Source organism: Hemiscyllium ocellatum, chromosome 3 (assembly GCF_020745735.1).
Source record: "Hemiscyllium ocellatum isolate sHemOce1 chromosome 3, sHemOce1.pat.X.cur, whole genome shotgun sequence".
Classification (NCBI taxonomy): domain Eukaryota; kingdom Metazoa; phylum Chordata; class Chondrichthyes; order Orectolobiformes; family Hemiscylliidae; genus Hemiscyllium; species Hemiscyllium ocellatum.
In genome coordinates, this window is record NC_083403.1 from 95,344,302 (window position 1) to 95,416,390 (window position 72,089).

The following is a 72,089-nucleotide window of genomic DNA, read 5'->3' on the forward strand; positions in this document are numbered from 1 at the left end:
ATTTGCAACCATACAGTACTTGCTAAATCATCTTCTTTGTCCCCCCATAAAATGCTAAAAATCATTTTAAGATTATGCAACAGGCTTGCATGTACCAGATATCCTGTCCTTTGCACTCCAGAAAGAACATGACCATGCATCTAATTTGTTCAATCAAACAATAGCTTAGATATAGCAATCCCCTGGTGCATTCCACATGCAAAGCTTGACTAAGTAGTCAACTTGCCTGATTTGAATTTAAACAACTGAGCAGGTCATTGTTTGGTGGTGGCAGTAACTCTACCAATTAGAATTCACTTCACAACTAATGAGCGACCCCTTCTCATGCTGTAAAAATTGTTATAATAAAAGAGAAAGACTGCCATGATATAGAATTTACAGCCCAACAAGTCCACACTGAGCGTCTGAAGAGTAATCCACCCAGATCCATAACCCTATTGCTCGACATTTACCCCAGACTAATACACCTAACCTACACATTCCTGAACACTATGGGCAATTTTAACACGGCCAAAGCACCATGGGCTCTGCCTGGACCAAAAGATTATCTTGGAGGCCTCCGAGGCAAAGACCGAGGCTTGCTGGCCCTTCACCTCCTGGAGGTCCTCTGTGACATTGACCCCCGTTAGCAGCAGGAGCAGGTTATGCATACATTCCTGGAGTTGGGACAGTTTCCCCCGCCTCTCCCTCACCTCCTGAACACCTTTGAGGATGAAGATGTTCCCTTTTACTGTTTTCCACCAGTCCACTGGTGATCAAAGTAGGGCTTCATGGTTTGCAAACCTACATACTCTTTTTTGAGCTCCTCAATGTTTCCCGGGGTCAATAGCTTTGTGTTCAGCTTCCACGTTCCCATATCTGCCTGCTGCTCGTCATGTAGGTGACAGTCCGCCAGCAGGAGGTAGTGGTAAGAGAAGAACACCAGCTTGACATCAGTGGATCTGACCGAGAACTTTCGTGACACAAACAGGTAATCTATCCTTGAGCGGATAGACCTGTCTGCCCATGATCAGGTGTATCTATGCTGCCCTCTTTGACCGTTTCCATCAGGACTCTGGACGTAGCGTCCAGTTTACTGTCCCCCCCCCCCCCGGCCCCGCTGGATTGTCCATCTGCATCAATGATACATTTGAAATCTCTGGCCAGAATGACCGGCTTGAACATAGCCAGCAACATTGGAAGCTGCTGCAGGACAGCCAACCTTTTACTCTTACCGGCTGGGGCATACACGTTGATTAGTCTCAAAGGAAAAATTCTGTACATGACATCAGTGACAAAGAGGTGCCCGTCCACCACCTCCTTAACCTCGGAGATGGTGAAGTTGCCTCCTTGCAGCAGGATGCCCAGGCCTGAGGACCGGTTATCGTTGCCCCCCAACCAAACTGACGGCCCATGGACCCACAAGCTCGACCATCTCCTATAGCTGCTGCGGTGCAGTTTCCCACACTCCTGCAGAAACAGGACATCGGCATTCATGTTGGCCAGGAAGGTCAACCTTGAAACACATCGTGTAGCAGATTTAATGCTACGCACATTAATACTCACAGTTTTTATCCCCCTTTTAACAGTTTATGAGGTTACCCGTGTCCATTTGCTGCTGGTCCTGCCTCTCTGGGGTAGCTACCTGCATCCCCGTGGTGAACGCAAACTGCTACACCCTCCCAGGGCTGAGGTAGCTGTTCAGCTCCACGCTGGGGCCATTTCCCCACTCTGGTGTCATCAGGCCGGGACCAAGGTCCGCACAGTCCAGTTCTCTGTCTGACAGCAGGGCTGTCAGAGGGTCACTGCTCCCAGTTACCTAGAGCTGTGGGGCAGTGGGTACCTCGTGGTTCTCACTGGGTTGGGGGAGGTCTTTACCCATCCCCTCAGAGGAATCATCTTTTCCTGCTTGGGCTGTGCTGCCCTCCTTTTTGCCCGCGGCGCTCTGTCTCTTCCTCTGGTGACGTCCCTCCTTGCGCCCGTCCTCACCATCGGAAGAGTTGCCTGGATCCTTGTTGTGTAGGTGTCGCTTCCCCCTTTACTGGGGAAAGTTGATGTTTGTCTCAGTGTGCATCTGAGGGAACAGACCTTAAAGCATGGAGTCCCATGTCACTGAGCTGCTCGGGACGAACCTCGACAAACTCCACTGCATTCCTCTCCAGACTTCTTCTGCATAGGCACATTCCAGAAGGAGGTGTGTGACAGCCTCATTCCCCCCCCCCCCCCCGCAGCCACTTCGAGGGCAGTGTGCGGTACGGCTGAGAGTCTGGGCGTGCATAAAAGATCTCACAGGCAGAGCACCTTCTCACCACCAGCCAAGCCATGTCTTGGTGCTTGTTGGAAAATTCTGGCGATGAGGCATTCTGCCAAGTGGCTTTGACAGTCTGCTCAGGGAACCGCTCGATAGGATCTGCCTTCTTCTTTTCCCGCAGGGTCTCAAGGACACTACGTGCTGATCACTTCCTGATGGACTTGTGGTCAAAGGTGTTTTTCTTCATAAACTTCTACACGAAGGACAGGTGATGCGGAACGTTCCAACTACTCGGAGCGTTCCGCGGCAGCGAGGCCAGGCCCGTCCTTCGCAACACCGCTGAACAGGTAGAACCTCAGTATGTAGTGACACTTTGGTGTTTGCGTACCGGGGATTCACGCACAGCTTGATGCAGCCACATGCAAAGGTGGCCATCAGGGTGAGGGGGCCATTGGGTGTGTTTTTTTCCCCCCGTTGTCCAGATCTTTATACATCGAGTCCCTTCAGACCTGGTCCATCTTTGATCTCCATATAAATTGGAAGATGACCCGGGTGAATGCAACGGCACTGGTTCTGGGAATAGGCCAGACCTGTGGCACGTATAAGAGCAATGACAGTGCCTCACACCTGATGACCAGGCTTTTTCCCATGATGGAGAGCACCCGTAGTTTCCATCTATCCAGTTTATGCCTTACTTTGCTGATACGCTCCTCCCAAGAGTTGGCCCACGTACCAGCCCTACCGACCAAATACCCAGCACCTTCAGGTGGTCAGTCGTGACGGTGAAGGGGATCGAGGATCGGTTGACCCAGTTCCTGAAGTGCATGGCCTCACTCTTGCTTTGGTTTACCTTGGCCCCTGAGGCCTGTTTGAACTGGTCACATATGCACATGAGTCTGTGCACAGACAGCGGATCCGAGCAGAAAACATCCACATCATCCATGTACAGGAAGGCCTTAACTTGTAGGCCCCCACTGCCAGGAATAGTCACTCCTCTCAGGCTCGCATCCTTCCTGATGGACTCAGCAAATGGCTCTATGCAGCACACAAACAAGGCAGGAGAGGGAGGCAGCCCCGCCTGACTCCAGATCTGACTGGGAAGCTATCTGATTCCCATCCATTGATTGAGACTGTACTGACAATGTTGGTATAGAGCCATCTGATCCAATTGCAGATACCCTCCCCAAAGCCCATTTTGGAGAGAACATCTCTCATGTATGTGTGTGATATCCTGTCAAAGACTTTCTCCTGGTCCATGCGGATAAGGCAGGTGTCCAACCCTCTGTCTTGCACGTAGGTGATCATATCCCTGAGAAGGGGTCTGCCTGTGCGATCCTTTATGCACGCCGGAACTCTCTGCTGCACCGCATGCTGCCCTCGAAGCGGCTGCGGGTGGGAGGAGGGTGGGAAATGAGACTGTCACATACCTCCTTCTGGAGTGTGCCTATGCAAAGGAAGTCTAGAGAGGAATGCAGTGGTGTTTGTCAAGGTTTGTCCCGAGCAGCTCTGTCACATGGGACTCCGTGCTCTACGGCCTTTTCCCAGGGACGCACACTGAGATGAACATCACCTGTGCCTAGAGGATCATCAACTCGGTGAAGGACGCTCCCTGGGCAGTCCGAAACCTGTTGTTCTTCTAGATGAAAGAGTCGACCCTGAGTGAGTGTTGCAGACTGGCACATTCCAAGGTCCAGGACTACATGCTGAGTGACGTGCTGAAGTTTGGGGCAACTGCCACCAAGGCGGGGTGGGGAAAGACCACCGTGCAAGGTCTGCCTGCCTAAGAAGGACAGAGGGCCCACCCAGTAAATGGGTGTCACCTCAGTAAAATATCTAGATAGTCAATGTACAGACTTGTAAATATGAATGATTAATTCCGATCTCTGTATGTAAAGAAATGCAATGTATACCTATGTATGGCATCACCAATTGTATAGATATCAAAATAATTTTATGAATAAAGTATATTTTTGAAATTTAAAAAAATTCACCTTTAGGGAGAAGCCAACCTAAAGCCTCAGCAGCCAATTGCAGCCCAGGCCAAGAGATTCAAAACGCAGTCAGGGTGATTGTGAAGAAGGTGGAGGAGTATACGCCAGTTGATCGAACGGTGTTTGTGAAGAGGATTCTGCCCAAGTGCTGTGGATTCCAAGCAGCAGACATCTACTACCTGCAGGATTTCCCCAGCGTGGGCTACTTCGCATGAAGCAATGCGAGCAGCTCCTGAAGGTATTCAAGAAGAAGGAAGGGGAGCCTCTTTTCTCCATTTTGTCTGCAGTCCTATTGTGTGTGTTTCCTGGACAGAGGAGTCGGGTTGTTACCATTCATATGTACAACCTCCATGTCCCAGCAGCTGATGTCCTGACCTTCCTGGGTCAATACGTGCAGGTCGAAGGAGACAGCATGGATGTGTTTGACCCGTTTGGTATCTGGACCAGCAAGCGGCAAGTCAACCTGACCCTGAGGGAACATCCTTCACCCACCCTCCAACTTAACAATCAGAGGGAACAGCATATCTGACATTCACAGGGCAGCAGAAAGTGTGCCGAACCTGCGGGAGGTCAGGACACATGATGGTGGTCTGTAAGGTGACCATCTGCAGGAACTGTAAGCAGGAAGGTCACCTGACCAAGGACTGTAAGGAGACGAAGAACTGTAATCTGTGAGGAGAGGCAGGTCACATGTACAAGGCCTGCCTGAGACTGGAGGTAGCCACTTATGCGCAGATGGCTGGAAGTGGCAAGGTGAGCTACGGACCCCCAAAAATGGGCAAGGTCCAACCAGACAATAGGGGGATAGAATCTGGGGGCACACAGACAGGACAGGCTGGAGTGAAGGAGGCGGCAGCCAGCAGAGAGGTACAGCAGCCGATCCAAGATCCTACAGGACAGACAGAGGAAATGGAGGAGGAGGCAACCAAGGAGGCAGGGGAATGGATACCTGTGAAAAACAGGGAAAGGAAAACCCCTCAGTTCCCCAAAGCCTCCCAGCAAAGGGGGAAACGGCAGCTACACGGGGAGGATTTGGGCAGCTCTTCGGATGATGAAGACGGGCACAAGGAAGGTCATCACCAAAAGAAGAGGCAGAGCGCCGAGGGTAGAAAGGAGGCAGCACCCCTCAACCAGGAAATGACGCACCCTCTGAGGGGACTGGTAAAGCCCACCACCCACCCACTGAGAACCAGAAGGTACCCACTGCCCCACAGCTCCAGGAACTGGGAGCAGCGATCCTCTGACAGCTCCACTGTCAAACACAGAACTGGACTGTGCAGACCCTGGCACTGTTCTGCTGACACCAGCGTGGGGAAATGACCCCAGCAAGGAGCTGGACAGCTACCCCAGCCCCGCATTCACCATGGAGATGTAGATAGCTGGCCCAGAGGAAGAACCATTGACAAACGGACAGAGGTAAGTTTGTAAACTGTAAAATGGGCATTAAAATTGCCAGCATTAACGTGCATAGTGTTAAAACCTCTACGCGATGTGTTGCTACGTTGGCCTTCCTAAACAACATTAAGGCTGATGTCCTGTTTCTGCAGGAGTGTGGGATACCGCATGTCAGCAGTTACAGGAGATGGTCCAGCTTGTGGGCCCATGGGCCGTCAGCTTGGTCAGGGGGCAATGATAACCGCTCCTCCAGCCTGGGCATCCTGTTGTGTGGAGGCAACTTCATCATCACCGAGGTTAAGGAAGTGGTGGGCGGGCACCTCCTTGTCACTGACTTCATATACAAAAATGCTCCCCTGATACTGATTAATGTATATGCCCCATCGGGTAAGAGTGAACCGTTTGCCCTCCTGCAGCAGCTTCTTCTGTTGCTGGCTACATCCAGGCTGGTCATTCTGGCTGGAGACTTCAACTGCATCATTGATGCAGATGGATGATCTGGCGGGGGAGACAGTAAACTGGACGCCACATCCAGAGTTCTGATGGAGACAGTAAAAGATGCCAAGCTGCACGCCGTCTTCAACACCCCTGGTCATGGGCAGACGAGTCTATCGTTCAAGGATAGATTACCTGTTCGTGTCCTGAATGTTCTCGGTCAAATCCACCGACGACAAGCCAGTGTTCTTCTCTGACCACTGCCTCCTGCTGGCTGACTGCTACCTATAGGACAAGCAGGGAATTAGTAAGGAAACGTGGAAGCTGAACACCAAGTTGTTGACCCCAAGAAGCATTCAGGAGGGATTACACAGGTTGGAGAACCGTAAAGCCCTCTTTAAGTCTCCAGCAGACTAGTGGGAAACTGTTAAAGGGAACATCAAAAGGTTCTTCATCCTCAAAGGTGTTCAGGAGATGAGAGAGAGGTGGCAAAACTGTCCAAACTTCAGGAAAGTATGCAGAACCTGCTCCTGCTGAAGACGATGGGAGTTGATGTCATGGAGGACCTCCAGGAGGTTAAGGGTCAGCAAGCCTCACTCTTTGCCTCAGAGGCCTCCAAGATAATCTTCCAGTCCAGGCTCTGCTCCATAGAGCAGGATGAGACTTGCTCACGTTTCATCTTCCAGAAGGTGCATAAAGAGAGCTCCGTGCTCACCAGTCTGAAGGAAGAAGATGGCTCAGTAACATCATCTCAGACTGACATCATGAGGATCAGCAAATCCTTCTATGCCTGTCTGTATGACACGAAGCCGACCGACAGAACGGCCTCCCAGCCATTCCTGTCCTCTATCACGGACGTCTTAGATGACAGAACATGGGACAGGCTGGACCAGCCGCTATCTCTGGACAAGCTGGGTAAAAACAATGACTGCAGATGCTGGAAACCAGATTCTGGATTAGTGGTGCTGGAAGGGCACAGCAGTTCAGGCAGCATCCGAGCCCTCGAGTCCTTCGAAAAGAATAAAACTCCTGGAAGCGAAGGCTTACCAGTCGAGTTCTATTCTGCTCTGTGGAACTTGATTGGCCAGGACCTGCTGGAGGTGTATGTCAGTATGCTTTGGGCAGGTACCATGACTGAATCCATGAGGAAAGGCATCATCACCCTCATCTACAAGCAGAAGGGGGAGAGAGAGGAAATTAAAAATTAGCAACCAATCTCACTGTTAAATGCAGATGACAAAATCTTGTCAAAGGTAATCGCCAACTGGGTCAGGTCTGCTTTGGGATTGGTGATTCACCTCAACCAAACCTATGATGTTCCGGGCAGGAAGATCACTGAGAGTCTCGCACTCCTCAGGGATACGATCGCCTATGTGCAGGACTGGGGGGTGGACACCTACCTCATCAGCCTGGACCAGAAGAAAGTCTTTGACAGGATATCACACACACATATGAGAGATGTCCTCTCCAAAATGGGCTTTGGGGAGGGAATCTGCAATTGGATCCAACAGCTCTATACCAATATTGTCATGCTGTCTCAATCACTGGGTGGGAATCAGATAGCTTCCTAGTCAGATCTGGGGTCAGGCAGGGCTGCCCTCTCTCTACTGCCTTGTTGTGTGCTGCATAGAACCATTTGCCGAGTCCATCAGGAAGGATGCGAGCCTGAGAGGGGTGATTATCCCTGGCAGCAGGGGCCTACAGGTTAAGGCCTCCCTGTATTTGGATGATGTTGCTGTTTTCTGCTTGGATCGCCATCGGTGCACAGACTCACATGGGCCTCGGGGACCAAGGTAAACTGAGACAAGAGCGAGGCCATGCTCTTTGGGAGCTGGGCTGACCAATCCTCCTTCCCCTTCACCGTCAGGACGGACCACCTGAAGGTGCTGGGTATTTGGTTTGGAAGGGATGGGCCGTGCGCCAAGTCTTTAGATTACTTAGATTACTTACAGTGTGGAAACAGGCCCTTTGGCCCAACAAGTCCACACCGACCCACCGAAGCACAACCCACCCAGACCCATTCCCCTACATTTACCCTTTCACCTAACACAACGGGCAATTTAGCATGGCCAATTCACCTAACCTGCACATTATTGGACTGTGGGAGGAAACCGGAGCACCCGGAGGAAACCCACAAAGACACGGGGAGAATGTGCAAACTCCACACAGTCGCCTGAGGTGGGAATTGAACCTGGGTCTCTGGCGCTGTGAGGCAACAGTGCTAAGCACTGTGCCACTGTGCTGTCCTTGGGAGATGTGGATCAGTAAAGTGAGGCAGAAACTGGGCAGATGGAAGCAATGATCGCTCTCCATAGTGGTAAAAACCTGGTCATCAGGTGTGAGGTACTGTCAGTGTTGTTATATGTGACACAGGTCTGGCCTATTCCCAGAACCTGTGCCTTTGCAATCACCTGGGCCATCTTTCATTTTGTGTGGAGATCAAAGATGGACTCGATGTACAAAGCTCTGGGTAATGGGGGAAAAAACACACCAAATGCCACCCTCACCCCAATGGCCACCTTTGCGTGTGGCTGCATTAAGCTGTGCGTGGATCCCCGGTACGTAAACACCAAGTGTCACTACGTACTGAGGTTCTACCTGTCCCCGTGTTGCGAAGGATGGGCCTGGCCTCTCTGTCGCGGAACACTCCGAGTAGTTGGACCGTTCCGTATCACCTGTCCTTTGTATAGGAATTTATGAAAAAAAACACCTTTGACCACAAGTCCATCAGGAAGTGGTCAGCACATGATGCCCTTGAGACCCTTCGGGAAAAGGAGAGAGTGGAACCTGTTGATCTGTTCCCTGGGCAGACTGTCAAAGTCATTTGGCAGAATGCCTCATCACCAGAACTATCCAACAAGCAGCAAGACATGGCTTGGCTGGTGATGAGAAGGGCTCTGTCTGTGAGATTCTTTATGCACGCCCGGACTCTCTGCCGCACTGCACGTGGCTGTGGAGGGGATGAGACTGTCACACACCTCCTTCTGGAATGTGCCTACGCAAGGGAAGCCTGGAGAGGAAGCCAGTGGTGTTTGTTGAGGTACATTCCAAGCAGCTCCATGACGCAGGACTCCTTGCTTTAAGGTCTGTTCCCCTGGGACGCACACTGCGACAAACATCAACTTTGCCTGGTGGATCATGAACTCGGTGAAAGACGTTCTTTGATCTGCCCAAAACCTGTTGGTCTTCCAGCTGAAGGAGTTGACCATGACTGAATGTTGCAGACTGGCACATTCCAAGGTCCACGACTACATATTGAGAGACGCGCTGAAGCTTGGCACAGCAGCCACCAAGGCACGGTGGGGAAAGGCCACCGTGTAAGGTCTGCCTGCCAAAGCAGAACAGGGAGCCCACTCAGTATTGGTCTTCACTGATGCCTCAGCTAAACGCCTGGATGGCTAACATACACACTTATAAATACTAATGATTTGGAGATGCCGGTGTTGGACTGGGGTGTACAAAGTTATAAATCACACAACACCAGGTTATAGTCCAACAGGTTTAATTGGAAGCACACTAGCTTTCGGAGCGATGCTCCTTCATCAGGTGATAGTGGAGGGCTCGATCGTAACACAGAATTTATAGCAAAAATTTACAGTGTGATGTAACTGAAATCACACATTGAAAAATTGATTGTCTGTTAAGTCTTTCATCTGTTACAATACAGTGATAGTTTCACTTCTTTCATGTGTAAATCACAAAACCCTTTTTATACAAGTTGCATTCTCGGGTTAGCTGTTAACAATGGTGATAGCTAGACAATATGTTGAAGGTATTAGCCACCTGTGTTCTCTGTCTATGCCATGATGTTTAGATTGATTCTAATCTAAAAAGTGAGATAACAAAGTTTTACATAAATTCATGCAATTTTTGAGCTCAGAGTTCTACATGAATGCATGCAGTTTTTGAGCATAGACAATGTAACTCTGCAAGTACAAATTCACCACACAAAATATATGTGTGCATGTGGTTCTTTGTCTGTCTGTGTGTGTGTGTCTGTCTGGGTTGGAGGTTGTGAGTGTGAGAAAGTGTGTTTGTGTGTAGTGAGTGCAGAGTGTCTTAAGTCTGTGAGGGAGTGCATGTGTGAGTGTGGGAGTGTGTGTGTCTGTAAGGGTGAGTGTGGGTGTCTGTGTAAATTTATGAAAACTTTATGTAAAACTCTGATTCTAATCTAAAAAGTGAGATAAACAATCTAAACATCATGGCATAGACAGAGAACACAGGGGACCAACACCTTCAACATATTGTCTAGCTATCACCATTGTTAACAGCTAACCAGAGAATGCAACTTTTAGAAAAATGTTTTGTGATTTACACATGAAAGAAGTGAAACTATCACTGTATTGTAACAGATGAAAGACTTAACAGGCAATCAATTTTTCAATGTATGATTTCAGTTACATCACACTGTAAATTTTTGCTATAAATTCTGTGTTACGATCGAGCCGTCCACTATCACCTGATGAAGGAGCGTCGCTCCGAAAGCTAGTGTGCTTCCAATTAAACCTGTTGGACTATAACCTGGTGTTGTGTGATTTTTAACTGAATACAAATGAAGCAGTCTGATCTGTGTGTGTAAAGAAATGCAATGTATACACATGAATGGCATCACTAAATGTACAGGTATCAAAATATATTTTTATGAATAAAATATATTTTTGAAATTAAAAGAAAATTCACCTAACCTGCGCAACATTGGATTGTGGGAGGAAACTGGAGCACCTGGAAGAAACCCGGGGAGAATGTGCAAACTCCATTCAGACAATTGCTCGGGGTGGGAATCGAACCCAGTTACGTGGCACTGTGAGGCAGTAGTGCTTACCATGCCACTCCAACTTTGGATGTCCCAAAATAAAATAGAAAGTGCTGAAGAAACTCAGGAGGTCTGACAGCATCTGTTGAGAGAGAGAAACACAGTTGACATATTGAGTCCAATATAACTCATTAGAACTGAAATATAAATTGTCATTCCTTTTGACGTTTGACATGCTTGCAACGTGGTTCCAAAGAGTGCAAAATGAGATATTTCAAAACATGTTTCTTTTTACAGCTTTTTGGGCAGCATGGTAGGTTAGTGGTTAGCATACTGTCTCACAGCACCAGGGACCTGGGTTCATTTCTAGCCTCAGATAATTAGGTTGAGTTTGCACATCCTCCTTGTATCAGTGAGTTCCCCCAGATGCTCCAGTTTCCACCCACAGTCTAAAGATATGCAGAATAGGTAGATTAGCCAAGCTAAACTGCCCATAATGTCTAGGGATGTGCAGACTAGATGGTTTAGCCATGGGAAATGCAGGATGACAGGAATAGGCAAATGGGTTTGGTTTGGATGGGCTGCCCTTCGGAAGGTTGATGTTGACTGATGAGCCAAATGGCCTGATTCCACATTGTGGGGATTCTATGATTCAATCCTCAAGTTCTATTTTACTAGACTATACTTCTCTTGGAGTTTGGTGCAAAAATATGAAGTGATATTTCAATGTGAAGTGGGCATTGAGTAAGTGTTACCACTTGAATAAATGCTATTATATTATCTAATCAAAAGTAAATCGGAAAAAAAACATATATGAGATTGTTGTTAGTTCCCAGACAATATATTAAGTGAAGGGTTTTGTTTTTCCTTTTTAGGCATAATTTTTTGAATTCTGCATTTCCTGTGAGATTTAATATCTCATAATTATTTCTGAATAAATAAGTAGGCAGGAATGTTTTTGTTACAATGTTAGAAATACATTTAATCATCAGAACTCTGGAGTGTTTGAATAACTCTGTTGTGGACTCTACAGGATTTGGGATTTTTATTCTGATTGGCTCAGCTGAAAACCGATTAACACTGAAAGTTTCACGTTAATGAATATCTCTTACTAGCCATTCTGATTTCTACAAGTACCCTCATTTTTGCTTCATTGTTACATTAAGGTAATTGAAAAACAAAAACATGGAAGATAGGAGCTGGAGTAGGCAACTTGATCCCTCAAGTCTGCTCTACCATTCAGTATGAATCACCACCCTCACCCCTCCAAAATTCCTCAATCTTTTTAGCCACAAGAGCTAAATCCATCCCCTTCTTGAAAACGCATAACGTTTTGACCTTTCTATAGTTGTGAATTCTACAAGATCACCACCCCCTGGGTGAAGAAAGTTTTCCTTATCTCAATCCTTAAAGGTTTATCCTTTAACCTTAAACTTCTATACTCCCATACCATCGGGAACATCTTTTTGCATTTATCCTGTCTGGAAACTTATAGGTTTCTATCAGATCACCCCTCATTTTCCTGAACTCCAGTGAACACAATCCTAATTGACTCAATCTCTCCTCGTACATCAGTCCTGGATGGTCTCAGACTCCTCCCTCCCTTTCCTAGACCTCTCCATTTCTATCTCGGATGACCGACTCAACAGGAACATTTACTATAAACCGACAGACTCCCACAGCTACCTAGATTACACCTCCTCCCACCCTGCCACCTGTAAAAACACCATCCCATATTCCCAATTCCTTCGCCTCCGCTGCATCTGCTCCCAGGAGGACCAATTCCAGTACTGAACAACCCAGATGGCCTCCTTCTTCAAAGACCGCAATTTTCCCTCAGACGTGGTTAATGATGCTCTCCACCACATCTCCTCCACTTCCCGCTCTTCCGCCCTTGAACCCCACCCCTCCAATCGCCTCCAGGACAGAACCCCACTGATCCTCACCTACCATCCCACCAACCTTCAGATACATCATATCATCCTTCATCATTTCCGCCACCTCCAAACAGAACCCACCACCAAGGATATGTTTCCTTTCCCACCCCTATCAGCATTCCAGCAAGACCACTCCATCTGCGAATCCCTCGTCAGGTCCACACCCCTCACCAACCCAACCTCCACTCCTGGCACCTTCCCCTGCAACCACAAGAAATGCAAAACTTGTGCCCACATCTCCCCCCTCACCTCCCTCCAAGGCCCCAAGAGATCCTTCCATATCCGTCACAAATTCACATGCACCTGCACACATATCATTTACTGCATCCGCTGCACTCGATGTGACCTCCTATACATTGGGGAGACAGGCCGCCTACTTGCGGAACATTTCAGAGAACAACTCTGGGACACCCGCACATACCAACCCAACCGCCCCGTGGATGAACACTTTAACTCCCCCTCCCACTCCGCCAAGGACATGCAGGTCCTTGGCCTCCTTCATCGCCAGACCATGGCAACATGACGCCTGGAGGAAGAGCGCCTCATCTTCCACTTAGGAACCCTCCAACCACAAGGGATGAATGCAGATTTCTCTAGCTTTTTCATTTCCCCTCCCTCCACCTTTTCTCAGTCCCAACCCTCAGACTCAGCACCGCCTTCTTGACCTGCAAACTTCTTCCCGACCTCTCCGCCCCCACCCCCTCTCCGGCCTATCACCCTCACCTTAACCTCCTTCCACCTATGGCATTCCCAACGCCCCTCCCCCAAGTCCCTCCTCCCTACCTTTTGTCCTTGCCTGCTTGGCACACCCTCCTCATTCCTGAAGAAGAGCTTATGCCCGAAACATCAATTCTCCTGCTCCTTTGATGCTGCCTGATCTGCTGCGCTTTTCCAGCAATACATTTTTCAGCTCTGATTTCCAGCATCTGCAGTCCTCACTTTCTCCCATCAGTCCTGCCATCCCAGTATTCAATTTGGTAAACCACCGCAGCACTTCCTCTCGCAAGAACATCTTTCCTCAGATAAGGAGACACCCCCCAGAACTGTACATAATATTCCTAGTCCAGACTCATCAATGTCCTGTAAAAATTACAGAAAAATCTCCTTTTCCTGTACTTGGATCCTTTTGCTAATAAGACCAACATTCAGTTTGTCTTCTTTACTGCTGCACCTCTACATTTATTTTTGGCAATAGGTGCATCAGATTGCCCAGGTCTCATTGAACATTGCCCATTCTCAATTTAAATCCATTCAAATAATATTCTGCCTTTCTATTTTTGCTTCCAAAATGGGTATTCTCACATTTCCCCACATTATACTGTCAAATTCAGAGACAGCATAACCAAGGAAACAGGCTATTCATAACAGGGAGCAATAGCAAGCCATTCAGCCTCTCATGCTTGTTTCACCATTCATATAGATCATGGTTAATCTGATTGTAACCTCAACTCCATTTTCATACCTTTCCCTGATAACCTCCCAAATGCTTGCTTAACAGCAATTTTGCCATATCTGCTTTAGAAATCTTCAAAGACTCTGCTTCCACCAAAGTCATGACTCATAACCCTCTGTGAGAAAATATTTCACCTCATCTCTGTCTTTACTGAATGACTCCTTATTTTTATTCAGCGACCACTACGCTTGATTCTTTTGTAACAGTAAATATTCTCTCCATATCTGTCCTGTCAAGCTTCCATAAGATTTTATATGTTTCAATCAAGTTGTCTCTTACTCTTCTAAACTCCAGAAAATACAAGCTTAGACTGTCCGACATTTTCTCTTTCCCATTTTAATTTCTTCTATCTAATCGAACAGAACCTTCCAATTCTCATTACTCCTTTCAACTCTAATTAATCCTTTTTCACTCTTCTTGTTCTTTCCCACACAGATTACCCCTTCCAACTCTGATAATTCATTCCCATTCTAATTACTGTTTCCCACTGTAAGGCAGTATGGTGGCACAATTGTCAGCAGTGCTGCCACGCAGAGCTAGGGATCCACATTCTATGCCAGCCTATGGAGTTTGCATGTTATCCCCATGCAGGTTAGGTGGATTGGCCATGCTAAATTGCCCCGTTGTATCAAAAGATGTGCAGGTTAAGTAAATTAACCAAGGTAAATGTATGGTTGCAAGGATGATGTTTAGAGGGTTGGTGCAATCTCAGTGGATCAAATAGTATCTTTCTACACTGAATGGATTGTATGAATTACTTCTTCTGAGTCTAATTTCTCATTCTGATTATTTGTTCCCACTCTAATTATTCTTTCCCACTCTGATTATTTAAGCTGACTCTGATTACTCTTTCTCACCCTGATTACACCTCTCACTCTATTTGCTCCTTCCTGTTCTGATTGATCCTTCCCATTCTAATTACTCCTCTCACTCTGATTTCCTCTTCCCATCTGGAATCCTGGATCTTTGTCATGCCTACTCCTTTATTTATCTAGTTTCATCCTAAATACGTCGACACTTACTTCTTCAACAATTTTGAATGTGTGGGAGTTCCATAGTTTTTCCACTTCATGTGAGCTGTTACTAATCATGTATTGAAGCTTTGCTCTGGGCTGACCAAACCTATAGAATCAATTTGTTATACTCACGTTCCTGAAACCTTTGATTAATTTAAATAAGATCACCTTTCCTTTTACTTTTTCTTATTCAGAAATAGAGCCAGATCCTGTATAATCTTTCCTGGTATTTGCAACTCCTTAGTTCTGGTAAAGCCTCTGTCATTCTTTTCTATATTGTTGCTGCCATTCAATATGCTTTTTGTAATATGGAAACCAAAGCTGCATGCAGCGCATCAAGTGAGGGCTAACCAAGGCTCTAAATCAATGTTACCCATGTTTCTGTTAATAAACACCAGTATTTTGTTTACAATCTATATCATCTTAATAACTTGCAGTGTTACATTTAAGAATTTATGTACCTGTACATCTAGATCATGTTGTCTATTCAGGACAAATGGGTGACAGAAGGTAGCTGTTGTGAAGTAGCAGAAGGATAGAATTATCCAGAAGTAATTTGTGAAACAAAGGATGTGTTAACAACAAGAAAAATCAGGCTTTTGACAAGAAAAAGAATTTCACAAACTTGCCACATTCTGTCCACTTGTCTGTATATCTCTAAAACGTAGACAATCAATACAAATCTTTGCAAAAAATACAGGCCTTTGAAATGTGAATGCTAAAGCATGCTAAGAATGCCATAAGGCAATTTTTGGTGATTTGATCAGAGTTGAAAATTTATAGAGATGCGTTCTACAGACTAAAATGGAGAAGAGCAGAATTTGTTTTTAATGTTAAATATCACAGAGTGGTTGCACCTGAGTGACAGTGGATGTGAGAAGATGGTCCAAGGCATACAAGCGTAACATAGCATGGCACCAAATTTCCTGGCACTAGCTGCAAGAAGGATTGGATGGATATGTTTCATTCCTCATGTGCTCCTGTTAGTTTCTCACCTTCAAAGAAATGAGTGTTCTCTTTATTTCCCTAATCTAATCTTTGTATGTTATAATTCATCTTCTTAAAACCTTCTCAAGAGTTACAAGATCCACAGGCCACAACATTAGGAACCAGGACTGTGAAGAAAATTACTAAAACGTGTAAAAATTGAATCAATGTAGAAATAGCCATGCTGTCATCTTTAAGTAATAATTAGACAATGATTCCTATCAAAAATTTTCTACTCTGTAAAAGTAATAGACTGCAGGCTATCCATTCATTCATTCATTTGTTTGTTTGTTTATTTACCAAATCCAAATTTCTGCACCCAAGCAATAACCTCTTCACTTGCTGAGTTTAAAGTTATTAGCCTCCTACTTAGGGGTCACTCAATAATAGGCAACGTTGCCTGATTCTTTCCACAAGTACACATGTGGTTTGGATCAAGTAATGAAATTTGGCTGCGAAGGGGCTTTGGTTTGCTCTGAATTTGTTCCACAAGGACCACTCTCACAGTGGTGATTTCAAGCTTGTCATTTGACAGAAAGGTTTTGTCACAAGGGACTTCTTGATAGTCTTCAATGTTCTCTATCTTGATCTAAAAGATGTCCACTGGATTATCTTACTCAGAGAGGTTCCTCCAACTGGGACACGGAAATGGAAGGTGGGCAGTACATGGGTTGAACAGGTCACCACAGAATGTGTAAGTGAGGTTGGTGCATGGGTTGTTACAAACAGCTTGTGGGTTTTTGTTAGTCGATGGATATGTGTGGATGTGATGTTTCTGAGGACAGGATAAACAGGAAGGACTATGACTGGAGGGTTCAGGATATGATGTGTATAAGATGATCTTTGCTAAATAGGTGTACAGCACTCTTCTGCGAAGTATGATAGGACAGGTGCTGAAATTCAGTACAGTGACAGCAGTGCCTTCACACATCCGGAAAGATTGATCAGAAGATTGTTTTTGGTTTTGACCTTTGCTGCTGTTTACTTGAGGTGTCCCTGGAAGGACCTATCTAGAGTCAATCCCATGCATATTGAGTTGGGATCATGCTTTGCTCTCAGAGAGCCCAAGTAGACATGTAGTTTTTTTTTGGCACTGGTATTTTGAAGCAGAATTGACAGAATATAGTCCAGACTATATGTCAGAAACATTGTGAAGAATGACAATAAGCTTCAGCTGCCGCAAGGCAGTCATGCTGGTATTTCTGTTTCATACAAGCCTCCTTGAACCCTTTTTCATCTCACTCTATCAGTAAATCCTTACATTCCTTTTTACCTCATGTGTTTATCTTGCTCCCCTCCTAGACGCCTTTATGTGAGTTGTCTCAACCATTTCTTTTTGTAGTAGCATTCCCATTAGATTTAAGAGTGATTATCTTATGTTGACAGCCCCTAATTTTAGATTCCCATACATGTGGAATCTATTCCTCAATGCCCACCCTCCAGCTCTTTCATAATTCTGAAAGCTTGTATTAGGTCATCTCTCACAGAATGTATTTTCTAGAGCAAAGAGTCTCTGCTCTGTTCTGGGTTCTGTTATTCAGTCACAATGCATCGCTCACATGTTAAACACTGCCTGACCCTCTCATACCCAGATCTACTGTATAACAACAACATAACTAATGGATCTGTCTCTGATTTAACATGTGCCCTTGTAACCAGTATGTGGCTTGAACAGCATGTGGGCAACTTTCCAATCAGGACAACACACAGTTTATTGCTCTCACAGTGCCACTTGTCAATGCTGTACCACACGCTGGCTCTGCCTTTATATTTCTGGTCACTCTACTTTATGTCCCTTTCATGTCCTATACTCTCATCCATCCCAGAATGAGCATTGTATGTGCATTCTCCATTAATAGGAAAGCCTTAGGGCTTTCCCATTAACCTCTTCAATTGTTCCATAGCAAGCAAGCAAGCAAGCGACTTTCAGATCCTATATCTACATGCTAATGCGAGTAGCACAGCTTTACAGATATCAGAAACTAGGCCACAGAAATAATAACTGGAGCCATTGCAAACAAACAAAATTGCACCACATTACCTTGAAAGTTTTGAGCATTTTTTGCCTGAGGAAGATTATAATATTTAGGTCATTGTATCTTAACAATAAACTAATTGGACTTAATATGCACCTAAACATTAGTTATTATGAAGCAGTTTAATTTATATAATACATGTCCTTTATGAAATACTTTATGCCTTTATGAAATATATATTTAGGTAAGATTACTGCAGATTAATCTTTAATGAACTTGGTGCTCTGTGTTTCGATTCAACACACTAGATTAACATCATGCACGTATAGTCCCTTGTTTACTAAATTAAATATGTAGCCAGTGCAACATGTGAGAATGATGTCTCTTCACTATTCGGCTTTAAATTAAGCAGTAAAAAGGTAATTAGACATTCAGTTAAACAGGAAAACATATACAGACTCAGAGGCAATAGAGATATCGTGGAACTAATTGGAGAGAGATCTTTAGAATTGTCGGCACAGACACAATGAGCACAATGGCCTTCTTCTGTGCTGTATGATTCTTTCACGCCAGGAACTTCCCTGCTCAGATTCCAATGGTAACATGGGTTCTTTTAGTCTATCTGAAGGTAAGTCTTGGTTTAGTATCTCCTCTGAAAGCTCCAGAATAAATGAATTGATATCAGATGATAGAGTTCTCCAGGTCTTTGAAGTTTTAGCACTTGTTATGAACTATTTAATTGATTTAGACAGGAAGTCATGAAAGCTGATCTCAGAGTGGTGCACCTTTGCTGTCACTGTACAAGTAGTGAAGACAGTGAGTGGTGAAGATGATGGATGGGATACCAATCAAATAGGCCACTTTATCCTGGATGGGATTGAACTCTTTGCTGGATTAGTAATCATTTGAGAAAATAAACACTTCTGACTTGTGCCTTATAGATTGTGAACAAATTTAGTGAGACAGGGGGTGAGTTACTCACCATAGCATTCCGAACATCTGACCCACTCTAATTTACTATAGTATAAAAATGCTGGTCCAGTTCAGTTGCTAGTCAATGTAAACCACAGGATGGTGATAGTGGGGTCATTAGTGAATGTCAAGGACAATGGTTATATCATTTATTATTGGAGATGGTATTGAATGGCTGAGCAGGCCTGATGTGATAAATAGCCTACTCCTGTCCTTATTTTCTATGGCCATTGTCTGGCACTCGTATGACGTAAATGCTACTTGCCATTTGTCAGTGCAAGTTTTAATAGTGTCTATGATTGTTGCATTTGAACATGGTCTGTGTATTTGCCAGCAGTACTTAACAATGTGCAATCATCAGCATACTTCCCCACTACTGACCTGATGATGGATGGAAGACCATTAATTAAGTAACAATGGCTGAGCCAAGAATGCTGCCCAAGGAACTCATGCAGTGATGTCCAAGAGCTGAAATCACTGACCTCCAACCACCATACTATGAATAAAAAAGGCGAACTTCAGGGATGACGTGGGAGTGATTGCCTTTGTCAATAAGGTGTGTAGCATCAAGGAGGTTTAGTTAAACTGGACAGAATGAGAATCAGGGGTAAAACACTCCACTGACTGGTGTCTTACCCAATATAAAAGAGGTGGCTGAAGGAAGACTTGGACAGGTTAGGAGAGTGGTCAAAGAAGTGGCAGATGATGTATAACATAGGAAAGTGTGAGGTCATAAATATGGACTATTTTTTAAATGGGGGGATAATTCAGAAGTCTGAAGTGCATAGAGTCTTGGGAGTTCAAGTCCAGGATTCTCTCAAGGTAAATTTGCAGGTTGAGTCAATAGTTAGGAAGGCAAATGCAATGTTCACATTTATTTTTAGAGGACTTGAATATAAGTCTAGTGGGATGGCATGGTGGCTCAGTGGTTAGCATTGCTACCTTACAATGCTGGGGACCCTGGTTCGATTCCTGCCTTGGGTGACTGTGTAGAGTTTGCCCATTCTCCCTGTGTCTGCGTGGGATTCCTCAGGGCGCCCCAATTTCCTCCCACAATTCAAAGATGTGCAGGTCAGGTGAATTGGCCATGCTAAATTGCCTATAGTGTTAGGTGCATTAGTCAGGGGTAAATACAGGGTACGGGAATAGGTCTGGGTGGGTTACTCTTCGAAGGGCCAGTGTGGACTTGTTGGGTCGAAGGGCCTGTTGCCATAATTGTAAGGAACATAATCTAATCATAAAAACAGGGACGTACTTTTGAGGGTCTGCAGCGCTTTGGTCAGACCACATTTGCAGTATTATGTGCAATTTTAGGCCCCATATCACAGGAAGAATGTACTGACCCTGGAGCATGTTGAATGAAAAGCTTAACAAATGAGGAATGTTTGAGGACTCTGTCTCTGTCCTTGAAAGAATTTAGAAGGTTGAAGGGGGATTTAATTGAAATATACAGAATGCTGAACAGCCTGGACAGACTGGATGTTGGGAAGATGTTTCCATTGGTAGGAGACATTAGGACCTAAGAGCATAGCCTGAGAATACAGGGAAGACCTTTTAGAACGGAGTTAAGGAGAAACATGTTCTGTCAGAGAATGGTGAATCTATTGAATTCATTGCCACAGACGGCTGTGGACTCCAGGTCATTGAGTACATTTAAGACTGAGACAGATAGGTTCTTGGGTATCAAGGATATCGAGGGTTGCAGGGAGAAACTGAGAGAATGGGGTTGAGAAACTTATCAGCCATGATTTAATAGTGGAGCAGATTTGATAGGCTAAATGGTCTAATTTCTGCTCCTATGTCTTATGGCCTTATTATCATAAAAAATTCCAAAAAACTGTAGTTCTGGAATTCAGAAACAAAAACAGAAATTGCTGAAAAACTCAGCAGGTCTGACTGCAGTTGTGGAGGGAAATCAGAATTAATGTTTCAGGTCCTGTGATAGTTCCTTTCTGAAGAAAGATTGGTGGACCCAAAATGTTAACTCTGCTTTCTCTCCACAAGTGCTGCCAGACCAGCTGAACTTTGCCAACAATTTCTAGTTTAGTTTCTGATTTCCAATACCCCCAGCTCTTTGTTTTTTTTTTATGATAATCATCTCCCTTTGCATTGGTTTTGACTCCCGTCCGGGGATTGTTTTCCCCTTATTCCCATTGACTTCAATTTTGCTCGACCTCCTTAATGCCACATTTGGACTAATCACTGCCTTATTATCAAGAACAATAATTCCCACCTCACGTCTGGAGTTCACCTCTTTTGATCATATTTTGACCAAGGTTGGAATGAGGTCAGTGTTTTAATTTCTCATGGATTTGAGATGAAACAATGACCATACCTTTAAAATAACCACATAGAACATAGAACATTACAGCACAGTACAAGCCCTTCAGCTCTCGATGTTGCGCCGTCCTGTCATACTAATCTGAAGCCCATCCCACCTACACTATTCCATGTACGTCCATATGCCTGTCAAATGACAACTTAAATGCACTTAAACTTGGTGAATCTACTACTATTGCAGGCAAAGCATTCCATACCTTTACTACTCTCTGAGTAAAGAAACTACATGACATCATAACATGTGACCTTCTGATATAAGTCACTTTTTCTGTGTCATAGAGTTCATGTCATGTTCAGTTAGTGTGTAAATGTGTGCGTAATATACAGTGACAATGGTAAGCATTGTACCTAGATAATGGCCAGAATGGCATGATGAGAAATGTGCTATTGTACAATGAGAGGATGCATTAAAATCTCAGTAGTACCTAATTTCATTCTTTAATATGCAGTTTGCTATTCTCCCATTTAACAGAGAGAAAATAGATGGCGACAATTCCTGCCATGAAAGTCAGAGTGGGTACTTGGCATCTCCAAATTACAACTTGCTCCTTCAGGCTTCCATCTTTGACAAAATCCCAAGGCCCACTTTATGAGTAGCGACTTCTCGAACCCCTTACCCCATCCATGGTTGTTGCCATCAGTCATGCATCAGCCTCACCACATCATTGTGATACATCTCTGACTAACTTATATTACAATAATCCACTTCAATGCAGCAGTTTGGAGTGCAGCATTTTATTATAATATTGCTGTTGGGACATTTGGTGAGCAGGGATAGGAACCCATCTTGGTTGCTCACAGGATCTCTGCCTTGTCATGCTTTTGTACTTCATTCAGAACTTATTGCCTCACAGCATTTCTGCCTTGAATTGCCTTTTAGTGCAGGTATAAAGTCAGACAGCTTGTCATGGTTGTTGGTATTTGTCGGTCAAGGAGATGGACATCTTGATGTACGGCACCATGCTACGTTCATGTCACATCTACAGCACGTACCAGCAGCTTTCACAACCTAATATCCTAAACTAATTTAGTTCTATTTACCAGCACCTAGCCCATATTCCTCTAATCCCTTCCCATTCATATACCCATCCAGATGCCTTTTAAATGTTTTAATTGTATTAGCTTCTACAACGTCATCTGGCAGCTAATTCCATATATGCATCACCCTCTGTATGAAAATATTGTACCTTTGGTTCCTTTTAAATCTTCCCCCTCTTACCGTAAACCTATGTCCTCTAGCTCTGGACTCCCCCACCCCAGGGACAAGAGAAGTAGTCCCACCACAATGGATTAACAGCACAGTCTGATTTCAGACCAAGGGCTCGGACATAGTCAGTCAACCATTTAAGATGATTAGGCCCAGAGTTTTCAGTTCATGGAGTGGGCCACAGCCAATACTGCAGGTCCTGGCACAACCAGGGTAAGCATTAGCAGTTAGCTAAATAGGGAGCTACACAAAAATCAGTCAGAGAATCTGTTTGCTCATCAGTCAGTCTGGGGATCTGTTTACTGAAAGTCAATAGGGAGTTATCAAAGGTTGCCATTGTGCTAGGGAGGTTGGACAGATCAGTTGGAGAGATTAGAGATAGCAATCTGTGATGCAAAAGGAGATCATGACTAACGGTCCAACAGAGAGTACAAGGAAGAAGACTTGTGGAATCCCCAGTGCACTAGGCTGAGACTGTGACTTTCTCACGGAAGCATAGGCTAAACTGTGTTCCATCCTCATCGAGAAAGAAATACTGAGTGGAAATGAAAGATAGCTGTCACCATATCCATGACTGCATTTTCACACCTTCAAACTTTATCACTGTTGCATGCAGACTTTAGGCCTGTTTCTACATCAAAAGCTACCTCTGAATAAGTGTCAACGTAGTAAGATATTCAGAACAATACCTACTCAACATTGCATCTCTGTTCATAGTTCCTTGAAAGTAGAGTCACAGGTAGATAGGATAGTGAAGAAGGCATTTGGTATGTTTTCCTTTATTGATAAGAGCATTGAGTGTAGGAGTTGAGACATCATATTGCAGTTGTACAGGCCATTGGTTAGGCCAATTTTGGAATATTGTGTGCGATTCTGGTCTCCTTCCTATCGGAGGGATGTTGTGACACTTGAAAGAGTTCAGAAAAAGTTTACAAGGATATTGCCAGGGTTGGAGGATTTGAACTGTAAGGAGAGGTTGAATAGGCTAGGGCTGTTTTCCCTGGAGCGTTGGAGGCTGAGGGATCACCTTACAAGTGTTTATAAAACCATGAGGGCCTTGGATAGGATAAGTACGCATGGGCTTTTCCCTGGGATGGGTGAGTCCAGAACTAGAGGGCATAGATTTAGGGTGAGAGGGGAAAGATATAAAAGGGACCTAAGGGCAAGGTTTTCACGCATGTATGGAATGAGCTGCCAGAGGAAGTGATGGAGGCTGATACAATTACATCATTTGAAAGTCATTTGGATAGGTATATGAATGGGAAGGGTTTAGAGGATTTTGGCCAAGTGAGGGCAAATGGGATGAGATTAGTTTGGATATCTAGTTGGCATGGACAAGTTGGACTGAAGGGTCTGTTTTCGTTCTGTACATCTTTATGACTCTAAGACTCTAAGGCTCAACCAAAACTTTAGAAATATTATAATGTTAATCAGCCCTTACCAACCATCTCTCAGTACCTGAATAGATGTCAGAATATCGAACAGTTTTCCCAACTAGTATGTACTTGTTAAATACATTAAACAAGGCCGCTGTCCCCTTTACTGTCACAACACTGCTTCCATGAAATTGCACATGTGAATGAAACTCACACCAGCAAACAGTAAACAAATCTCATGACTCAGCTGCGATAATCAGTCTAATATCCTTTACACTTTTATTAAATACATGTATAATTTCTGACTTATTTAGAGCAAATAGGTCTTGTACTTTTACTAACATTTGCTAAGTTAAAAGATAAAAGGACTAACACCTCTTCGTTATGGAAGGAGACCAGACAGACGATCTTAATCCTATCAGGAATAGCAGCCAGCATTTAGTAAACATTCAAACAATCTCCTGCTTACAAACTTTTGTGTACAAAACATAAAATTATGGAAAACCATAATGACATAATTTTTATATATGTAAGAACAGTGCGTAAAGAGACTACTGTAAGAACTGTATTTCAGACTTCCATTGCTGCCTTATATTATGCTACTGTGTTTGAGGCTATTTTTGCCACTCGCTGATTTTGGTTGTTATTTGAAAACAATCCCACAATATTCACCAACATACAATGCTGTCTTTCCTGGGAAATATAGGAGGTGGAAGGATATCATAGCAGTAATCTTACTGCACTGACAATCACCAATAGTATTTCTGTGACATGAATTGTGCTGCATTCATTGGAATAAGGTTTCTGTGTCAAACATTTATGTTGACCCATTTGATGACTCTCCTTTTCAGTGTCTTTTATGTCCAACTATATGGAGTGTGGTACTAAATTTGTCACTGGTGTGTGGTGTGAATGTTGACTGGTCACAATATGAAGGAACAGTTATGTTTTTGATATTCTCCATGTAAGCTCATGGCAACCATAACCAACAGATTCAGTCACAGCAGGAATAATTGTCACTGTGGCCATGATAGAATAAAAATGCAGAGAAGTGGAGGAGAAACAGTTAGATGAGAAACCCCAGGACCAGCAGCAAATTTCAATAGTTGCCAAACAAACACTATAGTGAAGTGGTTACAGCTGAAGGCTCTTGCAAGTTGTGCGAGAGGTACAGGGGACCCAGAGTGTGTCATCCTCGATACCATATTCTCTAGCTGAGCAATTTAGTTAGTGGTATTGTGGATTGTGTTGAGTGAGAACAAGTGAAGCAAGATATTGTAGGCAATAGTAAGAGTGATAGGACATGGACATAGGTGGGAGGAGGGTACAGTAATAGAGATATAGTTTGTGTGAGATGTCAGAGAAAAGATGGTGACACTTACTCTAGCGAATGGAGAAAGTTATTGACTTACTTCTAAAAGTGCTGGGTATTCATCCAGACAACTAATACTGGTAGCAACCTCTGTTCAGGTTGCCATTGACTGGCATAATGGCCTAGTGCTGCTCTTCGAGAAAGAGGGAATACCTGCTTGCACACCACCCCATCCAGGTCCCTGATCTCAAAGGCGGCAACAGATTTCCCCATGTCTAGCACAAATGTCAGACTGGCAGTATTTGGCCACACATTGACATTTTAAAGATGGTGCCAGTGCTAGGGAGGATGATCAACTCTGATGTTGCTTTAGTAGTTGCTCTGGGAACTGTGCATGGTTCTGAATCAGATGTAATTAATGTCATGGGCATGGGTAGATAGCTAATGATGTGAGTTTGGTAAGATATGGTGAGGAAACATGCTTGATCTCACAACGACAACCTTCAATACTGGACTCAATTGGCACTTAAAACCTCAAATCACTTTAGTGAGAAACTGAATGGTCCTAGCAGAGCCTAAAATGTTTGCTAGTGAGCAAGGTATTACTGGATGAGTGCAATATGATTACATTCTCAACAATGGGCAAAAGTGAGGACTGCAGATGCAGGAAACCAGAGTTTAGATCAGAGTGGTGCTGGAAAAGCGCAGCAGGTCAGGCAGCTTCCGAGGAACAGGAAAATCGATGTTTTGGGTGAAAGCCCTTCATCAACAACACTGATGATCAAGAATAATTGGTATTTGACTGAACTGAAATTGTTTTGCTTTTGGTGGGCAGGACATACATGAGCAATTTTCCATACTGTTAGGTGGGAATTGTAGTTGCCCTTGAAAAGCTTGATGAAGAGGCATGCTTTTCACATCAGAGAGCGGCGGGAGCTGGGCGGAAGTGAAGGCAGAGCACAAAGCAGGTCGGGAAGGTAAGTGATTGTTATTTAAAAACTTACCTCGACGTCAATGGTCTTTCCGCATCAGAGAGCGGCGGGAGCTGGGCAGAAGTGAAGGCAGAGCACAAAGCCAGTCGGGAAGGTAAGTGATTGTTATTTGAGTGGGTGTGTTCTAGACCCCAGGTCCTACAAAGTAGGGCCTCCCTCCCTCCCTCCTCCAAATTAAAAGTTCACAGACTTGTCCCAGAAAGAGAATCCAAGGAAGTTCCTGTGGATTGAAGAGTGAGGCTTTAGCTCAGGAGTCTTTGACAAGGATGTTGAGTGAAGTGATTACGCCACAGTTGAAGAATGCCAAGCTGGTTCAGTGTGCTACATGCTTGATGTGGGAGGTCAACGACTCTGGTGTGTCTGGCTCGTATAAGTGTGGAAAGTGTGTGCACGTTCAGTTACTGACAGAGCATATTGCAGCACTTGAAGACCTTAGGTTCATCCGAGAGAACGAGATCTTTCTGGACAAGACCTTCAGTGAGGTTATTACGCCAATCATACCAGGAGAGAGCAGAAGAGAGCAGACGATGAGAAGGCAGAGAGGAGACATGTGCAAGCGACCCCGGGGGAAGTATCCGTCAGGAACAAGTTGAATCTTTTGGAAACAGTAGAGACAGATGACACTGCCAGTTTGTGAGGCAGCCAGGTCTGTCAATCAAAAGTTGGCGTGGAGACAGAGCAGAAGAGTCGGACATCGTATAGAGCCGTGGTAATAGGGGACTCCATAGTGAGAGGAACTGACCGGGGTTTTTGTGGCAACAGACGGGACTTAAGAATGGTGTGTTGCTTTCCTGGTGCCAGAGTTAAAGACATCACAGACAGAGTGCAGGAAATCCTCAAGGATGAAGGTGAAGAGCCAGAGATATACTACAGCGGGACTTCGGAGAACTAGCAAGAAGGCTGAAAAGCAGAACGTCCAAGGTGGTATCTCCGGTTTGCTTCCAGTTCCTCGGGCTGGTGAGGCCAGAAACAGGGAGATAATGGACTTGAACATGTGGCTGGGGAACTGGTGCAGGAAGCAAGGATTTAAATTGGAGGGAAAGTTAGAACAAAGGAAGTCACGAAAAACAACTGGATCAATGAGGCAGAAAACTCAGAAAGGGATCGTGCTGTAACGTTGAGTGAAATAGGAGTTGATGGGAAGGGTGAGGGCAGTAACAAATTAAAAATACTATACATGAATGCACGAAGCATTGGAAATAAGATGGATAAGCTTGAGGCTCTTTTGGAAATTGGCAGAAATGATATTGCAGGAATAACTGAGATGTGGCTTCAAGTGGACAGGGCCTGGGAAATGAATATTCAAGGCTACACGTGCTATCGTAAGGACAGACTGACGGGCAGAGGGGGTGGGGTGGCCATGTTGGTAAGGTATGTTATTCAGTCCCTTGCGCGGGGGGACCTAGAATCAGGGGATGTAGAGCCAGTGTGGATAGAGCTGAGAAATACTAAGGGTAAAAATACCCTCTTGGGAGTTATCTACAGGCCCCCAAACAATAGTCTGGATGTCGGATGTAAGTTAAATCAGGAGCTGAAATTGGCTTGTCGCAAAGATATTACTACAGTTGTTATGGGGGATTTCAACATACAGGTAGACTGGGAGAATCAGGATGGTATTGGACCTCAAGAAAGAGACTTTGTGGAGTGCCTCAGAGATGGATTATTAGAGCAGCTGGTGCTGGAGTCAACCAGGGAGAAGGCAATTCTGGATCTGGTTTGTGCAATGAACCAGAATTGGTCAGGGACCTCAAAGTGAAGTAGCCATTGGGAAGTAGTGACCATAATACAAAAGCTTCAATCTGCAATTTGAGAGGGAGAGGGTACAATTGGAAGTGACAATATTTCTGTTGAATAAAGGGAACTATGGAGCTATGAGGGAGGAGCTGGCCAAAGTTCAATGGGGGTGCAATACCTTAGCAGGGATGACAGTGGAGGAACAATGATGGATATTTCTGTGTATAATGCAGAAGATGCAGGATCAGTTCATTCCAAAAAGGAAGAAAGATCCTAGGAGGAGGCATGGGTGGCCATGGCTGATGAGGGAATTTTAAGAAAAATATGAAGTTAAAAGAGAATAAGTATAACATAGTAAAGATAAGTGGGAAAACGGAGGACTGGGAAGTTTTTAATGAACAACAGAGGATTACTAAGAAGGAAATATGCAGAGAAAAAATGAGGTACGAAGGTAAACTGGCCAATAATATAAAGGAGGATAGTAAAAGTTTTCTTAGGTATGTGAAAGGCAAAAAACAGGTTAAGAATAAAATTGGACCCTTGAAGACAGAAACAGGGGAATATATTACGGGGAACAAAGAAATGGCAGAAGAATTGAATTGGTACTTCAGATCTGTGTTCACTTGGGGAAGACACAAGCAATCTCCCTGAGGTAACAGTGGTTGAACGACCTGAACTTAAGGGAATTTATATTTGCCAGGAATTGGTGTTGGAGAGACTGTTAGGTCTGAAGGTTGATAAGTCCCCGGGGCCTGATGGTCTGCATCCCAGGGTACTGAAGGAGGTGGCTCGAGAAATCATGGATGCGTTGGTGATTATTTTCCAGAGTTCGATAGATTCAGGATCAGTTCCTGCGGATTGGAGGGTGGCTAAGGCTGTGCCACTTTTTAAGAAAGTTGGGAGAGAGAAAACAGGAAATTATAGACCAATTAGTCTGACCTCAGTGCTGGGAAAGATGCTGGAGTCTATTGTAACGGATGAAATTACGACACATTTGGATAGTAGTAACAGGATAGGTCAGAGTAAGCATGGATTTAGGAAGGGGAAATCATGCTTGACTAATCTTGTGGAATTTTTTGAGGATGTAACTCTGAAGATGGATGAGGGAAATCCAGTGGATGTAGTGTACCTGGACTTTCAGAAAATTTTTGATAAAGTCCCACATAGGAGGTTAGTGAGCAAAATTAGGGCGCATGATATTGGGGGCAAAGTACTAACTTGGATTGAAAGGTGGTTGGCTGATAGGAAACAAAGAGTAATGATAAACGGCTCCATTTCAGAATGGCAGGCAGTGATCAGTGGGGTACCGCGGGGATCAATACTGGAACCGCAGCTTTTTACAATATATGTTAATGATATAGAAGGTGGTATTAGCAATAACATTAGTAAATTTACTGATGATACTAATTTGGGTGGCAGGGTGAAATGTGATGAGGATGTTAGGATATTACAGGGTGACCTGGACAAGTTAGTTAAGTGGTCAGATGCATGGCAGATGCAGTTTAATGTGGATAAATGTATGGTTATCCACTTTGGTGGCAAGAACAGGAAGGCAGATTACTACCTAAATGGAATCAATTTAGGTAAAGGGGCAGTACAGAGAGATCTGGGTGTTCTTGTACACCAGTCAATGAAGGTAAGCATGCAGATACAGCAGGTAGTGAAGAAGTCTAATAGCATTTCGGCCTTCATAACAAGAGCGATTGAGTATAGAAGCAAAGAGGTTCTTCTGCAGCTGTACAGGGCCCTGATGAGACCACACCTGGAGTATTGTGTGCAGTTCTGGTCTCCAAATTTGAGGAAAGACATTCTGTCTATTGAGGGAGTGCAGCTTAGGTTCACAAGGTCAATTCCTGGAATGACGGGATTACCTTACACTCAAAGACTGGAGCGACTGGGCTTGTATACCCTTGAGTTTAGAAGACTGAGAGGGGATCTGACTGAGACATATAGGATTATTAAAGGATTGGACACTCTGGAGGCAGGAAACATGTTTCTGCTGATGGGTGAGTGCTGGACCAGAGGACACAGCTTAAAAATACACGGTAAACCATTTAGAACAGAGATGAGGAGAAACCTCTTCACCCAGAGAGTGGTGGCTGTGTGGAATGCTCTGCCCCAGAGGGCAGTGGAGGCCCAATCTCTGGATTCATTTAAGAAAGTGTTGGATAGAGCTCACAAGGATTGTGGAATCAAGGGTTATGGCGATAAGGCAGGAACAGGATACTGATTAAAGATGATCAACCATGACCATATTGAATGGTGGTGCAGGCTTGAAGGGCAGAATGGCCTACTCCTGCACCTATTTTCTATTGTCTATTGTCTATTAATTTTGGGGCACAAGTCTTCCAAATGTTGTCAGAATCCATAGCTGTTGCAATTCCTTCAGCTGTTCCTTGACATGGAAATCAAATTAGAAAGATTGACATCTGTGATGCTGGAGATCTCGAGAGTAGGTCAAGAGCAATCATCCGCTCATCATTTCTGGCTGAAGATGGTTGCAAATGTTTCAGTCTTGTCATTTGGTAATCTCCTCTGGTTGTTTGTTTGTCCTCCATTATTCATGCTTGGGAATGGCAGGACCATATTTGTAAAAGAAGATTTATGGGTAGAAATACATGTTTTAGAATAATGCAAGATATATCTTTAATAATGTGACAATACGTAAGTTCCAGTCCATGTTCTATAATGCAATTTTAGCCCACAATCTTTAAGCTTATTGGCACCCATGCAACCACTGTGTCATGTTTATCCTTGACAGTGTGTGATGCACTTGGTATAAATCCTTACAATCAAATGTTTTTGCTTCTTGTATATTACAGAACACACTGTAATATTATTGGAATCTGTTTTTGCTTTGATCCATGTGTGTGATCCAAAGAGTGCTTTACATTATGGTGTAAGTTTATCAAAGAGGTGCATGGTAATACAGCATTTTAGTTATGTGAGATTACTAATAAATGTGAAAAACATCAAATCATATTTCAAACAGTCCAACGTTGTCTTCCAATGACCTGTTAGCCAACCAGTGTGTTTGTCCAGATATACAGATGGATGTAAAGAATGTGAGACAATACTTTCAGTCAAAATGGTGCCCCTCAAGCTATGCCACAATTGACTCTCTTTCTCTCTAGCAGAGAGATGCCTATGGTCCCTATGAATGGACAGCACACAGATCTGTATGATTAAACTATACATTGCTTTGGAGTACTCTCCTTTTGCTGTTGCCTGCACTACTTGCAATTTCTAACCACTATAACCCTATTTGCAAACAATGATGCATCTTTTTTCTATCTTTTGGGTTGAAAAGGAAAGAAAGGCTTGCATTAATTTTTCATGACTAGTGAATTCTGAGTCAATGTTTTTATTTAATTCACTCACGGGTCATTGGAATCATTGGCTGACCACATTTATTTCATATCCTTAGTTGACATTGAAAAGGTGGTGGTACGTTGCCTACTTGAACCTCTGCAGTCCATCTGCTTCAGGTAGACCCATGATACAATTTCAGAGGGAATTTCAGGATTTCAACCCAACAGCAGTTAAAAAACTGGTGATGTGTTTCTAAGTCAGGATGGTGAGTAGCTTGGAGAGGAAATTACAGGATAGTGTTCCTTTGTATCTAAGTCTTTGTTCTTGTAGGTAGAAATGGTTATGTGTTTGGAAGGTGCTTTCTAAGGATCTTTGGAGGACTTCTATAGTGCAACATTTGTGGTGGACGGAGCAGATGCTAGTGAATGTGATGCCAATCAAGTGGACTGCTTTGTCCCAGATGGTGAACTCATCCAGGCAAAAGGGGAGCATTCCCTCATATTTCTAACTCTGTCAAAAACCACATGACACCAGGTTATAGTCTAACAGGTTTAGTTGAAACAGCAAGCTTTCGAAATTTATAGTAAAAGATTTATTATAAATTCTGTGTCCAATGTATTCTCTTTCAATAGCTGCCTGAGGAAGGAGTGGGGGCCTGAAAGCCTATGGTTTCAAATAAACCTGGTGGACTATAGCCTAGCGTCGTATGATTTTTGACTTTGTCCACCCGAGTCCAACACCGGCACCTTCACATATTTCTGATACCGTCTTTGAAGTGTCGCCTGTATTTTGATGTTGAAAAGATTATAGTCAATTTGTGTGTATAGCAAGTTTCCATAACCAGCAATGGGATAATGAACAGATCATCGACTTTTGTGTTGAAGGATAGATACTGGCCACGACATGAACGAGAATCTGCTGCTTATCATCTGTGGCCCTAAATTAGAGCCACAGATTATTTTATGATCATCTGAAGCTGGTCTCACTTTAACATGTCATCAGAAAAGGGGTATCTTGGACAGGGTCAGGTACGTTCTGGCGCCGCCCTTTTGGTGCCAATCATTTGGCCCCACTATTTTGGCTCTAAACTGCTTTAGCGTTCATTACTTTGGCGCTGAGCTGTTTTGGCACCAATTCAGAATAAAAAAAAGTCTTGTTTGGTTAAAGAAGAAAGGATGACTAATGACCCGATGTAATTTTCTCAACTAGCAAGAGTTGATAGTCAAAGCTGTAATGACCCGCTGTAGATTCAAATCTCGTTTTGTAATAATTTTCTCATTTAACAATTGTTAATAGTCATCTACTGCCTTGATGATACTTAACCCCTTCTGTCTTCACATTAGAAAGCTGTAATACAATTTTCTTTCTGGTTTCTTGTAGAGCCCATACCAGAAATGGCTGAAAACATTCTAAGCAAGAGAAACAAACCAAAATTTTCACACGATGGTTACCTATATGTATTGGCTCCAAAACAGCTCAGCACCAAAGTAATGAGCGCCAAAACAGTTTATAGCCAAAACGGCAGGGCCAAATGATCAGCGCCAAAAGGGCAGCTCCAAATAGTCCCTTTCCGCCTTGGACAATATAGTACTGCCTCCATTCTGCACTGAAGTATCAACCTTGAATTTGTTTTTAAGTCCTGGAGTAAGGCTTGAACCTATGATCATATGATTCAATTACATCTCTGCTGAAGACCAAATTAGAGGTCTCAGGGCAAATGAAAGGACCAAAGGTCCAAAAGAAATGAGGAGAAAGTGAGGTCTGCAGGTCAGAGCTGAAAATGTGTTGCTGGAAAAGCGCAGCAGGTCAGGCAGCATCCAAGGAACATGAGATTCGACGTTTCGGGCATAAGCCCTTCTTCAGGAATGAGATTTTTCCAGTTTCCTAATTTCCCCTCCCCCCACCTTGTCTCAGTCGAATCCCTCAAACTCAGCACCTCCTTCCTAACCTGCAATCTTCTTCCTGACCTCTCCGCCCCCACCCCACTCCGGCCTATCACCCTCACCTTGACCTCCTTCCACCTATCGCATCTCCATCGCCCCTCCCCCAAGTCCCTCCTCCCTACCTTTTATCTTAGCCTGCTGGACACACTTTCCTCATTCCTGAAGAAGGGCTTATGCCCGAAACGGCGAATCTCCTGTTCCTTGGATGCTGCCTGACCTGCTGAGCTTTTCCAGCAACACATTTTCAGCTGCAAAAGAAATGACCAAGTTTCCAGTAATTGCATGTTTCTCTTTTCTCTGATAAGGCACAGTTTGTAAACCAAAGGCTCCCACTGAACCTGTCACTAAGAGACACTATGGTAACAAATTGAAATTACTATGGAGACTGTCAATTACCATGTTAAGATGGTTACCATGACAATGGAAATTAATTCACAAAACCAAGAATAAGCTACAGTTATCTGGAGAAATGACTGAAGCTGGGATCATTCCCTTTATACAAGGGATCGTTAAGGGGATAAGAATGAAAGTCTTAATATTTAAGGAAACGTTTTGTACTGACAGTAGAATTGGTAATCAGAAATGTGAATGTGGATAAGTAGAGTTATAGAGTCATAGAGATGTACAGCACGGAAACAGACCAATTCATCCATGCAGACCAAATATCCTAAATTAATCTAGTCCCATTTGCCAGCATTTGGTCCATATCCCTCTAAACCTTTCTTATTCATATACCTATTCAGATGCCTTTTAAAAGTTATAATTGTACCAGCCTTCACCACTTCCTCTGGCAGCTCATTCTGTACACACACTACCATCTGCATGAATAAATTGCCTCTTAGGTCCCTTTTAAATCTTTCCCATCTCACCCCAAACCTATGCCCTCTAGTTCTAGACTCTCACACCCCAGGGAAAAGACCTTGTCTATTTACCCTATCTATGTCCCTCATGATTTTATAAACATTTACAAGATGACCCCTCGGCCTCTGACATTCCAGGGGAAAAACAGAGTCACAGAGTCACAGCCCCAGCCTACTCAGCCTCTCCATATAGCTCAAATCCTCCAACCCTGGCAAATCCTTGTAAACTGCTGTGCTCTTCCAGCACCACTGATCCAACATCCTTGTAAATCTTATCTTAACTTTTTCAAGTTGCACAATTGACAAAATACAAGAGGGAAGATGTGAAAGAAATTTCTTAAAAGGATAAATGATTATGATCTGGAATGTACCACTTGTAGATGCTATGAAAATGGATGCATAATTACTTGTCCAAGGGATACATGCATGAAAAGGGCTATGGGAAAAACCAGAGAAGTGAGAGTAATTGAAGAGCTTTTTCAAAGAGCTGGCACAGATACAATGGGCCAAATAGCCTCCTATTGTGATGAACAATGCTATGATTCTATAAGTGCACTTTAAGCATGACCCAGTAGCAATTAGAACTTGATGACATGGAAGCATCTGCAGTCTTTTGTCCAGTGATGTCTCTGAATCCTACAGTGTCCATGACAAGTATGCTCAGCATGATTCATATGCAAAACAACCTTTATCACATTTGTGGTAACTCATGCGTGTCAGAAATATTTAATTTGAGACCTTACAAAGTTCAACATTTCAGAAAATTACACAGATGGAATTTTAAAAATATCATTCAAGCTGTGTCTCAGTAGGTCATCATTTGGTTCCACTTTTGCACAATGTTTGGCTGTCTCTTTGGGTAATGTGTGGTCTGTTCTGTATTAGGAAGTTTTTCCTCAACTTAAGAGTGACCCCTTTACTTAGAATTGAGCTCATTCTAAATAACAAGGTAAATACACCTGCCTCTGTTACAGGCTGTTCCTCTTCCCTCTCAGTCTCTGGTGGTAACTACTGATGTTGTTGTTCCATCTACATTAGTTCATTATGCTACAAGCAGCACTCTTGTCTCTTTTTCCACTATAGGTTTGATCCCTACCAAAAACGTCTGAATGTTATCTAGTACTGTGAGAGAGTGCTGGGTTGTCAGACATGCCATCTTTCAGGAGAGATCTTAAACAGAGATCCCCCTTCCTTCTCGTGTGAATATAAAATATGATACTATTTCAAGAAAAGCAGGGAATTTATCAAGGATTCTCCAATCAAGATGTGCCCTTTAGTCTTCAACATTAGTAATATCTGGCTGCCCTTATTCTAAAATACATTGCTATGAAAGTTTTTAATTGGCTCAAAAACACTTTGAAAGTCCTGTGGTCATGGAAGGCACTATAAATTCAGATTTCTCACTTTGTAGTGGTTATTGAATCTATAGCATTAAAGCACTTGAAATACAATGCTTGCTTTACCCTTTGACACTAGCACCCCTATAAGCTTAGATTATCATTTGTTCCTAGCATCAATGGCAGTGACCAGTGAATAACTATGACTTTGAATAAACATCATTTTATTTGGAGTTTTACAAGCAGGGTCCTAGTAAATCTATTTCCTTTAAAGAAGAGAATCATGATTCTTCAAATATAAGCTGCATTTATTGAACAGTGACCTGCACAAGCCAGATTAACATACTGATGCTCCCCGCTCATATTTAAGGGCTACAGGGCAGCAGTGATTGATATCAATAGTGTGGTACATGGATCGCAGATGGGAACACTATCCACAAACAGCTAGTTAAAGAAGGCAAACAAAGATTTGTGTTCATACTGAACTCATCTTGACAATCAGAATATCCTAAAGCACTTTAAACAGCTATTGAACTGCTTATTTGAAGTACTGTTACTGTTGTAATGTAGAAAGAAGCTGATTCTCAACTGACTGCTTTCATCAGGCAGAGGCAGGCAGGATGGTCACAAGCTCAGTTCAAAGGAAGCATTCGAAACATGAACCAGATCTGAACTCAACTTGGTTCACTCCTGTTGGAGAAATATTGAGTATTTGCTGGGACAACTGCAAAGCTCTGAAATCTAAGCTAATCTTTCCCGTTTGGGTAAGCAAGATTAGTGAACAATAATAGCTACAGTGAAGAGTGGCAGAAAGTGGGCCCTATTTTTGGGTCATCCATCAGGACCCAGCTGTTAATCAACACAGCTATACCTGACCACAAGGTGTTAAAGGAGACAAGTCTCTGGAAAATGAAGGTTGAGAATTTTGCTGGGAGTGAGGGTTGTGCAAGAGAAATTGAAGTAGCAGTTTATGTGAGGAAAGATGGAAGAATGCAGATTATTTTTGAAGCAATCATTCCTTGCTCCCCACCCACTATCCAGCCTTTAAAGGAGAAAAACTGTTTCTTTTAAACTCTAAGTTCTTCTGAACTAAAGCTTAGGTGTTCTATTCTAAAGTCAAAACTAAACTAAGTACCTTAATTGTTTATCTATACTATTATAAACCCAACAGTATAAACATTTTATCTATTAATACCACAGGAGATCCCCCAGACGCTCATGCTTTCTTGGAACTAATATATTTAACTTGCTGTTCATTTAAAAAAAAATCTTCACATAACATGCACATATCCATTTGCTTTTGTCTTGAAATCCAAATCGAACGTTATAATATATGTATACTATTAATCTTTTATCACAGCCTTATATTGTAGTCCGTATGGCCTCTGTTTAAATCACAACTTTGAATAGTGCATTCTGCAATGTCAATACACCTTCTTCTTTAAAATAAAAATTCCTTCTTAAAATCTAACGATATCTGACAACTACAAAACTTGTCAATCAGCATTAGTGGTTCTTGAGGAGGCAGTGATAACTTCCTTTTTCAGTTGCTGCATTCCATTCACTGTAGATGCATCAATAATGTGGTTAGGGTAGATGTTCCAGGTTTCTGATTTAGCAACAGTGAAGGAATTATATCTATTTAACGATATCCTTGATGATTGTGGCATTGCATATTGCAGCCACTGTGCATCACTAGTTAAGGCACTTTATGATAAGTTGGCAGATGAGATAGCAATTAAGTGAACTGCTTTATCCTGAATAGTGTTGAATGTTTTGAATGTTGTTGGAGCTATACTCACCCAAACAAGAGAACAGTATTCTATCACATTACTGACTTGTGCATTGTAGATATTGGACAGACTTTGGGAAGTCAGGAGGTGTGCTTTACATCACAGAATTCACATTGCACAAGTGCAATAGCCATCATCAACAAGAGAGAATTAACATTTTGTTATTCAGTGAAATTACCATTGTTGAATTTCTCATTAACAGCAACCTGGGGATTAATATTGAATAGAATCTGAACTGGACCAGTCATGTATATTTTGGCTACAAGAACAGATCAGAGGCTGAGCATTCTGTGACCACTCATAATTCCTGCACTGTATGGGACTTAGACTATGATCTTGCTATTGAAATCTGATCAGGAAAAGGAATAGATTCTAGTTGATAAACACATACATTTCACAGAGGAGATGCAAATCAAGATACTCGAAGGACTGTGATTGAACAAATAGCACTTTACAACAATGTCTCCATAGAGATATATTAACACAGTGAATCTTTCCAGGACCTTAGAAGTCTAAAATTGAAAGTATGGCAAAGTGAGAATAAAGTAGACAATATTATTCTAATGCACCCTCAGATACCCATAGAGAAATAGCAGAAATCTCACAGCATCAGATGTAGCAATATTCTGCCTATAGATGCTATATGTATCAAAAAGCTCTAAAGAAATAATAGCAAAACTTTAAAATTTGATCCTTTTTACTTGTCTATAAAACAGATCCAATCTCCTTTGAACATGTTTGCAGAATACATAACCAACCTAAGTGTGTATTGCATGTTTATTATATAACCTACTGTGGACTGCATACTTCCAAAAGTACAATGATGAAGCTCCCCAGGGTACCATATGGGACTGTGGAGGTGACATTGAAGAACAGCCATGAGCTTGTTGAACAGTAAAGAAGGCCCAAACAGCCTGCTATAGCTGCTGTCACTTATATTATCCACGTTGGTGAGAATGTCACTTGCCTGGGTATGTAAGATTTCTGCAGATATTATGGCGGGGGAATGTTGGTCATTGAGCAGATAGCAGCTCCCACAGCTTTCAACAGGGTGAAACTGATTCTAGTTTTCAAAAAAGAAAATAGAAACTGTTGGTGAAGCTCAGCAGATCTGGCAGTATCTGTTGTAGAAAAAGCAAAGTTAGCACTTTGAATCTGGTGACTCTTCATCAGAACGAGAGAATGGTAGGTTTGTTTCAAATCTACAACATGTTCAGTTTTTTATTTCCTTCTCATTTTTGGGAAGTGCCTTTAACTCAATTTGGTGAGTACTTTGACATTTCAGTCGAAGATTGAACTCCCTAACCATGGTGATATCTCATTTTGAAAAACATAGGGTTATTGTGATCTTAAACATTATTCTGCTCAGTTGTTTTATTTCAAATTTTCCTCTATACTGGTATGAAAATAGCTTGGAGAGATCTGAGTGATGGAATGGCATTCGCTAGTTCCAATGTTTTCCTCTTTGCCACCAATTTATTGAACTTGGTCCTATGAATATCTCATATTTCATAACAATGATTACTGGCATTTTGGCCAGAGAACACATTACATGGCTGTTAGCTTCTGTGCCCATTCAAAACACATTTCCAGTGGAGACTGAAACATTAAAGATCCCTTAATCTATACACACAGTCATTATGTCATCTTGAATTATCCATAGAATTTTCAGAGCTTGGAGATGCAGTCAATAAAAGAAAATACCTTTCTTTCAACTGCACAATTGCAAGACACCTCACATTAATTGCATTTAAAAAAAATAATTAAACCCAGGATGATAATTTTATACTCAAATCATTCTGTTCCAAAGCAAAGTATGTGTCCTACAAGTTGGTGCAGGGGTTCCCTCATTGGAAAATGGAAGCCAACTTGCCAAGGTATTTGACCTGTACTTTTGCTATGTTTGATAAATATTTCTCTAAAGAGTCTCATCTGCAGTCACTGATGTGAGGCTGACCCACAGCCTGACAAAACACAGCAGGCCAGGCAGCATCTCAGGAATAGAGAATTCGACGTTTCGAGCATAAGCCCTTCATCAGGAATAAGAGAGAGAGAGCCAAGCAGGCTAAGATAAAAGGTAGGGAGGAGGGACTAGGGGGAGGGGCGATGGAGGTGGGATAGGTGGAAGGAGGTCAAGGTGAGGGTGATAGGCCGGAGTGGGGTGGGGGCGGAGAGGTCAGGAAGAAATCTGCAGACCTCATTTTTTACCCACAGCCTGACAAGCTGAATGTGCTGAGCTTGAAATGCAATCTGAGGCATTGACCCATTCTGCTCCCCACAGCATGGGCTCAGTTTCCAGGTTAACAAGAATTTTGCCATCAGTGAAGTGACTGCTTCTGAGTCTCATTCATGACTTCAGTGCATTCAGTTGGCATAAAACCTTTTGAGATTTGACCCTTAAGATTAGGGTTCCAAGTATCTGAATAACAACAATCTGTTCACTCACTCTGGCACGCCGCTTTCACTCGTTGGAAGTCTTTGAGCTTAGCCAATAATATCCTATCTCAAAATACAATCAACTATAAAACATCAAGGACTGTGGATGAATTTAATGTAATCTTTGTGGTGCAGTCCATGCTCAAAAACAGAAAAATCTAGATAATATCATCCAGCTTGGGCTGAAAAGTGGCAAGTAACATTTCTGCCACATAAGTGCCAGGTAATGACCATTTCCAAGAAAAGTGAAGCTAGCCATTACCTCTTGATATTCAGTGGCATCCACACCATTGAATCCCCATTCGCAATGCCCCAATACAATGGCTTTAACTCTTAGGGTGGCACACCTTTTCTTCTTACCCAGACATAGCATTAATAATATGGGAGTGTTATTGTTTCACTGTCCTATGTGATTCTTCTGTGTCTGTAGGTGTCAATGATCTGTTTTCACCCTTTCTCCTCTTTTTGAACCCTGTTTGCTCTGCTAGCATGTCTGAGCTCATGGGTTAGATACATTTAATACACTGGATTGATTCACCTGTTTTGGTGGCTAGTAGTTAAGATAAGGATTGCAAATGGTTTTGTTTTATTATTCAAGGGACGTGGATATCCCTGGCTGGCCAGCATTTATTACACTTCTCCAGTTGTCCTTTGGTGGTGAGCTGCCTTCTTAAACCACAATCCATGTGCTGTAGGTTGATCCACAATGCTCTTAGGAGAAAATTTTAGACTTTGACCCAGTCACAGTGAAGAAATGGTAACATATTTCCAAATCAGGATGCTGAGAGCCTTGGAGGAAAATTTGCAGGCAGTCATGTTTCATGTATCTGCTGACCTTGTCTTCCAGATGGAAGTTGTAGTGGATTTGAAAGGAACTAAGGATCTTTAGTGAATGTCTGCATTGCAATGTGTAGGAAGTACACATTGCTGCTAGTAAGTGTCAGTGGTGGACAGAATGAATGTTTGTGGATCTGGTGTAAGCCAAGAAGGCTGCTTTGATCTGAATGATGTCAGGTTTCTTAAGTTGGAGCTGCATCTATCCAGGCAAGTGAAGGTATTTTATCATAGTCCTAACTTGTGCCTTTGGGGAGAGGGTTTGGAGAGTCAGGAAGTGAGTTATTCCCAGTATTCCTAGCTTCTGATCTGTTCTTGTTTTTTTATATAGTGAGTCTAGTTGAGTTTCTGGTCAATGGTAATCACCAGAATGTTCACGTGGGGGATTCAGTGATGGTAACACCAATGAATGTCATGGGGCAGTGTTTAGATTGCAACCTACTGTCATTGCCTGGTTTTTCTGTGGTGTGAATTTTACTTGCCACTTGTCAGCCCAAGCCTGGATGTTATCTAGCTCTTGTTGTTTTGAACATAGACTGCTTCATTATCTGATGAGTCGCAAATGATGCTGAACATGGTTCAATTTTCAGCCAAATGTGGTCCACATTTTGCTGCATTTGTACATGGAAGGCTTCAGCAAGTCTTAGAGCATTGCTAAGAAAGTGTTGATGGTTGAGAATAGACTGATTGGGCAGTAATTAGCCAACTTGGATTTGTCCTTTTTTTTCTGTACAGGACATAGATGAGCATGTTTCCACATTGTTGGGCAGATGTCAGTGTTCTAACTACTAAAATAGCTTGGCATTGTGGAGTGGCAAGTTCTAGAGCAAATTTTTTGGTGTTACTGCTGGAATGTTGTTAGGGCACATAAACTTGTGCTATCCAGTATGTCCAAACATTTCTTGATATCAGGTGGAGTGAATCGAATTAGCTGATGCTGTGATATGGGGATCACTGGAGGAGGTCAAGAAGGATCATTCACTTGGCACTTCTAGGGACAGATTGCTATAAATGTTACAGCCTTCTTATTTTCACTGATGTGTTGGGTTCTTCCACCATGGAGGATGGGGATAATTAAGCAGCCTTCTCCTTCAGTGAATTGTTTCTTTGTCTGGCACCATTCCCAACTGGATGTTGCTGGACTGTTGAGATCTGGTCTGTTGGTTCTGGAATTGCTTAGCTTTGTCTGTTACTTGCTGCTTATGCTATTTGGTATGCAATTGTGCTAGAGCACAATTCTGCTGGTGTATAGCGTACAGTACCTCATGGACACCCAGTCTTGAGTTGCTAGATCTGTTTGAAGTCTATCCTAATTAGCACGGTGATAGTGTCACACAACATGATGGAGGCTATTCTCAATGTGAAGGCGGGACGTGTATTTACAAGGACTATGCCATGGTCACTCTTACCGATATTTTCATGGATGGGTGCAAGGATGAGGCTTTTCCTTCTTGTTTGTTCCTTCACCATCAACCCCAGATCTAGCCTGGCAGCTGAATATTTTAGGACCCGACTAGCTCAATCAGTAATGCTGAGTCATTCTTGATGGTGGACATTAAAATCTCAGACCCAGAACACCTTTTACACCTTTGTCACCCTCAGTGCTTCCTCCAAGTGTTGTGCAACATGGAGGAGTACTCCCTAGTACAGCCTAGGGAGAATGGTACATCGTAATTGGCAGGAATTTTCCTTGCCCTGTTTAATCTGAGGTCATGAGACTTCACGGAGTCAATGTTAAGGACTCACAGGGTCACTCCATTATGTTTTTTTTACCGCTGTACCACCACCTCTGCTGAGTCTGTCTTGCTGGTGAAATGGCATGGTGATAGTGGTGTCTGAAACAAAGTAACATTCATGGACTAGCTTAGAGACAATCAGGCTGTTGCTTGAGCAGTCTGTGAGATAACTGTGAATTTTGTCACTAGTCCCCAGATGTTGGTAAAGAGGACTTTGTAGGATCCATAGGGCTGCTTATGATGTTATCTATTTTGGTACCTCTGTTTATGCCAGGTATGTCCTGTTTCATTTCTTTATTAACACAAAGTCATGATTGATATAACTCAATGGTGAGAGTAATTGATGAAAGAGTCAGAAGTTTTTATCATGAAAGGGTAATTTTTATATAATATTTGCTTATATGGCCCCTTTTGTGTCTGAAGCATATTTTTAAAATAAAACTCCACTGAATTCCTGGGTGGTCTTCCTGGCTTTGCTGGGTGGGAGATGGGTTTTGATCAGGGGGAAAGCTAAATTTCCTCTTGTGCGGTGGACTCAGATGGACTGGGCAGAAAGTTAGCATAAGCTGGACCTCTACCCCAGTTGTTTTCCTGCCCTTTTGATAAACCACAAAGAGACAGGATAGCAGAACAATGGAAGACTGCTCAGAGTGGAAGTCACCGCGAAGGAAATATTTGAACAGGAAGTGGCCCATCTGGACTGAATAAAGGTAAAAACAAGGACTGCAGATGCTGGAAACCAGAGTCTAGATTAGAGTGGTGCTGGAAAAGCACAGCAGGTCAAGCAACATCCTGCTCTCGGATGCTGCCTGACCTGCTCTGCTTTTCCAGCACCAACTAGACTGCATACCTAGCAGCAGGCCTGGGATCCGAGGGGTTAAATTGTTCAGAGGGAATGCATGACTCAGAATAAGTAAGACTAAGCAATAGCAAATTGTATGGAACTAGCGAAAGGGAGAGAAGTTGAAAATGTAAAGCCAAATGAAAAACTAGATAATGCAAAGAACAGAATCAGGCAAATACAGGCCAAAGTTCAAGAGCAGGAACAGGAACCAGATACATTTGCTGCAAGTGGGGAAATTTCATGACCAAGGAGAGAAGCCCTACCAGGGGTAACAGCATATGATCCATGGCAGAGGCAATAAAGCAGTGACTGAACTCGCCAAGAAATTTGTAATTTGCAGGGGGCTTTTATGGCAATATGCTAATTTAAAACAGGATTGTAAAGCCCACACTATAGATCACTCAAAGTGTCAGTGTGAGATGATAGATTAAAGTCCCAATTTATGATCTAGAAAGGACCATAAACGTTAGGGTGGCAAAGTGGCTCAGTGCTATCTGATGGGCCATGGACCTGGGTTTGATTCCAGTCTTTGGTCTTGTCTTTGGGGAATGTGCATATTTTTTCCATGTCTGCATAGATTTCCACTTGGTGCTCTTATTTTTTTCTTACAGTTCAAAGATGTGAAGGTTAGGTGTATTGGCCGTGCTAAAAAAAAGTGTTCAGGGATGCGCAGGCTCGGTAGATAAGACATGGAGGGTAAATATGGAGCTATGGGGATATGATAGGGGGCTAAGTCTGGATGGGGTATTCTTCACAGGATTAGTCTGGATATGATGGGCTGGATGGCCTCTGAGTGCACTGTTGGAATTCTATAATTTAAGGGATAAAGTACTCCTTTAGGGCTGCTGTGGCAAACGACCACCTTACAATGCCTTGTGATAAATGGACCCTGTAGATGGGCTAAATAAGTGCCTGCAAAAGAAAGGAAAATACCTGATCAAATTTGCCAGGAATCTATGGACACAGTTAATTGTTGTTTGTGAGCAAGTGGACAGAAACCAGCTCATGTCACAGACTAGGGTCAATTGAACTAGGACCATAGTCTCATACACACCAAAAAGGGGTGGAGGGCACAGATTACATTTGAGCACACACAGAAGCATGGGTGCTCCAGAGGGTGGGCCAGTTTGGAGAAGTGAAGGGAGATAGAGGGGGCTGCTGCAGAGGTGTTTTGCTTCTGTACACCCCAACATGAAAAGTTTGAGACCAATCATCACCATGCATGATCTAGAACATAGAACATAGAAGGATACAGCGCAGTACAGGCCCTTCGGCCCTCGATGTTGCGCCGACCGAATCCTACCTAACCTATACTAGCCCAATAACTTCCAAATGCCTATCCAATGCCCGCTTAAATGACCAACAGTTAACCTAACCATCACATTTCTGATTCAGCTTAGTACTTTTTTTCAAAATAGTTCATTTTCACAAGTATAGTCTTCTGCCTGATCAGAAGGTGCTTCATCCATCTCACGTTTTACCCACTATCTTTGATCCACCAGCTAAAAGTTGTTTGCATAAGCTACCTTATTGTTTTTTCACCTCAGTACATTCCCAGTCCTATGGATCTCCACAAGCCTCCACAATGCTTTTTTTCTCATCCAGATGGCCTATTTTCTCAATCTACATAACTTCAAATGTGCTGGTAACCTCCAAGTTTGAACTACATTTAGGCCAGGATTTATAGTCAAAAAATAACACTCAACAATTGGTAACAGATAAGAATCATGGAAGAGAGAGTGTTTGAGAATATCAGATATTGACTAAAGGGAGTAGTAAATGTCACCTTGATCATTTTCCTATAGAATGTATACAAATGCAAGGGATGTCATAGTGATCGCCACCATTGCCCGAATGATCAAAATCCATCCTTTGGAAGTGCTTAGTTACCCAGAATAGATGTGGATCACCCCATCAGATGCAAGCAAATTATGGGATGGCATTCTGTGGGTACACCCTAAGAAGGCTGTCATGTTCAAATCTAACAACAAGCCAATGATATACAAAAGAATATCAGCTATTGGTATTGAGTTATTGGTAATTATGAGCTTACGATTTGCCAACCTGCAGTTTCTGATCATATGTCTATCAACAGTATGTTGTTCACCAACACCGCATTGTTCTTCTTTGTGTGTGTTTTTAGTATTTATTTTTGTCTTTTCAATTGCTGAATTGTTGATTGTTTTAGACAGATGAGGCTGTCAGCCTGCCTATGGGAGAGCAAGGTCAGAGTTCATTGATCATATTTTGTGATGTTCATTTAAATCAAATGGAAGGACTGTGACCAGATAGCCCAGGGCCTGAATGGTTAGGCCCAGGACCAGACTGGGAAACCCAGCCTGCTAGGACTTTTAGGACAGTTAAAACACAAAGTGTCTGCCACAAGAAAATGACAAGCAGGGACAAGCAGAAACTTGCCCTGGAAAATGACACTGGTTTTTGCATTGGAGTACAGCAAGTGGACTCACTGAGGCTTCAACTTCTCACCACGACAATGTGTGGAGAAAGAGAACATGTCCTTGACACATCAACAGATGGACATTGGGGATCCCACTAGATGTAATGACCTTGATCTATCTGGAAGATCAGTTTGCTGAGGGCCACTGAAGATTCTGGAATGATGCAGCAGGGAGGGATACGTAGGGACATCTGTCAGTCATTCCCTCAGGGAAGATTCAACCAGCTCAGCAGAAGAGCTCCAACCACCTCGATAGAAAGTGAGGGAAGCTGGCCACATGCAAGACCAACCTTCACCAAGATCATGACTGGGGGCAAATGTTCACAGGTAAAGGTATGGTTGGAAAATGGGAATCTTTCAGAAATGAGGCAACGAGCATCCGGAGAAAGTATATTCCTGTTAGGGTGAAAGGAAAAGCTGGTATGACTAAAGAAATTCAGGGTTTGGTTAAGAAAAAGAAGGAAGCATGTGTAAGGTATAGAAAGGATAGATCAAGTGAATCCTTAGAAGAGTATAAAGGCAGTAGGAGTATACTTAAGAGGGAAATCAGGAGGGCAAAAAGGGATATGAGATAACTTTGGCAAATAGAATTAAGGAGAATCCAAAGGGTTTTCATAAATACATTAAGGACAAAAGGGTAACTAGGGAGAAATTAGGGTCCCTCAAAGAGCAGCAAGGCAGCCTTTGTGTGAAGCTGCAGAAAATGGGGGAGATATTAAATGAGTATTTTGCATCAGTAATTACTATGGAAAAGGATATGGAAGATACAGACTGTAGGGAAATAGATGGTGACATCTTACAAATTACAGAGGAGGAAGTGTTGGATATCTTGAAACACATAAAAGTGGATAAATCCCCAGGACCTGATCAGATGTACCCTAGAACTCTATGGGAAACTACAGAGGTGATTGCTAGGTCTCTTGCTGACATATTTGTATCATCGATAGTCACAGGTGAGGTGCCGGAAGATTGGAGGTTGGCTAACGTTGTGCCACTGTTTAAGAAATATGGTAAGGACAAGCCAAGGAATTATAGACTCTTGAGTCTGACGTCAGTGGTGGGCAAGTTTTCAGAGGGAATCTGGAAGAACAGGATGTACATGTATTTGGAAAGGCAAGGACTGATTAGGAATAGTCAACATGGCTTTGTGCATGGGAAATCATGTCTCACAAACTTGATTGAGTTTTTTTGAAAAAGTAACAAAGAGGATTGATGAGGGCCCCAGAGGGTAGATGTGATCCAAATGGACTTCAGTAAGTGGTTTTACAAGGTTCCCCATGGGAGACTGATTAGCAAGGTTAGATGTCACAGAATACAGGGGGAACTAGCCATTTGGATACAGAACTGGCTCAAAGGTGGAAGACAGAGGGTGGTGGTGGAGGGTTGTTTTTCAGACTGGAGGCCTGTGACCAGTGAAGTGTCACAAGGATCGGTGCTGGGTCCTCTACTTTTTGTCATTTACATAAATGATTTGGATGTGAGCATAAGAGGTACAATTAGTATGTTTGCAGATTACATCAAAATTGGAGGTGTAGTGAACAGTGAAGAGAATTACCTCAGGTTACAACAGGATCTGGACCAGGTGGGCCTTGGGCAGGGAAGTGGCAGATGGAGTTTAATTCAGACAAATGCGAGGTGCTGCATTTTGGGAAAGCAAATCTTAGCAGGACTTATACACTTAATGGTAAGGTTCTAGGGAGTGTTGCTGAACAAAGAGACTTTGGAGTGCAGGTTCATAGCTCCTTGAAAGTGGAGTCGATAGAATAGTGAAGATGGTGATTGGTATGCTTTCTTTTATTGGTCAGAGTATTGAGTACGGGAGTTAGGAGGTCATCTTACCTCTGTACAGGACATTGGTTCGGCCACTGGTGGAATATTGCGTGCAATTCTGGTCTCCTTCCTATTGGAAAGACGTTGTGGAACTTGAAAGGGTTCAGAAAAGATTTACAAGGATGTTGCCAGGGTTAGAGGATCTGAGCTATAGGGAGAGGCTGAACAGGCTAGGGCTGTCTTCCCTGGAGCATCGGAGGCTGAGGGGTGACCTTATAGACGTTTACAAAATTATGAGGGGCATGGATTGGGTAAATAGAGAAAGTCTTTTCCCTAGGGTGGGGAGTCCAGAACAAGAGGGCATAGGCTTAGGGTGAGAGGGGAAAGATATAAAAGAGACCTATGTGGCAACTGTTTCACTCAGAGGGTGGTACGTGTATGGATTGAGCTGCCAGAGGAAGTGGTGGAGGCTGGTTCAATTGCAACATTTAAGAGGCATTCGGATGGGTTTATGAATAGAACAATGCAGTGCATTATAGGCCCTTTGGCCCTCAATGTTGTGCTGAACTTTTATCCTACAAACCTACATAACTTTCATTGCACTAGCTTCTATATGCCAATCCAAGAGTTACTGAAATGTCCCTATTCTGACTCTACCACCACTGCTGGCAGTGCATTCCATGAACGCATCACTGTCTGTACAAACAACATACCTCTGACATCTTTCCTAAATCTTCCTCCAATCACCTAAACATATGCCTGCTCATGATAGTCATTTCAGTCCTGGAAAAAAGTCTCTGGCTATCCATTCTATCTATGTCTCTCATCACCTTGTACACCTCTAACAAGTCAACTCTCACCTTGCTTCACTCCAAAGAGAAAAGCCCTAGCTCCTTCAACCTTTCTTCAAAAGACATGCTTGCCAGTCCAGGCAGCATCCTGGTAAATCTCATCTGAAACCTCTCTAAATCTTCCACATGCTTCCTATGATGCAGCAAAACCTCAGCTCTTAAATGCAATCCCCTTGCAAATGAAAGCCAACTCACCATACACTTCTTAACAACCCTATCAACTTGGGTGGTAATTTAAAGGGATCTGTGGACATGGACCCCAAGATCCCTCTGTTCCTCTACACTGCCAAGAATTCTGCCTTTAACCTTGTATTCTGCGTTCAAATTCAACCTTCCAAAATGAATGATTTCACACTTTTCCAGGTGATCTGCCACTTATCAACTCTGTTCTGCATCCTCTCACTGTGCCATTGCAACCTACAACAGCTCTCCACATATCCACCATCCCACTACCCTTTGCTGTCATCAGCAAACTTACTAACCCATCCTTCCACTTCCTCTTCCTAGTCACTTATAAAAATCACAAAGAACAGAAGTTCCAGAACCAACCCCTGTGAAACACCAATGGTCACCAAGCTCCACGCTGAATACTTTCAATCTACTACCACCCTCTGTCTTCTATGGGCCAGCCAATTCTGTATCAAGACAGCCAGGTATCCCATGCCTTCTTACTTTCTGAATGAGCCTACCATGGCGAACCTCATCAAACGCCTTGCTAAAATCCATATACACCATATCCATTGCTCTACCTTCATCAGTGTGTTTCATCACATCCTCAAAGAATTCAATAAAGTTTGTGAGGCATGACCTGCCCTTCACAAAACCATGCTGACTATCTCTAATCAAACTATGGTTTTCCAAATAATCATAAATTCTGTCTCTGAAAATCCTCTGCAATAATTTGCCCACCACAGACGTAAGACTAATTGGTCTGTAGTTCCCATGATTATCCTATTCTCTTTCTTGAATAAGGGAATAATGTTTGCCACCCTCCAATTATCTGGCACTACTTCAGTGGACAGTAAGGATGCAAAGATCATCGCCAAAGATGCAGCAATCTCTTCCCTCACTTCCTGTAGTAACCTGGGGTATATCTCGGCTGGCCCAGGGGACTTATCTATCCTCATAATTTTCAAACTTCTCATCACATTTTCCTTCTTAACATCAACCTGTTCAAGTGTATCAATCTGTTTCACGTTATCCTCATAAACGTCAAGGTCCCTCTCAGTAGTGAACACTAAAGCAAAGTATTCATTCAGGACCTCCTTTACCTCCTCCAACTCCAGGCACAAGATTCCACCACTATCCCTGATCAACCCTACCCTTACTCTGGCCATTCATTAACTTTGGAATATTTAAATCAGTATCACTTGTGTAAGCAGCACTCCAAGGAAACAGAAATTTATCAAGAGACTCAAAGAGCTTCCAGGGTGAAGGCAAGCAGTAAAAGCTATCCAGTATCAGATATCGCAAATTAACACAACAGGCCTCAGTATTCAAGACTTTGTTAACCATGGAACACAGTTTGATGCCAGGATATAAAATGTTCAACCTATGTAATGTAAATAAGGTGGAAAGTCATGCTGAACAATAGGTTGTTCCTGGATCAATTTTTGTTCCTGTATTACCCCAAACCTTACCCCACTTCCATATTCTTGCCGTTTTGACATTTAAAACATCCCATAGTCACAGAAGCTGCTGACACAAAGACTCATCTCTGGATTTATTTCACCTCAGCTTTCCATCAACCTTTGGGATCTCTCCCCAGTCAAATGGTTTTAGGGCTTTATTCTTTTTTTGGATGTTGGCACCAATGGTAAGGCCAGCATTTGTTGCACATCCCCAATTGGTTTTGAACTGAGTGACTTACTAGATTACATCTAAAGGCAGTTATGGGGTGTAGGCTGTGGGTGTGGTCACATGGAGACCAGACTGGGTAAAGACAGCAGATTTCCTTCCCTGAAGAACCTTAGCATAGCTAACAATTAAAAATTGTCATGATCACAAATGCTGAGATGAGCTTTATAGCTCAAATTTAGTTATTGAATATTAATTCCAATGGCTGCCACAGTGGGATTTGAACCCATGCATCCAGAGCAATGGCCTGGGTGTCTGGATTACTGATTGAATAACATTATCATGATGTCACCATATCCTCCTCTGTGTTACTATCCAAAGTAGACATCTTGGAGGTCACCTTCAAGTGACCCTCCATCTAAGAATGGCAATCAGGCTCTGTGGGTTGATCAGATTGTATGATGCTCTAGACAGCCAAAGTAGTGTGAGACAGTGAGGGCAATTCCTGATGACTGAACAAAGAAATATAAAACTGACTGAATCTGGGAAGGCAGTGTTACAGTTAAGTAAAGTCACATGTGACAAAGATAATACTAAACAAGACATACTAATGGAATTTAGTTTTAAAGGGAACCCCAATTTTCAACACACGCAGCTCGGTCAAGATTGAACAGAAGTGAGAATGCATGAAGAAACATCCGCACCATGAGATTCCAAAAATCTACCGTGAACACTTCCATAGCTGCATCTGTGTAATGAGATTCCACCCGAATGTCTACGGCAAGTGCCTAAAAGAAATGATAATTGAGATAAAATAAGATTCGCCATTTTACTGATTAAGTTGAGAAGATGAGTGAATTCCAGTGCTTTAGCTTTCAAAGTAAAGGTTGTCACTCACTGCAGACAATTTCAAAGTAAGAAACACAAAAAGATAAGGGGTGATATCTAAAATAAAGACTGAAAATCCTCAAATACTGGATAGGTCAATCAATGTCCGTTAAGAAAGCCTCAACTACCTAAATATTACCATGCCTTTCCTTTTATCACACTTCCAGCATTTCCAATTTTTATTTCAGAGTTTCAATTGTGTTATGTTCATACCTCACTGCTTAAATTGCATTCTCAAATTTTTAGTTCATAAAACCCTGTGTGAGGATGTGACTAATACCCACTAGTGTTATGATAGCTATTCTGCATTCACAGGAGTTATTTATGGAGTGAACATTACTGGATTATTCAATGCACCAAGTGAAGTGTGTTTGATGGTTAGTTGGCTTGTCTTTTCTTCTCTCCTCAATAAAAAAATACCTTTATGTAGCACCCTGAACATGGTAAAACATTCTGAGGCAGGAGAAGTTCAAATACAAGTTAATTCTGAGTAGATAGTAGAACACAATAAAAGGTAGGATTTAAGAGATATCTTAAAAGATGAGAAGAAAGTTTTAAGGGAATTCAAGAGTGTGGGGTCTTAAGGGCATAGTTGCCAATTGTTGAATGAAACAAACTTGGAAGGCCTAACAGGCCAGTTCTCAGGAGTGCAGAGTTATAGAGTCAGAGAGATGTACAGAACGGAAACAGACCCTTCAATCCAACTCGTCCAAGCTGGCCAGATATCCTAATCTAATCTAGTCCCATTTGCTAACACCTGGCCCATATCCCTCTAAATCCTTCCTATTCATATAACCATCCAGATGCTTTTTAAATGTTGTAATTGTACCAACCTCTACCATTTCCTCTGGCAGTTCATTCAACACATGCACAACCCACTGTGTGAAAAATTTGCCCCTTAGATGCTTTTTAAATCTTTCCCCTCTCATCCTTAACCTATGCCCTCTAGTTCTGGACTCCCTCAACTCAGGGAAAAAGACCTTGTCTATTCACCCTATCCAAGCCCCTTGTGATTTTATAAATGGTTATAAGGTCACCCTCAGCTTCTCCACACACTAGTGTCTCCACACCACCACTTCCCCCCCCCCACCCCTCCCACCCCCCCCCCCCCCCCCACCCCCCTGCCCCCAACCCCCCACCTCCCTCCACTCTCCTTCCTGGATATATAAAGCTGTAGGAGAGAAATAAAGCTTTAGGAGCGTATGGTGCTGCAGGAGCGAAGTAGGAGTGCAGACCTGCAGACCTAAAGTCCTGAAGGAGGAGAATTGAGCTGAAGATGGGGGACAGTACTGAATGAGGGCTATATAGCTAAAGTTGAGGAATAGTGCCGAAACAAAATTAAAGATCTGAAGACGGAGTAGAGAACGGAATGTGGATATTGTATTGAAGAAAGTGTATCATACTGAAGGAGCAATATCGAACTGAAGGAGGGGTACAGTGTTACAGCAAGGGTATAGTACTGAAGGAAAGGATTATTGCTGCAGTTGGGGTATTTTAGTAAATGAGGTTGGTAAATTCAAAGAAGATTACTGAGATAAGAGGAAGAATTTTCCAATCTACCAGAATAGCAGGAGTGAAAATCATCGAATGAAGACTGAACAGACGGAGACCATTTGGCTCTTTGAATTCATGCCGGCTTTCTGTAACAGCAATTCCACTCCCTGCCCTTTCCCCATGAAAAAGGGAATGATCCCATTCCCTTCTTGAAAGCCATGTTTGAATCTGTCCCCAAAACACTCTCAGATAATGCTTTCCTAATCCTAACCACTCTCAGATTAAAAAAAAACATTTCTCGTGTTGCCTTTGGTTTTTTCACAATCAGTTTTTGCCAGTGCCCTGGAGGTCTCGAGGCTTCTGGCAGTGAGAAAAGTATTTTCACTATCTGAGCTTCTTTCTGATTTCAATTCCCTCAACAGATTCTCCTTAACCATCTCTACACTAAACAGAATAGACTCAGAGTCTCCAATTTATCTAATCTGTGAAACCAATCTATCAAAGTGAAGGTTTCTATTTACAAGAATGTCAGCACAGTTTGAAATGACTGAATTGGGGATAGAGTCCTGAGGCTGCAGCAATCATAGGAATGGAGAGAGAACCAAGGAAGCCTGCTTCCCCTCGGTTCACCCCCTTATTTGGTGGTCCTGCTGTGACTTCAGAGGGAGTGGAGTGAAGTGAAATCTTGTAAGAATGGAAGGGAGAGGCCAACCTCTTTCAACTGTGTGGGAATGAATGGAAGTCATAGAATCATAGAATCTCTACAACATAGAAGCAGGCAATTCAACCCATCGAATCCACACCAATCCTCTGAAAAGCATCCCATTCAGACACCCTCCCCACCCTATCACAGTAATCTTGAATTTCCCAAGTCACTGAGGAAGTAAGCAATGAGAGTATGATTGCTCTAAACTCAAGAGAGTGAACAACAGAATCAAGGATCGCCAGGCGAGTAGTGAAAGAGACAAAACACCTTCAGGTGCTAAGGCCCATAATCTCTTACACAGCACCCCTCAGAACAATACAATTTTCAGCCTCACTCATTCCTCTATCACCAGGCACATCCTCACATCTCATTTTAATCGACCACACTTACGGTCCTGCTCAACCTAATGCCTCCCAACAGCCATGCTTCACAGTCTCTCTCCACTGATGGTGTTATTCACTCCTCACCAGATAATCTATTTCTCACACTCACACCCTTCTGCATTTTCTACCTGTGGGAGAGGTGGGCAGAATGTTAAGTACAGGCAGAGACCCAAGGTGACAGGAAGTAGATAGCCCTCTTGTGATAGCTAACTTAACAAATATTGGCCACTCGGAAGGAGTTTCTGATCATGGCCGGATGCCACCTGCGATGAAAGCCTGAGTGTCTGACTTTCAGATATGTTGAGAGAGCTGGTTTTCTGTCAGTAGACCCTATGTTGGGTACCTGTAGACATTGGGATCTTGATCTAAGTCAATGTTCCCTCTGCCCTGTGGACTGCGATAAGAATGTATAAAATAACATAATAACAGATCATTCAGTCCCTTGAGCCTGTTCTGCCATTCAATAAGTCCATGGCTGATCTGCTTTTATTTTGAACTCCACATTCCCTTATATCTCCAAGACCTTTAATTCCCTTGCCTAACAAGAATCTATCTAACTCTGTTTGTCTTCTGAGGCAGAGCTCTAAAGTTATATAATCTCCTGAGAGAAAAATACACTCTTCATCTCTGGTCTCAAAAAAAACCCGATCTTTAAAACCTAGCTTTGGGCTCACTCACAAGAGGAAATAAATCTTCCACATCCACCTTGAGTCAGGAAGACAACTGGTACTGGTATTATTGGTACTGCTATTCCTCCTCCTCCTGTTTCCTCAGCAGGAATGAAGAGTATGGTGTCATGGTGAAAGCAGGTAGCAAGGGTGTGCAGCTGAAAGAGAATGAAATGTAATACGTGAGAATTGTCTTCCAAAACATTGACAATCACTGATCAAGCCTCTAGATCCTTCTACAATATAAAATATCCACAGAGACACTACCCTCTGAACGAATAAATTCCTCCTCATCATAGTCTTAAATGTGCAATCCTTTATTCTGAGAATATGCCCTATGGTTTCAGACTCACCTATTAGGGAATGCAACCTTTTTGCATTTATACTGACAAATCCCCTAAGAATCTGAAATAAAAACAGAAATTAATGGAGAGAATTAGCGGATTTGGCAATGTCTATGGAAAGAACGCAGACAATCCTCTATGTTTCAATAAGGTCTCCTCTCATTCTTCTAAGTTCCAGTAAGTACAAAGCCATCCTTCTCAGTCTCTCCTCCATATCCAGATTCAACCGAGTGAACCTTCCATGGATTGCCTCCAATGTCAGTATACGTTTCCTTAGTTAAGGTTCCATAACTGTGCAGAGTATTCTAACCGAAATCTGAACAGTGTCTTCCATAGTTTTGGCAAAACCTCCTCATTTTTCTACTCCATTCTTATTAAGTTATTGAGATATATAACATGGCAATAGAATCTTCAGTCCAACTCATCCATGCTGACCAGATATCCCAAATGTTGTCCCGTTTGCCAGCATTTGGCCCATATCCCTCTAAACCTTTTCTATTCATAAACTGATCCAAGTGCCTTTTAAATGTTGTAATTGTACCAACTTCCATCACTTCCTTTGGCAGTTCATTTCCATACACCAACCATCCTCTACATGAAAAAGTTGCCCCTTAGGTCCCTTTTAAATCTTTTCCCTCTCAAATTAAACCTATGCCCTCTAGTTCTGGACTCCTCCACCCCAGGAAAACAACCTTTTCTATTTACCTATCCATGCCCCACATGATTTTATAAAGCTCTATAACGTCACCCCTCAGTCTCTGACGTTCCAGGGAAAACAATCCAGCATATTCAGGCTCTCCCAATAGCTCAAACCGCCCAACCCTGGCAACATCCATGTTAACCTTTTCAGAACCTTTTCAAGTTTGACAACATCCTTCCTCTAGGAGGGAGACCAGAATTGCATATAGTACTGGCTTAATCAATTCCTGAAGAAGGGCTCATGCCCGAAACATCGATTCTCCTGCTCTTTGGATGCTGCCTGACCTGCTGCGCTTTTCCAGCAACACATTTTCGGCTCTGATCTACAGCATCTGCAGTCCTCACTTTCTCCTCTTGGCTTAATCAATGTCTTGTACAGCTGCAACATGATCTCCCAATTCCTGTACTCATTGCAATAACCAACAAGGAAAGCATACCAAACATCATCTTCACTATCCTATCCAGCTGCAATTCCACTTCCAAGGGATCATGAATTTTTCTCTTTGAAAACAAAATGAACATTCTGCTTGCCTTCCCTGTTACCCACTGAGCTTCTTTGCAAGCCATTTGTGACTCTCGTACAAGTATTCCCAAATGTTGTTGGTGCTGTCGCTTTCTGCAGAATTACCCCATTTAAATAACGCTCTTTAAGCTGTATCTTTCTATTGTTCTCTTATGCTTAAACCTGTTCAAAGTGGCATCAGATCGTGGCGACAATGGAAAAGCTTTTTACTGTATTTTACTACATTTCTCACTGCAAAATACACGTGACAATTACATCATTCGTGTTTTTTTTAAAAATCCATTCATTCTATTCCTCCTGCTAAAATATATATCATAACATTTTCCCACAAATTGCCAATACAGTGATGGTGTCTGGGGGAGTTGGGAATTAGAACCAAGGAAAAATAATGAACTCTAGGCACTCATTGTCTCTGCTATTCTTTAATTGCTTTATTGAATGTACTACTAGGGGCTGTAAGGAACTGAACACACATACTCTTCCACAACTGTGGTAGGAAGTGGGGAGCAGAGTGAAAGACACTTGTTGTTGCCATAAAGAAGATGTGATTCGAGGTGGCCTAGTTCAGCAGCAGGAACAGTGCCATACCATCAATTCTATGTGAGAAGTGATTTAATAACAACAATGTTTGGAAATTGATCTACAGCTGCACATTCACCTCCTTCCAACTACTATGAAATACTGGAGCTGAACTTTCAATTTGTCTTTTTAAAACTAAGTACCCAAAAGGATTAGTATTCGGCTTACAACAAAAGGAAGTCAGCCAAAGATCCCAAGACTTCTCAAAACGTACGTAGCAGAAAGTGGCCATTTGGTCCATTCTGTATACATTGATTAACAAATAAATGACCAATCTGGTCCCACTTAACTGCTCTGACTCCATATTCTTGTAGGTTCCAGTACTTCAAGTGCATCTTTTGAAACATAATGAGGGTTTCACATTCTGCCATTCTCCAGGTGGTGAGGACTAGATCCCACCATCCTCTTAGTGAAGAAATTTCCCCTCTAAAGCAAATATGTTGTAGGTAAAATCATTGTCCTTTTCTTATGAATCACTCAGTCAAACTAAATAGATTCTCCCTATCTACACTTACAAGCCCCTAATAATTTATGTACTTCTATTAAATTTCCCCGTCTATTCCAAAAGAAAATGACCCAAACCTATCCGATTTGTCCCCAGAACCAGAAGTTTCCTGCCACTGCAAAGTATTGATTAATCTCCTGTGACAGCCTAAGCAACCATCACGGGGAACCTTTTGACAAATTTGTTGATGACTTGTTGAGGGAGGATTTAATGAATATGTAGATGAGGCTCTGAGGTAAGCAGTGAAATCAGTTAAGGGCTAGTTAAGAGTGAACTGCATTTCTGTGGGTCTGGAATCACATGTAGACCAAAGAAGATAAAGACTTCTCTAAGAAACATGGGTGAACCAGTTGAGGTCTTGAACAACAATTAATAATAGCTTCATGGTTACAGCTTGACTCGTCTTTAATTCCAATTTTATTTATTTGAACTTGAGTTCCAGCATCAGCCATGATGGGGTTCAAACCCTCAGCTCTTCTGGCGTTAAATGGAGTCTCTGGATTTCTAGTACTTGTGATAATTTGTCTACACCACCAGCTCCTCACCATACATCTCCTGATGGAGCCAGAGAGAGATTTTGTATTTTGTCTTTCCATTTCAGGTTTGCAGCTGCCACAGTGCGTTGGCTTCAGTTTTAACTGAATTCTATTTGATACTTGAAGAGATTAATCCAATACACTGGTACAAAAAAAATCTCAAGTGAATATCTATTCAAAAATAAACATACCCGACAATAATGAGCCAAGTCATTAGGCAGCAAAGCTTCTGATTTCCCCAGTTGACAGGGTAACCTGATTCTGAAGTATATTCCTCCATTAATGAGAAACTGTTATGGGAACGGTCCCTATGGATACAGCAATATGTCAAATCCCTAAGTGCTGCTTTAAAGACTTCTCATAAGATTGCTGATAGCTCTATCTTTCCTTTATTGATCTCCATATAGATCACAATTCTTTCTCAATCAAGTTTGCAATTTTTACCTAATGAGGTGGGATATGATGACGTTCTTATATATTCGCCAATGAAGCACAACACATGCTAGAGGAACAATACCTCACTTTCCACTTAAACTCCTTACAGCTTCTGAGACTAATAGCAGTATTCCACAAATTCTAAACATGATATCAGCATCCTTGATTTTTCTTACGTCTTCCAACTCACCCCTTTCTTCTTCCCCATGCGAACACACATACACAACCATGTCCTAGTTGTGCCTTGTTGACTTTGTTCTCAGCTGAGTCAAAAGGTGTGGCGCTGGAAAAGCACAGCAGGTCAGGCAGCATCTGAGGAGCAGGAGAATCAATTGTTCAGGCACAAGCCTTTCATCAGGAATGTTGGTGGGGAAGGGGGCTGAGAGATAAATAGGAAAGTGGGGTGGGTGTGGGTGAATATCACCCTTTCTTACCTCCATTTTCACTCAGTTCTACATCTCAATTTTCCCTTGATCACAATTAGCAATCCCTTTGTCTTTGGCACTGCGTGACCTTAGAATCTGTCAGAATCCCTTCCATAGCCTCTCCTTATCTTTACAGCCCCCTCCAGCCTTACAACCAACTGATTTATTTGTACTGTAATCATTTGTTTCTGGCATCTTGTACTCCACCTCACCATTGGTAGCCCTGCCTTAAGCTCTGGACTTTCCTCCCTAAACTACTGTGTATTGAAAAGTGCTTAAAGTTGTCCTCTTTGATCAACTGAGGTCTTCTTTTGCCTACTGTGCCAACTTCTATTTGATGATGTTCCTTGAAAGTGTTGTGAGATATTATAACACAGTAAGGATGCTATATAAATGCAAGTTGTCCTTTTTTTCATTTTCTTCCGATAATTAATGAATTCATACAGATGTTTCCTCATGGTCAAAATCAGCTGCAGAACTATAAACACCATAGTTTATAGATTTCACAGTGCCGCATTTTCATTCCTTATGATATAAAATTAACAATACCGTGCTTCATAAACATTAATATCTTTCATTGTAGCTGGGTAACAAGATACTAACTCTGATAATGCAAGTGTTGTATAAAGCTTTATATTCAATTATCTAAATTAATATCCCTCAGTGTTGGTCTGTGGTTTGTGATGATAGTTTCACAGTCTCACTTAGAGCTAATTCATCTGAACAAAAGTATGAAGAATAATACAAAATGAAAGATTATTTAATAGTTTATGACAGAAACAGCATTCGAGAATGATTTAAAATCTAAATGGGCAGCACAGTAGCTCAGTATGCTTGGCACAGTGGTTAGGACTACTGCCTCACAGCGCCAGGGACCTGGTTTTGATTCCTTGGGTGACTGTCTGTGTGGAACTTGCACATTTTCTCTGTGTCTGTATGGGTTTCTTCTGGGTGCTCCAGTTTCTTCCCACAATTCAAAGATGTGCAGGTTAGGCAAATTGGCCATGCTAAATTGCCCACAGTATTCAGGGTTACGTAGATTAGGTGCATTAATCCCAGGTAAATGCAAGACAATAGAGTAGGGGAATGGGTTTTGGTGGGTTACTCTTGGGACGGTAAGTGTAGACTTGTTGGGCGATAGGGCCTGTTTCACACTGTGGGGATTCTATGAAATCAAATCAAGAGATTATCAGCAATTGCATTCCACCCATTATCCTGTTCATGAAAAGGAATATTAAGTCAGTTCCTTTATTCTTTAATAGTATATTCAAAACTGTGACATCAAGAAAGGCAAGGGCAGCAGATACATGGGAACACCACCAACTACAAGTTCCTTTCCAAGCTATTCACCACTCTGATGTGGAAATAAATCACCATTGCTTCAGTGTCACTGGTGCTCCCTCACTAACAGTACTTTGCCTGTATGTCCACCACACAGACTGTTGTGGTTCCACAAGCTAGCTCACCACCAACTTTTCACTATTTCATACCATGTGACCTGAGAGAATGCTTGGAATCATTTGAAGCATGACAAATTTCTGGCAGATTGCTGCTCTGTATAATTTAATTAGAGACAAAAAAAAACTGCAGATGCTGGAATCCAAAATAAACAGGCACGAGGCTGGAAGAACACAGCAAACCAGGCAGCTTCAGGAGCAGTGCAACTCAATATTTCAAGTGTAATCTCTCTTGAGTCTTGAAGAAGGGTTATCCACAAAAGTAAACTTCTCCACCTCCTGATGGTGCCTGACTTGCTGCTTTCTTCCAGCCTCCTGCTTGTGTAATTTAGTAGTTCAATGTTAGCTCAGGTGCTATGTGTCTGAGGAATGTCTTAATAATGCAAAATTTAATAATTATAATAAATGTCTGCTAGAGTTTTCAATACTGTAGTATTCTCAACCAATTTTCTATGTTACAGGAGAAAATATAAACAGTACTTCATCAAATAAAATACCTGTAGGAGGCCATCTACGAAGAAAACTCCAATATCTTAGTAGTACAAGTTGGAAAATGAATTAAACATCAACTGGACAACCCTTCAGAGCATAGAAAAACCTCAGAAGGTCAGATCAGTTTCAATAAGAACAAACAGCTGTAAAAATAATTATAGACTGGTCATCCACTACGAAGAAGGTGAAACTAATTTCATTTTTATTGTAAGTCTTTTTTTTAATCAAAGTAAGTTTCTATGAGTCCTTTGCTTACAATTTAAAAAAGGTTGAAGTTATAAAAACAATCAAAACTGAAGACTATTGTTCTGTTCTGAAGTATAGTAAGCAATTTACTCTACCCAAATTGACTTTTGACAAAAGGTATAACAGGCTACGTTTCTTTTTAAATCGGCATTAAGTGGTCCTGAAAGCACAGCTGCAAACCACTTCTTGAAAAGCAAGTGCTTAAAAATACTGATAAAAAAAGCCTCATCTGTGTCCAGGCCTCAGTTGGTTTTGTGATTTTTTTTCTCCAAATTGGAGCAAACATTTTAAAGAGAGACTGAATGACATCATCACTCCTTATCTGGCATGAACACTATCTGCAAGCCAGAAGCTCCTGCTATAAATTTGTAATCCTAAAGCTACAAGTCAGCACTTCTGGAAGAAGCAGTTTTAAAATGTCCAGGCCTGTGGAGCAGCAGTTCTAACTGATATTAAGCCAGAGACACATAGCTTAAGATGAATAGTGCAGGTTTTTTTTAAGGTGGAAACATAGCTGAAATGGATTGGTCAGTATCCAGTGATACCATCACAAAATTCCATTTGTTCAAAGAACTTAGGGACTTCCATTTTACAAATTCTATAATAGGTGACTCAGTGAAAGAGCTCCAAAAAATCTTGCTAGCTTATCAACAAAGTGGGGTTTCACAGACTTACCACATTTCTTTTAGAATAATGGTTGAAAAGATACCAAAATTATCTGTAAACTTCTCAAAGGCCAACTCAAGAATTAACTTCAGAATTCAATATTCCAACTAATATTATACAGAGTAGTTGTTAAGAAAATACAAAAGCAAAGGGTGTGACTTTCACAAAGAGGAACTGTCAGAAAAGTTCATTGAGTTAATCATTACCTCGATATCAATTGAAATTATTAGAAAGAATGTTTTGTTCAAGGGAAGAAATGAAAAAAAAATTGAAGATGAATGTAAGGATGAAGCTACTGTGGAAGGCCCACTGTGTGGTTTAGGTGCAGCCAATACTATTGCAATAGACAGCAAATGGCGCCAAACCAAAAAAATAAATCTGTAGCAGATATGGTTTATCATAACTACCCAAAAGCTGTCTAGCTTTTCTTGATACCTGTAAAACACGTGGTATCAAAGAACCTTGTGTATCTGTATGCAGGAAATCTGGTTCCAAAGGCCAAGGCAGATCCCAGAACCAAATGCAGTTGAATAACAAGATAGCACAGTACCACAACACTGACAGCAAGGGACACATTGAGCAGATTCATGGATACATCAATGAGATTCAAAGTCAAACAAGAAGAAAACAAATTTCAGATAATAATCAAGTTTTCCATATTAACCTCACATACCATATTCATGATATAAAACATTCTGAAGTGGACGGCACAGTGGCACAGTGGTTAGCACAGAAACCCGGGTTCAATTCCTGCCTCAGGCAACTGTCTGTGTGGAGTTTGTACATTCACCCTGCATAGGTTTCCTCTGGTTTCCTCCCACAATCCTAAAATGTGCAGGTTAGGTGAATTGGCCATGCTAAATTGGGGTAAATGGAGGGTAACGGGTCTAGGTGGGTTGCTCTTCAGAGGGTCGGTGTGGACTTGTTGAGCCGAAGGGCCTGTTTCCACACTATTAGTAATCTAATCTAATCATAGATAACATCTGTCCTGAAAAAAACAGGCTAGCACATATGTGAGCTGGTGCCAACACTTACCACCTATACATTCCAAGAGACAAATATCTCAGCAAGTGGTAATCCATGATACAGACCATGACAGACTGTCTTGTGGTTTATCACAGATCATCAATTCTGTGCTCACCTTGGTATCCCAAGATCTTTGACCTATACTAATGGTTCGGCATAGCAGGATAGCAGTACAGGCAGATCCTGGTGCAGTCACACTTCATTTTAGCTATAAAGAGAGGTTGGACAAGTTTGGATCATTTTCACTTGAGCAACTGAGGGTGAGGGGCACCTGATAAGAGTATGTAAATTATGAGAGGTATGGACTGGGTGGTAGGAGTAGATTTCCAAGAATGGAAATGCCAAATACATGGGCTTTGGTTTAAGGTAAAAGAAGGTATTGGTTAAGGTTAAAGGAAATGTGCAAGGCAAATTTTTGAACAGAGGGTAGGAGGTGCCTGGAATTCCCTGCCAGGAGAGATCATAGAACAGATATGATAGCAATGTTTAAGAGCAATTTTGACATTCATATGAACAGCGGGGAATGGATGGAGACTGACCATATACAGGCAGATTTAGACGGTGGGAGGAAACCGGAGCACACCCATGTAGACACGGGGAGAATGTGCAAACACCACACAGACAGTTGCCCGAGGTGGGATTTGAACCCTGGTCTCTGGCGCTGTGAGGCAGCAGTGCTAACCACTGTGCCACTGTGCCACCCATGAGACACTGAGAAAATTATTTTCTGAGAAAATAAAGGTATTCTTTTTGATTGACACATTGATGCTCTTGATGAACAAGTTGAAGACATTCTCAAGATGGATCTGTCAGATTTTGACCAAAGCAAGTGTGAAATGTTGTATTCAACAACTGCTGAAGGTAAGCACTTACAAGAGTTTCAAAAGACCATTATTCAGAGATAGGGGCAATCTGGTCCTAATTCAAAAAGCATTCCATCAAATTATCATGTCTATGTTATGCCAGGGATACATGGCTACTGAGCGCACAAAACAGGAGTATGTGAATCTGTGTACTGGCCGGGGATGAATCAGGATTAGATTAGATTAGATTAGACTTACAGTGTGGAAACAGGCCCTTCGGCCCAACAAGTCCACACCGACCCGCCGAAGCGAAACCCACCCATACCCCTACATTTACCCCTTACCTAACACTACGGGCAATTTTAGCATGGCCAATTCACCTGACCCTCACATCTTTGGACTGTGGGAGGAAACCGGAGCACCCGGAGGAAACCCACGCAGACACGGGAGAACGTGCAAACTCCACACAGTCAGTCACCTGAGTCGGGAACTGAACCCGGGTCTCAGGTGCTGTGAGGCAGCAGTGCTAACCACTGTGCCACCGTGCCGCCCAAGGATATTCAATGACTTGTGAGGCATGTCAAATATATCAATCAGAGCAGTGAAGGAAACCTCGATATGTACATGATGTTCCATGAAGCAAAATTGCAACAGACCTATTCACAGTGCATGAGGAGGTTTACAGCTTTGTGATAGTTTACTTCTTTAATATCAATGGCATTGTAACTTAACAATTGCAACCATTGCTGACACGATGAGTGCTATTTTTAATTTATTCATTATTGGGATTGTCTGACATTGGAATAGACACATACTAAATGAAGAGTGACCAATATCACATCATCACCCCAGTATCAATGCTCAAATGGTCTGTATGGTATGTACTCTAAAATCAATGATCCAAGCATGTTGAGCACCAAAACAAAATTCAAGAGCCAAGTAGACTAACGAACTTTCAATAATGCCTTCAATAAAATGTCCAAACAATTCATTATAATGAAATGGAGGAAATCTGAAAAGAGCTGGAGACAGCCATCATCTCATGTTATGAAGAAACTATATTAGCCACAAGACCAGAAAACATCAAAACTAATTTGATGAGAATAATCATGTCATCCAAGATCTCATCTCATCAACAAGAAGAAAGTTCTCTGTCATCATTGGTCATAAAAATACTTTATGAGAGAACAAAAGCTTAACTCAGATCAATTTATGCACAGCAATTATGCTGTGAGGAGAATTTCGGCGAAGCGTTAACATTTATTCTGACAAGTCCTGATGAACCTATCCTAACAATCACTGTATCAGAGGTCAGATCAGTTTTCCTTTGTTGAATCCAGATGGAGTATCAGGCTGTGCACTCAGAGCATGTGCAGATCAATTGGCAGAGGTCTTCTTGGACATCTTCAACCTTTCCCTGCAGCAGGCCACTGTCCCTGCCTGTTTCAAGAGGGCTAACATCATCCCTGTGCCTGAGAAGGCTCATGCAGCATGTCTCAATGACTCCCACCCAATGGCCCTAACTTTGGTAGTCATGAATTGCTTTGAAAGGCTGGTCATGGCATTAATCAACTCCAGCCTATCCACTACTCTTGATCCACTCCAATTTGCCTATCATACCAACAGATACACGCCAGATGTCATTATCAGTTGCCCTTCACTCCTCTCTAGAACATCTTGACACCAAGAACAGCTATTTGAGTATTCTACTCATTGACAGCAGTTCAACCTTCAACACTATTAAGCCCCAAGACTGATCACTAAACTTAGTGATCTCAGACTAAGCCCCACTCTCTGCAATTGGATCATCAGTTTCCTGACCCAGAGGCCACAATCAGTGTAGATTGGGGACAACATTTCATCCTCACTAACAGTCGACACTGAAGCCCCCCAGGGGTGCATACTCAGTCCGCTACTGCACTCACTGTATACCCATGACTGCATCACCAAATACTAGACTAATGCCATTTACAAGTTCACTGAGGACAACACCATAGTTGGTTGAATTTCAGATGGCGACAAAACAGACTACAGACGGGATGTGGAAGACCTAGAAAAATTGTGCAATGAGAAGAACCTAGCTCTCAATGCCAGCAAAAGCAAGGAACTCATTAATGGTTTTCGATGGTAAGTTACTCATGTACACCTCCCCCCCCCCCCCCCCCCCCCCACACACACACACACACACACACACACACACGCACACACGCACTAGCAGCACAGAGGTAGAACGAGTGAACTGTGTCAAGCTCCTGGATGTGGTAATGCACAACAAGCTTTCTTGAACTCTTCATGTGGATGCACTAGTTACAAAGGCCCAATAACACCTCTTCTTCTTCAGGCAGCTGAGGAAATTTGGCATGATGGCGAATACCCTTGCCAACTTCTATAAGCGCGCCATCAAGAGCATTCGGTCTGGATGTATCATTACCTGGTATGGCAACAATACCATTCAAGATCGGAGACAGTTACAGACAGTGGTGAACTCAGCCTGGACAATCACAAAGGCCAGCCTCCCATCTATGGAATACATCTGCCAGACCCACTGGCAAGGAAAGGCCGCCATCATTCTTAAATATCCCTCCCACCCTGGCAATGATTTTCTACAATGTCTACCATCGAGGAGATGGTACAGAAGCCTGAACACATGCACCAGCCACTTTTGCAACAGTTTCTACCCTACTGTTGTTAGAATACTGAATGGACTCACAAACTCTTTATATTCGCCTGTATTTGTATTTTTGTTTTTGCAACTGTTTACTATTATTTATCATCTATACTACCTAACTATGTGATCTGCCTGTATTGCTCGCAAGACAAAGCTTTTCACTGTGCCTCAGTACATGTGACAATAAATTCAATTCAATTCAGTTTCTTATTTTACAAGGATTAACATAAACATTGCTTCATTAGGTAAAGTACTTTGTTGGAGGCAAACTCACACTTCATAACCATTGTTTTTCTCTGTGTCAGCGAGCAACATCAGGAACAAATCCGCTGTCTGTCCATCTAATTTGATTTTTTTTTGAGATTCTACAGTACAGAAAATGGCTGTTGTGTATGTAAACAAAGCAGTAGCTCCCGCAATTCAAAATTCATTGGAGCGAATATGGTGTTTTTGGAATGCAAGCTGACATGCCTTATTATAAATGATTTATTTGTTCATGGGAAGTGGATATCACTGGCTAAGGTCAACGGTTAATGGTCATCACTAACTGAGCTTGAAGAAGTGGTGGTGTGATGTGGAGGTGCTGGTGTTGGACTAGAGTGAACAAAGTCAAAAATCACATGATACCGGATTTAAGTCTAGCAGTTTATTTGAACCTGCAAGCTTACAGTTTCAAATAAACCTGTTGGACTACAACCTGGTGTCATGTGATTCTTGAACCGCTGAAATTCATATTTAGGGTCCTGTGACCACATTTACTGCTTTCACATGTATAACTGGAAGGCAAAACTGAGGACTACCGTGGAGTGTTCCCCTTAATCACTACCTTTAACATGGAGTCAATTACCCATGGAGTCAGTGGTAACACTTTGGTATGATTGTGGATTTAAGTAAAGTATCAAAAATGTTTTTTGAAGTGGCACAGCTTTGACAATGGATAGAAAATGGATAGTGTTTACCTCTCTCTCTTGCAAACCCCTATTCTTTGTCTATCTTGACAGTACTTTAAAGCAATTAGCTTTCAGTCTCTTATCAAAACAAATCTGCCATTCATTTCCATATTAATGTTTCATAGGGTTTTAGCTGTTAAGAAAATTCAACAATATGTTTAAAAATTCAAAACTCCATTAGGTAAATGATGGATACAATGCTGTTGCCTTTTATCACTCAGCATTCTCAATGAACAAGTTGATAGATGGCTAAGTTCAAATGATTTTATTTTCTCTAAGTCACTTTCTTCCATTTGGATTTTGGTACCACTGATGAACCAATGTTTATTTACCATACCTAAGTGGCATTTCACGATGACAGCTCTCTGCCATTTCTCAATTGGGATATGCAATAAATGTAACCTAAGCCAGGATATTGACTTCCAATGAATGAATGAATGAACAAAACGTGGTGTTTGTATCAGCTGACCTTGTTTCAGATTAATTCTATTTGAAACTTGTTATGAATTAGCCAATGAACCTCATAGGTGTATGGTACAGAAAGCATTTCTGAGGCACTAAGACCAATTCAAAACTGTCCTCTAAGTGGATGTTTATTCAAACTGACTAGAGGCATTGAGTGATGGATGTACAGAGCATAGGAAGAAGAATAAACTATTCAACCCTTTCAGCTTGTACTGCCATCCATTTGATTAATAACTAATCCATATTTGAGCTCCATCTACCTATCCAACATGTATGTTGTTTAATAACTTTAATGAACAAAATCTATCACTCCAAGGTTCAACAGTGTTTTGGATGAGAGTTGTAGATTGATACTCCCTTTGGTACGATAAAGTGCCTCCTGAATTGTCAGTTATCATTTAATGTTATTCCTCCTCTGACTTCCAAGAAAATGATTTATCGTGATCTATCTTGTCAAATCCTCCAATCATCTTAACCACTTCAAATAAGTTCACCCCGAATCTCTTATGTTAAAGGGAACACAGCGCTTTCTTAAATGACAATGTTCCCTATGAGAGACTGGTTAGCAAGGTTAGATCTCATGGAATACAAGGAGAACTAGCCATTTGGATACAGAACTGGCTCAAAGGTAGAAGACAGAGGGTGGTGATGGAGGATTGCTTTTCAGACTGGAGGCGTGTGACCAGTGGTGTGCCACAAGGTTCAATGCTAGTTCCATTACTTTTTGTCATTTATATAAATGATTTGATAGGAATGTAGGAAGTATAGTTAGTAAATTTGTAGTTGACACCAAAATTGGAGATGTAGTAGGCAGCGAAGAAGGTTACCTCAGATTACAACAGGATCTTGATCAGAAGAGCTGAGGAGTGGCAGATGGAGTTTAATTTAGATAAGTACAAGGTGCTACATTTTGAGAAAGCATATCAGATCAAGGCTTATGGTACTTACAGGACTTAACGGTAAGGTCCTAGGGAATGTTGCTGAACAAAGCGACCTTTTAGTGCAGGTTCATAGCTTCTTGAAAGAAGAGTCACAGATAGGTAGGACAGTGAAGATGGCATTTGGTGTGCTTTTTTTATTGGTCAGAGTATTGAGTACAGGAGTTGGGAGGTCATGTTATGACTGTACAGGACATTGGTTAGGCCGCCTTTTGGAATATTGCGTGCAATTCTGGTCTCCCTCCTATAAAGGAAGGATATTGAGAAACTTGAAAGGGTACAGAAAAGATTTACAAGGATGTTGCCACGGTTGGAGGATTCAAGTTATAGGGAGAGGCTGCATAGGCTGGGGCTGTTTTACCTGGAGCATCAGAGGCTGAGAGGTGACCTCATAGAAATTTATAAAATCATGAGGGGCATGGATAGGGTAAATAAAAAGTCTTTTCCATGGGGTGAGGGAATCCAGAATGAGAGGACATAGGTTTAGGGTAAGAGGGAAAATATAAAAGAGACTTCAGGGGCAACATTTTCAAAAAGAGAATGGTGCGTGTATGGAATGAGCTGCCAGAGGACGTGGTGGAGTCGGGTACAATTGTAACATTTAAAAGGCATCTGGAAGGGTATTTGAATAGGAAGGGTTTGGAGGGATATGGACCAAGTGCTGGCAAATGGGACTAGATTAGGTTGGGATATCTGGTCAGCATGGACTAATTGGACTGCAGGGTCTGTTTCCGTGCTGTACATCTCAATGACTCTAGTCCTCATGATTTGTAGCCTTGGCAGGCTGTCATACATAATGATACTGTAAAAGCAAACAATGGAAGAAATCATTAGTGCCCAATTTTTGCAGGCCAAAACTCAATATGCATGCATTATATACAATAAACAGCACTGTTTGGTCAACCTATTCTGTGCTGGTCTTTATTTTCCACAGACTACTTCAGATTAAACTAAATAGATTTGCTTGCATTTCAAGAAGGGCAGTGTAATGAGCTCCTTGAACTCCAATTGTGTGGGATATGTAAAGATGTATATTATTCTGTGAAGCCTGTGAACAAAAAGAAACTACAGTGACTGTACCATTACACAAGTTCCATTTCGTCAAAGGGACATTAAAAACATGGAAGAATGGAGCATTCAATCCCTCATGCCTGCTCCACCATTCAATAGGATCATGACTAATCATCAAGCTCATTGGCCTAATCTTGCCTTCTGCCCATTTTCTTTGATCCCTTTAACCACAAGAGCTATATCTAACCCCTTCTTGAAAACACACAGTGTTTTGGCCTTAACCACTTTCTATGGGAATGAATTCCACAGGCTCACCACTTTCTGGATAAAGAAATGTCTTCTCCTCTCATTCCTAAAATATTTGCCCCTTATCTTTAAACTAGGACCCTTTCCATAGGAAACACCATTCCTCCATCTACGTTGTTGAATTCTTTTCGAATTTTATAGGCTTATACGAGATCACACTTCATTCTTCTAAACTCCAGTTGAATATAATCCTAACTCCCAATCTCTCCTCAATGTCAGTCCTGCCATGCAGGAATCAATTTAGTAAACCTTTGCTGCACTTCTGCTATAGCAAGTACATTCTTCATCAGAAATGGAGATCAAAACTGCACATAATATTCCAAGTATAGTCCAATAATGTGCTGTGTAACTGCAGCAAGACATGCTTATTTCTATAATTGAATCCTCTCACTGTGAGGCCAACATACATTTTTCCATGATACTACGAAAACTGCACACAATATTCCTTGACTTGGAGGTGCCGGTATTGGACTGAGGTGGACAAACTTAAAAATCACACAACACCAGGTTATAGTCCAACAGGTCTATTTGGAGGCACGAGCTTTTGGAGCACCAGTCCTTCATCAGATGGTTGTGGAGGTTAAGATCATGCTCACAGAATTTATAGCTAAAGGAGTCCAGTGTCTTGGAGATGTGATACAGTAAACAATCTATTGGAAAGATGTTGTGAAACTTGAAAGGGTTCAGAAAAGATTTACAAGGATGTTGCCAGGGTTGGAGATTTGAGCAATAGGGAGACACTGAACAGGCTGGGGCTGTTTTCTCTGGAGCATTGGAGGCTGAGGGGTGACCTTATAGAGGTTTACAAAATCATGTTGGGCATGGATAGGATAAATAGACAAAGTCTTTTCCCTGGATTCGGGGAGTCCAGAACTAGAGGGCATAAGTTTAGGGTGAGAGGGGAAAGATATAAAAGAGACCTACGGGGCAATTTTATCACACAGAGGGTGGTACGTGTATGGAATGAGCTGCCAGAGGAAGGGTGGAGGCTAGTACAATTGCAACATTTAAAAGACATTTGGATGGGTATATGAATAGGAAGGGTTTGGAAGGATATGGGCCAGGTGCTGGTAGGTTGGACTAGATTGAGTTGGGATATCTGGTCAGCATGGATGGGTTGCTTCCGTGCTGTTCACCTCTATGATTCTATTAAAACTTCCATCTTTTTTCATGAGATATGCTGGTTTCTATTCTTTGACATGTAAAACCTGGAACTTCTTTTAATTACGTTCCCAAGATAGCTCGTCTTTTTAAACACAGGGAAATCGAATATCAACTATCGGACCATACCAAAAAAGATAGAAGTTCTTACCAAAGAGATCAATTTCTAAAATGGACCCCATAAGTCCAGCAGCAGACACGGAGGAATTCATCAGATGGATGAGACTCCGGGAATTCTTTCAAGATGCCAGCAGTGATCTCAGTGACTCCACCGATGAACCAGAACAGTTATCGCAGTGATCCACAGAGGAGCGGCCAAAGAAGTAGTCAAATTAGACCATACTGGAGGGCTGCTGCCCTGTGCTTGACACGTATGCTCAAGCCATCGGGAAATGTGTGAATGCCAGATTCATCAGCTGTGCCCACAAGTAGAGCAAAACATCATCCAAGCACAATGCAACACCATTCATGCTCTCAAAACCAATTACAACTTTGTCAACAAATAAAGGAGATAAAGGAGATAAAGGAGGAGCCATCGTCATTCAGAACAGAACAGATTACCACAAGGAAGTGTACCGACAACTGAACAACGAGGAATACTACAGGCAACTACCAGTCAATCTGACCAAAGAAGATACCCATGAACTAAAAACATTAATCAGAACTTTCATTCTAGTCTTCAGAGTTCTCTACGTGCTCTCATCCCATATACTTCTTGCATTGGTAACTTCTACTGCCTTCTGAAGATACACAAAGTCAACACACCTGGACATCCTATTGTATCAGGCAATGGGGTTCGGTGTGAGAACCTTTCTAGCTATGTCAAGAGCAACTTGAAACCCATTGTGTAAAGGATACCCGGCTTCTGTTGCGAGACCACAGATTTCTTACAGAAACTCAGCACCCACGGACCAGTCAAATTGGGAACATTTCTTGTCACAATGGATGTTTCAGCACTCTACATCAGCAACACCCCCCCCCCCCCCACCCCATTGCTGGCATTGCAGCAACAGCCACAGTATTCAATATCAATAACTGCCAATCTCCGAGGACCATCCTACATCCCATCCGCTTCATCCTTGACCATAACATTTTCACTTTTGACAACCAGTTCTTCATCCAGACACACAAAATAGCCATGGGGACCAAATTTGCACCCCTATATGCCAACATCCTCATGCGCAAGTTTGAACAAGACTTCTTTTCTGCACAGGACCACCAACCAACACTTTATATTGATGACATTTTCTTCCTCTGGACCCATAATGAGAGTCACTGAAACAACTACACAGTGATATCAACAGACTTACCACAGGCTACTCTTTAGTATCTGTCTCATTCTTGGACACATGTATCTCCATCAAGGATGGACACCTCAGCACCTCAGTGTACCGCAAACCCACGGATAACCTTGTAATGCTACACTTCTCTAGCTTTCACCTGAAACATATTAAAGCAGCCATTCCTACGGACAAACCTTCCACATACACTGGATCTGTTCAGATGAGGATGACTATGACGGAAATGTATAAGTGCTCAAGGATGCCCTTATAAGAACAGGGTATGGTGCTCAACTCATTGACTGCCAGTTCTGACGTGCCACAGTGTGAAACTGTAATGACATCCTCAGGAGACAGA